Source organism: Moschus berezovskii, chromosome 9 (assembly GCF_049115385.1).
Source record: "Moschus berezovskii isolate FMDL1 chromosome 9, NW_MosBer_1.0, whole genome shotgun sequence".
Classification (NCBI taxonomy): domain Eukaryota; kingdom Metazoa; phylum Chordata; class Mammalia; order Artiodactyla; family Moschidae; genus Moschus; species Moschus berezovskii.
This window is the reverse complement of record NC_142468.1, coordinates 98,739,434-98,811,230: the sequence shown is the minus strand read 5'-3', so window position 1 is coordinate 98,811,230 and position 71,797 is coordinate 98,739,434. Positions and strand designations below refer to the sequence as shown.

The following is a 71,797-nucleotide window of genomic DNA, read 5'->3' as shown; positions in this document are numbered from 1 at the left end:
ACATTATGCTGAGGGAAATAGGCCAGATGGAAATAAGCCACTCAAATGGACACATACTGTATGGTTTCATTATGTGAGATCCCTAGAATTGGTAAATTCACAGAGATGGAAAGTCGGATGGTGATCTCCTGGGGCTGGTGGGGTTGGGTGAAGCAAATGGGGAGTTATTATTTAATGGGTATGCAGTTTCGGTTTTGCAAGATGAAAGAGCTCTGAGGTGGATGGTAGTGATGGTCGCACAGAATTGTGAATATACTTAATGCCACTGAATTGTATGCTTAAAAATGACAAATTTTATTTTGTATATTTCACCATAAATTAAAGTCATTTTAATGGAGGTAATAATAGCAGAGAAATAAAAAAAAGGAAATATATAAAGGGCATAGCATAGTACCTGACAAATAGTAAATGCTCTGCAAATATTAGCAATGAGTATTATTCTGTAAAGACTAAAAGCTGAAGCCCTGGGAGAAGGCTGGACTTGTCCAAGGTCACAAAACTTCCAAGTCCAAGCTGGACTGAAAACCAGGTTTTCTGCTTCCTTATGCAGTGCTCTATTGTACCCTGCCTGAGTACTTTCTATCTACTCAGAAATGTTTTCTTTTTGACCCAGGAGTGCCTAGGGTTTAAAGGCTCAGGGATCAATACTCCAAGAGAGGATGCTGTAAAGAGAACAGGGCCCTCACAACTCTATTTTTGCCTTCTTTCCCCTTTTGCTGCTCTCAATATCTGCCAACTGCCATTTCTCCCCCTAGATCTGTTTGGCTGTTGTCCTGGTTTCTCCTTCTCACTAAATATCTGGGTTTCTGATGGTTTCCTTTATTTCCCAGATGTACTAGTTTACATTTTCCCTATTCACATCCCTTATGTTCTCTATTCCAGACTTTTAGACTCTGTAGGGAAGAGAGGAATTTTTTCTCTCCAGAGTGTTTAAGTAAATAGACTATTTCCTTCTCATCACTTGACATGCAGTAACTATTCTGTTAGGTTTTTGGTGTTCTGGTCAGGGAAGCTGAACAAAAAGAGGAGTGGAAAACAGGTTTTTCAGACTGTGTCTTGGTGATGTCTTAGGTCACTGCAGAGATGAAGCTTTTAAAACGTGCAACAAAGGCACAGCATTTGCTTGTCACATATGGTAAACATTGCTTAAAGGAAGGTAAAGACTCCTGAAAGCCTTAGTGGCACCCTAGCCTACTAAATAAATGTCTGCTGATGGTCATGATGATGCCCAGAGCTCCACAGGTACACCTGTAAAAGGGCACATGTAAAAGCCCCCAAATAAGAGCCCTCCCTACCTAATTTGGGGGCGTGCAGAACAAAAAAAAATGTCCCTGGAGTAGAAGGAAAACTCAGGAGCCTGAAGATCACGTGAGTGAATAGAAACCCTATCTGTATATCTTATAAGAGCATGAAGGAATTTTAGATTTGATCAAATATTAGCCACCTCATCTTATATATGAGACCTCATTACATCGCAGGTCATGCTAGTAGCCCAAGGATCTTTCACTCTCAGGAGAATTCTGAACAGAAAACCCATTGGCTTTCTTAAGGTTAACTACTGCTTTCTTGCTCCTGACATTTATGGTTTTAACTTTTATGTCTCAAAGGCAAAATTTCAACTGAAATTCTTTGCTGCCGTTGAGTTCAAGCAGGTACTGTTTCTATGGGGATGGCTTTGCAGCAGCATTCCTGTGCCCCGAGGCGTTCACAGCCACCAGGGGGAGCTACAGCTCAAGGGGCTGGAGAATCCTCTCAGGGCAGTTGTGAAAGAATTTATAGCTCCCTCCCAGACTCTTCCTCAGCAGTGGTGTAGGGAATGGGTGAGCTGAGGAAGTGGGGAGAGAGTGGAGAGGGGAGGAGAGGAGGACGCCTCTTGGGGGGGGATTCAGTATTGTTCCGCAATCCAACCAGCAGGGGAGCAGGACTGTAAGGCAACTCCGAGGCTCTGGGGGAAGTCTCCTGTAGAGCAGCAGGAGGAAACATCCGGCCTGCAGCCGCATTAAGGGGGGGCTAATGTGTCCCAGGAGGGAAGGATGCCACCAGCATGAACCTCTTAATACTGGCACAGTGGGATCCCAGTAAAGTGCTGACTGGGAGGGGATGTGTTCTACACAAAAGCCAATATGTCCGCAGCATGTGGCGCACTGACTTGATCTCGTCGTTTTTGTTTTTTTTTTTACAGCAGGTGAGAAGGTAAATTTAATCCATGTTTTAGTTTTAGCCACTACAAATACATTATCCTAGAGGTTTCCATGACACATATCTCATAAAGAAATGCTGAAGTTCACCAAGAGTTCCTAGAGCTTTGGTCTTATTTCAGTATTTGCAGGAAGCGCCATTGTACTCACATATAATAACAATACTCACATATTAAGTATTTATTTATGCTAGGGGTTATACCACATGTATTAAGCACTTATTTATGGTAGTTCTTTTTCTAAGTGTACTAACATGTGTTAACTCAATAACCTAATGAGGTACTAGTGTATTCATCCCCATTTTACAGATGAGGAAACTGAGACATAGAAAAGCAAAGTAAATCAACAAAGGCTGCACAGCTAACCAAGAGGTAGAGCCAGGATTTGAATCCTGAAATTCTGCTTGCAGAATCCTTGTGTTTAATCATGTACCACCTTGTTGGGTGAATCAGCTGTTTGCTAAATAAATAGCTTATCCCTGAGCCAGAACTTTGAAATTTTCACAGTGTGAAGTACATAGCCATAGCAGATTATCCAGAACTTGCTCAGTCCTAAGAAGTACCTGGATATTTGCAAAGATACAGATCTCCAGACTCTAGCCCACATCTACCCACAACCAAGCAAGCTTGGAAAACGCTAATTTAGGTGGAGTGTGTACTACTAGCTCTGATTATCATGAAATCAAGGTTTCTTTCCTGATTGTGCCTGTATCTGAGACTTTGAGCAATGTCACTGCTCAGTACCTTAGTTGCTCTGTTGGCTGCCTCTGACTTACTGGAATGTTATAAGAATGCATGAAAATTTCTCCCCTCATAAAGAAAATCTGTTACATAAATGGTAATATCCTCATAAAATGATATGCATGTATCAACATGCATGTATGTTAACGCATACAGTTTTTTTTAGCTTGGCTTTCCTTGAAGTACCCACCTAAGCCCCTCATCCAGACCTTTCTTCCAGCCTCTATCCCAGGTGACACAGATACACACTCCAAACCAGGCTGTATCTGACCGACATTAGCTCTGTCCCTCTGGGAGCTCTGATCTGTTCTCTGCTCAGCCCAACAATAAGAAACTTTTTTCTCCTCTCCCTCGGGGGAACCTTCCGTTCATCCAATTCATTCTCTTGCAACCCAACTCTCCAGAAAGAAAAGAGGGGGGGGGTTGGTGGAATCCCACCCCTAAGAGACGGGTCTTCAGGTCTGAGAAGGTTACTTAGCAACGGGCACAAAGACCAGTGAGCAAAGGGGGACCTGGGGAGAAAACTCTTGGGTGGGGAGACAGAGCCAGTTTGAAAACTCCATTTCATCCAAAGAAAAGCAACACGGAAAACAAACAGAATCAACCCTGAGAAAAGCCAAGCGGGGCTTCTCTCCAGCGCAGGTCATCATCTCCTTACTCCCTGCAACTCAACTCTTTCAACCCCCTAGTGACCAAGTCCTCCCCCTGGTTTCGCCCATGGCCTGGGTGCCCTCCCCTTGCCCTGGCCTGACCCACACAGGCTTGGACTCGGCCCCCACCCCCACCCCTCCCCGGCACCCACCGTTCTCAGACGCGCTGGGACCTTCGCAGTCCGAGATTAACTGTTGGGGTTTCCGCTGCTTTCGCCGAGACATTCCCGGGTAGAGAGAGGTGGGACGGGGAGGGACAACGCTCACTTAGTCTGAATCGGGGTGACCTGGTCTGGTCTCCCCCCTGGGTCTGAAGCCAACTGATGCCTCTCCCCCAATGCCAATCACTGTGAAGCAGAGATGTTCTCGCTTCCCAGGGACAGACAGACAGACACGCGCGCTCTCTGATTCTCAGTCTCTGACTCTCTCTCAATCTCTGCAAGTCTTTAAAGGGGAGACGCCCCCTTTTTTTTCTTCAGCTTCTTCCCTACGCTTCTGCAGCTCCCATTGTAAAAGCAAAAATCCTAATCTTTCCGCACACTCTTTTCTTTTGTACTGCAGAGGAAAGGATTTAACCCTCTCCTCCCTGCCCGGGTTCCGGGCCTCTTGCTCTGCTGTCTGTTCAGAAAATGTCCCTCGGTTGTTTTTCTAACTCTTCCTCTGAGCTCTTCGCAGTGCTTTCTGGTTATTTCATGATTCTGTACCACCTTGTTGGAAGATATGACTGCTTTTGGCGTCTAAGCTGAAATGAGAACTTTCTGGTATATCCTGATTATAAGGCCAAGAACTCAGTTACTTGCCAGTCAAAAATGAGAAAGTCTAACAAAAAAATTAAGTAAAAATGATCACTGTATATATATGTAGATCTCTTTAAAATTTATAAGATATTTTCCTGTGTAGGGCATATTTCGAGAAATACATCTTTGAGGTTAGCACAGCCAGTTTTACTATTCCTATGTATAGATGATCCTCTTTATAGCTGAACCAAAAGGCTCAGGGAGGTTAAGTAACTTGTCCAAGATTGCACAGCTGTGATGTAACAGAAACAGCCCTGGCAGCCAGGTGGATCTGACAGTAATCTAGCATTTTTTAAAAAAATTTTCCTCTCTAGTGTTAAAAGGTACAATATACCACCAAAATCCTAGCATGTAAAATGAAAATGATTGATCTTAAGGAATCTCATTTAAAATAGTACAGGGTCAGGGGCTCTTCTGTGTCTCCTACTTCTTTCCAGCTCCCAGAGTTGAAGGGATGCCACCTTTGACAAAATCATACAGAAGAGTTCTGTGGTACTCCAGAGGAGACATGGCTTCCCTGGTGGCTCAAGTGGTAAAGAACCCGCCTGCCAATGTATGAGACACAGGTAGGATCCCCTGGAAGAGGAAATGGCAACCTGCTCCAATATTCTTACCAGGATAATTCTGTGGACAGAAGAGCCTGGTGGGCTACAGTCCATGGGGTCGCAAAGAGTCTGGCATGACCGAAATGACTGAGCATTCACTTTCTGTTCTGAGCAGAACAGAAGTTACAAGGAGGCACCTTCAGCTCAGTGTAAAGGAACTTTATAAAGTGTGATGGGTTCTCCTGTAAATTTGTGAGCTCTTTGTGACATGTTCTCACAGAGACTGAAAACAGTTGTCAAGGATTCTGTGGAAAGAATTTCTTTGTGGATATTAAATTTGATCTTTAAGAACATATCATTTGGTGTACTTGCCCAGTGGTCCAGTGGTTTAAGACTGCACTTTCAATGCAGGGGATGTGGGTTTGATCCTTGGTCAGGAAACTAAGATGTGGTATGGCCAAATAAGACAACAAAAAACTATCATTGGCCATGAGCCAACTGAGTCTCTCCTGTTCAGGTTGCAAAATTGACTGATTTATTGTTCTTTAACTTCTGACGTTGCTGCTCCTCCCTGAATTTGAGGTGCTAATGTTACTACTTTGCATAGACTATCCAGATATGCCCTATCTTCTAGCTATAATGCCTAGGTCCTCTCTTTTAAACTTATTTATCTTTTACTCTACTGGCTAAGATAAGAGAGCATCAGAAACACCATCTGTTAGGAAAGTGGGAATTATTTTGCCCTTTGGAGTTGAGTGATGTAAATCTGATGGCTGTGTCTTCAGAGGAAAACAAAACAAAGCTCACTAAGTGTTGGGTGCACACTTGGAAGTTTCCTTCATTTCTTCCCCTACACAAGTGCAACTTAGTTTGGCAATAAGAAAGGGAGAGAGAAAGACAGATGGTAAGAGGGTTGCTGGTGATAAAAGAGGCAGTTACCCCCATCTAAAGAGATTTGGGGAGTACTCTGATCTTTGCTTTGGAGTTCATGGAGTCTCTATTATTTTCCTGGTTTTTTGGGGTCAGGACCTTGAATGGCTCCCTCATGGGCAATCCTCAGAACTCTTGCTAACTTTGTCTTATTCATCCTGTTAACCTCCTTGTGGTAGACAGGTGCAGTCATCACTAGGCTATTGTGGAGAGGCCAGGAAAGTTCTAATTTCTCAATGGAATAGACTGGGTTTTGTCACTCTATAATTCCACTGTTTCCATCAGGTACTTCCTCTTTGGGGAAAAGAAATGAGAGAAGGAACATAGCATTCTGCTTTCCTTAGGAGTCTGGAGATCTCCGAGGGCACATCTGGGGGCCCAGTATTCATCTCCGTCCTGAGTCTCGTCTGTCCGGTCTTTTCCTACTTTGGTCCACCCTCTTTCTTGCTGTCCTTATTGTGAAAGGAAGGGCTCTTTCCCCTCCTCTCCTTTCTTCCGCCCTCCCCCATTGACCATTTTTTCCTTTTACCTCTCCACTGTGGCCTCTTGACCTCCCCACAGAGTTACAAAAGTAAAATCCTTGAAGAGATGCTGCTGTGGGAATGTTAATGAGCCTTCCCCACAAAGGGGCAAAGACTTTACTTCACTGAGTTGGAAAAAAGCCCCTTTGAAAAGGGGTTTCTGTGTGTGGTGAAGTGGAGAGGGGAGAGGGAGGAGAGAGAGGGAGGGAGAGTGAGAAAAGAAGGGAGAGAGAGAGCAAGAGAATGAAAGGAGAGAGAAAAGAGAAAGAGAAATTAGTAGAAGAAGGGAATATGAGAATAGCACGTTTGCTTCTTTAATTGGTGATTGAATTTTTGGAAAATGTTCCATAGTCATTTGACCTTGTAAACTAAGCATTTAAATTCCCAAAAAGCTCAAGAGGCACTCTCGGCATTGAAGATAATGAAGGATTGGAAAAAAAGACTTACCCTAGCACCCTACCCCCAGTTCCTTCCCCTGTGTGGAAGCCTGAGAGGCTTTGGGGGTGGAGGGGGTGGGAGGATATTTTGGGCAGGAAGTAGTTGGTGGTGAAGATGGACTCTTTATTCTGGCTTTGTGGTTCCTTTTTATGACATTTGCTAATTTTACCAATATTTTCTATTTTGGCTTCCCTACTGACTTAAAATTTTTCCTCTCTTAAGGGATAAAATACTGTTGGGTGTTTACATCACGGAGTCAAAGCAGAACTTTGCTCAGGATTCCTACTTTTCAAGCAGGACACTGTATCCTTCCTTTGTGAGCATAGGTTGCCTCTGAATTAGTTTAAATGGATGTTGCTGCTAAGCTGCTAAGTCGCTTCAGTCGTGTCCGACTCTGTGCGACCCCACAGACGGGTGCCCACCAGGCTCCTCTGTCCCTGGGATTCTCCAGGCAAGAACACTGGAGTGGGTTGCCATTTCCTTCTCCAAAATGGATGTTAGGGCACTCTTATTATCAAAAAATATGTCCTTAAAAAGCAAAGATAGTCGAATGTTATTGCTCTTTAAAAAAAAACAGTCATTATGTTTGACTCCCAGAGATTTTCCTGCACATTGTTTTGTGATATCAGCACAATAGTGCAGTCAAAGAAGCCCAGAACTATGAGAAACAAAGAGAAGGTGATTGGAATGAGATCCTCCAAGGAAGAGAAAGAAGAGGGCCCAGTCAGGGATGCTAATTCCCAGAGCTCTGTAACTCCTCTGGATTCACTGTAATCACAGGTAATCACATGGGAAATTTATGGTGAATTCACATTCCTAGCCTCGACCCCTGATCTTCTTAGTCAATCTCTGAGTCTGAAGCCTAAGATTTAAAAATAAATTCTTAAATGATTCTTTTGCAGTTTGAGACAGTTGAGCTTGACTGCTGCTTTTGAAACCATGGGTTGTAGATACCTAGGGGCCTGCAGTGTTGTTATAAGGCAACCCATGTACACACGAAGTGAGTCCAGTCTGTGATCCCAGTAAACAATATGCCCCCAAATGTGTGTACTGCTGTTGGCCAAATGTTTGTTGATGTGGTTGAGAGTAATACACTTTGAAGTCTCTGCAAAGTGTTTCTAAACTCAGAGTGGCTTTTGCTTTAAGAATACAACCTCAGTCGAATGGGAGTCCAGGAAATTCTTTGGCATTTCATTCAAGGCCTCTTCTCTCAGGACAATACTCTGCTGTTAGCGTTCCTCTTTTTCTAGTTTGTAGAAGAGGAGGCACTGTGGAAGCACTTCCTGTACCTTCCTAGGAGTTGGAATCCCATGAGGAATTTGATTTTAATTGCAAGAGAGCAAAACTAGGAATCTAGAAAACTTTCTATGGTATGACATGTAACCTTTCTATGATAGCCATAACCAAAGCTAATCATAGCTAAGGTGCACTCTGCAGCATCACACCCTTTGATTGTATCACACTCCTTTAATCCTTTAAATAGCTTTTCAAGGGAGCATTATATAATCCCCATTTTAGGCAAGCAGAACACCCTGTTTTGCAGTAAAGAAACTGAGGCACAACAGACAAAGTAGCGTTCTTGTTCAAGGTCTGATAGCTGATAAGTGGCAGAGTGAAGTTTGCCCAAGCAATGCCTGACTTGACAGCCCACAGTGTGACCATTTATCGCCATCCCCCTGATTTCTGTCTGTTACATGTCTCACTTTCTGGGTGCAGACCTGTAGTATGACTTGAACTTTCAACTTGCAAGGAAAATTTGAAGACCCACAAGTAAATATCTACAAATTATGATTCTTTTAATTACATGTATTACCACATGTTCCAAAGGTCTTGCATTAGGGAGTAAGGCAATGAAAAGTAAGGGAAGAGTGTCCTTTGCAGAAATTTATAAAATAAGAAAGTGATCTCTGGTCTTATCAGATGATTTCTGCATGGCCTCTTTCAGATGACAGTTGCCATGGTGTTTTAGGGGCAGAGGGAGGGAGTGAAGATCAAGGAGGTCATTCAGGTTGAGTCTTGTCTGGTGTTTCTTTTCGGAGTTCATTTGGCAAAAGATGGCAGGGATTTAAACATTCATAAGAGAAAGGAGAGAAGTTATTCTTTTTGCTTTCCTTGGTTTCTCAATGTTACTCTTGTTAAATAAAGGAGAAATGGGGTTTGTGAAGAGGTCAAGGTTGCGGAACAGGAGAGGGAGGTTGTGGGGGAAGGGCCATGAGCCTAGCAGGCAGCGGGAGAAAGCCTAGGGTCGGGGTTGGTGGGTAGTATATATGCCTGTGTTTTCAAGGAAAAAATTATAGGAACAATTTGCTAAAGTTCCGGAGAGCCTGAGGTTGGTTGTTTAAAAGAAAATCAGCAAATAAATGAGGTGCAGTGAGGGCAAAGGTGGGGTGGGGAGAATGAGGACAAAGGCAAACAAACCAAGCCCTGAGAAGGAGCAACGATGCAGAGTGCTGGGCAAGAAGGAGTCAGGCCACAGATGAAAATCTTTGGAGGGACAGGAACAAAGGGATTGCAATTATGTCAGAAAGTGCGACTAACTGACAGCTCTCATAGAAACATAGTCAGAGCCTTCAGAAGGCGACTGTCAGAATAAGGGGGTTCTCAAGGACTTTGGAGCTAGATGGGGCCCTAGATAGGGCCATAGGGATCCTTTCCAAATCTCCTGCTTTTCAGATAAAGAAACTAAGACCTAGAGAGGTTAAAAGACTTTACAAAAGGTTCTCCAAAACCAGATCTTATCTCAAGGAATTGCCCTTTGCTCTATGTAAAGAATAAATGGCTACAGGCAAGAATGGGAGAGAACCCAAGCAGAAGTAAAACTTTAAAAGATAGTTCTTAATTTCTCCATCTTCTCTAAAATTCATGAACTTTTTTTCTTGTGGGGACCAACATATTTTAGAAGCCAATTCCATTCTGATAACTTCATACCCTTAAGCTATTCAATTAAATAATAATCTATTTCCCACGTTGGAGATTATTCCCAGGAATGGGATCCCCCAGTGACTAATTCTGGCATTTAAATAAGTGTTGATTATGTCTAATTGATTCCTAATCATATTTTAATTGCAAATCCTTTATATCGTCCCTTATTCATTCACACTCATTCATTCAACAGATTTGTTTTTTTAAGTATCTGTTTGCATTAAGTACCTACTGCAAACAGAAAATAAAACAAATACTTTCCAGTTTATTATGATGCAGCTATTTTGTAATGGTTTGGACTTTAATCTTTTGGTGACAGGTCTTTATTTGTTTTGGACATATTTCCGTTCCAAACTATGCCACTGCTTTATCCCTCATCCATAATTCCATAAGTCCATAAGTCACCCAAGATTCATACGGACTTCTGATGTGGTTCCTCATTTATCCTGGAACTGCTTTTATGGCCTTGAAATGAGCCAGGACACATGGTTCTCATGGAGTTGATTAGAGCCAATTTATACAGAAGATAGTGCAAGGTGAGGAGAACTGATGGGGCAAATCAAAGCCAGAATACCTGAGAAGAACCAGGAAGAGCTGAAGATCCTGAAGGCAACCTGTTTAGTCCAAAGGGGCTGGAATAGGAAATGAGTTAACAGAGAGCAAAGTGAAGAACTGGAAGAGTTGCTGTAAATATTGACTTTACTAAACTCGTGGGTTTGAGGTGAATCAGTTCAGTTCAGTTCAGTCGCTCAGTCACGTCCGACTCTCCGCGACCCCATGAATCACAGCACGCCAGGCCTCCCTGTCCATCACGAACTCCCGGAGTTCACTCAAACTCATGTCCACAGAGTCGGTGATGCCATCCAGCCATCTCATTCTCTGTCGTCCCCTTCTCCTCCCACCCCCAACCTTTCCCAGCATCAGAGTCTTTTCCAGTGAGTCAACTCGTCGCATGAGGTGGCCAAAGTATTGCAGTTTCAGTTTTAGCATCAGTCCTTCCAATGAACACCCAGGATTGATCTCCTTTAGAATGGACTGGTTGGATCTCCTTGCAGTCCAAGGGACTCTCAAGAGTCTTCTCCAACACCACAGGTCAAAAGCATCCATTCTTCGGCGATCAGCTTTCTTCACAGTCCAACTCTCACATCCATACATGACCACGGGAAAAGCCATAGCCTTGACTAGATGGACCTTTGTTGGCAAAGTAATGTCTCTGCTTTTTGATATACTATCAAGGTTGGTCATAACTTTCCTTCCAAGGAGTAAGCGTCTTTTAATTTCATGGCTGCAATCAGCACCCGCAGTGATTTTGGAGCCCCCAAAAATAAAGTCTGACACTGTTTCCATTGTTTTTCCATCTATTTCCCATGAAATGATGGGACCAGATGCCATGATCTTTGTTTTCTGAATGTTGAGCTTCAAGCCAACCTTTTCACTCTCCTCTTTCACTTTCATCAAGAGGCTTTTGAGTTCTTCTTCACTTTCTGCCATAAGGATAGTGTCATCTGCATATCTGAGGTTATTGATATTTCTCCCAGCAATCTTGATTCCAGCTTGTGCTTCTTCCAGCCCAGCATTCCTCATGATGTACTCTGCATAGAAGTTAAATAAGCAAGGTGACAATATACAGCCTTGATATACTCCTTTTCCTATTTGGAACCAGTCTGTTGTTCCATGTACAGTTCTGACTGTTGCTTCCTGACCTGCATACAGGTTTCTCAAGAGGCAGGTCAGGTGGTCTGGTATTCCCATCTCTTTCAGAATTTTCCACAATTTATTGTGATCCACACAACTGGCTTAAACATGGAAGTTAAGGATACACAGTGTAACTAGAAGAGAACATAGGTGAAACATTCTGGTCTGTAAATCTTAGCAATGTGTTCTTAAGTCAGTCTTCCAAGGCAATAGAAATAAAAGCAAAAATAAACAAATGGAACCTATAAGCTATTGCACAGCAAAGGAAACCATAAGCAAAAATAGACAACCTATGGAATGGGAGAAAATATTTGCAAATGATAAGACTGACAAAGGCATAATTTCCAAAATATACAAACAGCTCATATAGTGAAGTGAAGTTGCTCAGTCATGTCTGGCTCTTTGCTACCCCATGGCGTATAGCCCACCAGGCTCCTCTGTCCATGGGATTTTCCAGGCAAGAATACTGGAGTGGGTTGCCATTTCCTTCTCCAGGGGATCTTCCCAACCCAGGGATCTAACCCAGCTCTCCTGCATTGCAGGCAGATGCTTTAACCTCTGAGCTATCAGGGAAGCCCACAGCTCATATAACTCAGTAATAAAAACCAAACAACCCAGCTGATAAATGGGATAAGACCTAGACATTTCTCCAAAGAAGTCATACAGATGGCCAGCAGGCACATCAACAGATACCCAACATTGCTAATTATTAGATAAATGCAAGTCAAAACTACAATGAGGAATCACCTCACTCTGGTCAAAATGGCCATCACTAAAAAGTTTACAAATAATAAATGCTGGAAAAGGTATGGAGAAAAGGAAACACTCCTATCCTGTTGGTGGTAATGTGAATTGGTACAGCTACTATGGAAAATGGGCTTCCCTTGTAGCTCAGTCAGTAAAGAATCCGCCTGCAGTGCAGGAGACCTGGGTTTGATCCCTGGGTCAGGAAGATCCTCTGGAGAAGGAAATGGCAACCCACTCTAGTATTCTTGCCTGGAAAATCCTTCGGGTAGAGGAGCCTGGTGGGCTACAGTCCATGGGGTCACAAGAGTCGGACACGACTTAGGAAGTAAACCACCACTCTGGAAAATAGTATGAAGTTTACTTTGAAAACTAAAAATAGAGTTACCATGTGGTCCAGCAATCCCACTCCCGGGTATATAACCAGAAAAGATGAAAACTCTAATTTGAAAAGACACATGAACCCCAATGTTTATAGAAACACTATTTACAATAGCCAAGACATGGAAGTAACCTAAGTTTCCATCAACAGATGAATGGATAAAGAAGATGTGGTATATATACACTATGGAATATTATTCAGCCAAAAAAATAATGAAATAATGCCATTTGTAGCAAAATTGATAGGCCTAGAGATTATCATAATAAGATTATCCTGTCAGAAAGAGAATGACAAATATATGATACTGTTTATATGTGGAATCCAAAATATGATGCAAATGAACTTACTTACAAAACTGCAGTAGATTCACAGACAAGGGAACAAATTTAAGATTACCAAAGGGGGAAGGGGGTGGAGGAGAGATAAATTAGGAGTCTAGGATTAGCAGATACAAGCTACTATATATAAAATAAACAAATATTTTGTACAGTACAGTACAGGGTACTGTATTTAATATCTTTTCATAAACCATAATAGAAAAGAATATGAAGACACATAGTATATATATATCTGTTGCTGTACAACAGAAACTAACACAACATTGTAAATCAACTAGACTTTAAAAAAATAAAAATATTCATGGTGTACATTTTGGAGAATTCTGTGCCTCCTTGCAGTCAAGCATTTTTATGAGACTGGATGACTTATCTAAGATAGTACTTACATTGTTTGATAATTTTATACTGTTTGATTCTCTGTTCTTTCTCCATCTTAAAGTGCATTGTACATTTCTTGACCATTGTACATTTCTTGTACAGCTGGACTTAGAAAAGGCAGAAGAACCAGAGATCAAATTGCCAACATCCATGAGATCACAAAAAAAGCAAGAGAACTCCATAAAAACATCTACTTCTGTTTCATTGACTACACTAAAGTCTTTGACTGTGTGGATCACAACAAACTGTGGAAAATTCTTAATGAGATGGGAATAACAAACTACCTTACCCGCCTCCTGAGAAATCTGTATGCAGGTCAAGAAGCAACAGTTAGAACCAGACATGGAACAATGGACTGGTTCAAAATTGTGAAAGGAGTACATCAAGGATATATATGGTCACCCTACTTATTTAACTTATATGCAGAGTACATCATGTAAAATGCCTGGCTGAATGAAGTACAAGCTGGAATCAAGATTGCCAGGAGAAATATCAATACCCTTAGATATGCAGATGACACCACACTTATGGCAGAAAGCAAAGAGGAACTGAAGAGCCTCTTGATGGATGAAAGTGAAAGAGGAGAGTGAAAAAGTTGACCTAAGACTCAACATTCAGAAAACGAAGATCATGGCATCCAGTCCCGTCACTTCGTGGCAAATAGATAGGGAAACAATGGAAACAGTGACAGACTTTATTTTTGGGGGCTCCAAAAATCACTGTAGATGGTGACTGCAGCCATGAATTTAAAAGACACTTGCTCCTTGGAAGAAAAGCCATGACCAACCTAGACAGCATGTTAAAAAGCAGTACGTACTCCTTTGCCAACAAAGGTCCATCTAGTCAAAGCTATGGTATTTCCAGTAGTCATATATGGGTGTGAGAGTTGGACTATAAAGAAAACTGAGCGTGGAAGAATTGATGCTTTTGAACTGTGGTGTTGAAGACTCTTGAGAGTCCCTTGGTCAGCAAGGAGATCCAACCAGTCCATCCTAAAGGAAATCAGCCCTGAATATTTATTGGAAGGACTGCTGCTAAAGCTGAAGCTCCAATACTTTGGCCACCTGATGTCAAGAACTAACCCTGATGGTGGGAAACATTAAAGGCAGGAGGAGAAGGGGACGACAGAGGATGAGATGGTTGGATGGCATCATCAGCTTGGTGGACATGAGTCTGAGTAAGCTCCAGGAGTTGGTGATGGCAGGGAAGCCTGGCATGCTGCAGTCCATGGGGTTGCAAAGAGTTGGTTGGACATGACTGAGCGACTGAACTGAACTGATACATACACAGAGAGAGGTATAAAGGCATATGTCTTTTAAAATGTATATACGAAGATGAGGAAAGGGGATCAGTGCATTTGGAGCAGGAATTGGAGATGAGGGAGGATAAACTTAATGACCGAATTCTACTCCATGAGGTTTAGATCTTTCCTTGCACCATCTGGTTCAGTGACCTCTGTTTCCATCTTTTGGTCAAAGGATAAATGTCACCAAGATATGTGTATGTTTCCAAAAAATGAAAGTCTGAGAGAAAAGAGAGTAGAAAGGGAGGATTGGGAGAAACAAGCTTGTCATTCAAGGGGAGTTATACTTCCCATCAGCTACTCCCATCCTTACACTACAAATGTCATCCTTCCATGTACACCATAAGCTGTCCATCTTTATTCACGCAGCTGGAAATCCAAGTATTAACTTTTTTCTTGAAATCGAAGAAGGAACACTCTCCTCCCCCTACAAGATACTTGAAAATAACCTTAGAAAATAAACTCAATAAAATCACATTACATATTTTAAAATCTTAGAAAACAAATAAAAAAGTATCATACCATTGGAGTAAGAGGAAATCTCTTCTAAACTTAATATCTGTTTAAAATAAGAGTATTAAAATATTTAACTTTCAAAATAAAAAGTACATTTAGGGAATCCCCTGGTGGTTCAGTGGTTAGGATTTTGCATTTTCATTGCTGGGGCCCTGACTTGATCCCTGGTCAGGGCACTAAGAACCTGCAAGGTGCGAAGCAATGGCAGGAAAAAAAGGCACCTTTATGTGAAATCATAATTTGGCCATTCTTTGATACCCATTCTATGCTAGCTGGGCATGATGTATGTGACTATAACCTCATGTCCTTTCTAACTCCCAGGAGCTTATACTGACACATGACATATCGAATTGAATGCTAGAGGCGAGTGGTCTGCGTTCAGACTATTATACATTCATTAAGTTGTTTCTCCCTTTCTTTCACAGAGCTTAAGGTAATTATAATTGAATTTGCATGTTGAAATTTAATTTTAAATTAAGTTAAAATATTAAAATGAGTCAATAATCTTTAGGCAGGCGTGCCTGTCTTTGTGACCTCCAGAAGTATGCCCAGTCAAAAACCAAAGTAGCTTATAGGTTCATGATTCTGTAGCTCCAGATGGCAGAGTCACCTCAGGATGTAAATCCCACCCAAGCCACAGAAATCCTTTCTTTCTTTTGGGACATAAGGACCAAGTGAGGCCTCCCAACTAGTTATACTCTCAGCAAACATTTATCAAGTTCATTTCATATTTCACTCACCAGAACTGCATTTAGGGAGCAAGTAGAGTTAAAAAAATATATATACTTCTCAACATAGAAGAGGGGAAATGTTAAACAAGAAAATTAAAAACAGAAGTCCCTGGTGGTCCGGTGGGTAGGACTTGGCACTTTCACTGCTGTGGCCTGGGTTCAATCCCTGATCAGGAAGCTATCATCCATAAGTGTGGTGTGTCCAAAAAAAAAAAAAAGAATATATATATATAAAATACAGTATACATATACATATATATAATACAATGTGAGGAAATTTCATAGAGGATGTGTAAAGTTCCAGGGGAAGAAGAAAGGAGATTTGACTTAGATTGTCACCAGCAATGAATCATCCATTAATTCATCCATCCATTCCTTCCTCTCTCCCTCACTCTCCCATCCCAATATTAAACAGATATTCAGGGTGTTTAGTTACTATATATAAAATACTGTGCTAGATGTCACAAAATGCAAAGAGAGTAAAAGCATCTTTCTGAAAGGATTGTTAACTTGGTATGGGAGACAAAACAGGTGAGCAGGTAATGCTCACTTTTTGAGCATTATGAGCAGCTACTCTTTATGGGCCACTTTTTCGTGACAAGGTCATGTGATGCTTTGTCCTGCAGTGATCTTGTGAGGTAGATATTATTATCCTCATTTTACCAACCAGGAAACTGAGGTTTAGAGAGGTTAGTAAATTGCTATGGTCATGCAGCTGTGAATTATGGAGCTGAAACTCTTAACACATTTACTTATAACACAGTCTGTATTCCAAAGACTATATGGATTCCAGAGTGATTTTTTTGGGTTTAAATTGCCTTTACCATTTATCAGCTGCATGATTGGGGATATTTTACTTAACTTCTCTGAGCCTCAGTTTCCTCACACAAAAATGAGGTTAAGGGAATTCCTTGGTAGTCTAGTGGTTAATCTGCCTGCAATGTACAGACCTGGGTTCGATTTCTGGGTTGCGAAGACCCCCCTGGAGGAGAGCATGGTAACACACTCCAGTATTCTTGCCTGGAGAATCCCCGTGGACAGAGGAGCCTGGCGGGCTGTAGTCCATGGGGTCAAAAAGAGTAGGACATGACTGAGGGACTAGGCGACTAATCACCAGTGATTAGGACCCGATGCTTTCACTTCCAAGAGACCAGGTTCAATCCCTGGTGGGGAAACTAAGATTCTGCAAGCCATACAACACCGCCAAAATAAAATAAAAATGAGGTTAATGATATCTATTTCAAAGGATTGTGGTGGAGATTTAACAAAACAAGGAATTTGGCCCAGTGCCTGGCCAATCTTTTAAGATCACTACATTTGATGACAATTATTATGCTGGCCTGCATAGGCAGCAAGTGGTGAGTGTGCTAGGAAATGCAGATCAAATGCGTGCTCAACCAGAGGAAGGAAAGGTCACTTCCAACTGAAGGGCAGGAGGGTGAATAGATTAAGGAATTGTGAAGAATTCACTTAAAATGGAATTTTCTTAAAAAAGGTATGACTTGAGCACTTAGACTCTAAAATTCAGACTCGAAGGCTCTGTGAGGAAAGCAGCAAGGAGCTTGTCACCTGTGGGAGGTGACAAGCAATAAAAATGCAAGTAAATAAATTAGATAATTATAGAGAGTGGTAATTAAACAGGATAGTGACAGAGAAAGCGAAATGCAAAGGTGGGGCTGGAAAGAAAACTTGATTAGCAGAGAAAACCAAGTAGAGAGCTGTTCATATGTAGATCAACTGCTCTCTGTGAATGGATACTGAATAATAGCCCAAACTGACGGAAATGCAAATACTGCTAGAAACAGGGGCTATTAGTAAGACACTTTGCTTTTTTCTGATTAAGCAGAAAGCAGCACCCCCCACCCCACAACTGATCTTTGAATGAAAGCATTCACATCCTCATGATCTTGACGAAAACACATTTTTTCTTTGTCTTTAGTTTGCCCTGAAGCTAGAGGTAAGTAAAATTAATTAAAACTAAAGCTATCACATTAAAAAAAAAATTTTTTTTTTTGGCTGTCCTGTGGCTTGGATTTTAGTTCCCTGACCAGAGATGGAACCCAGGCTTTTGGTAATGAGAGCATGGAGTCCTAACCACTGGGACCACCAGGGAATTCCCAAAGCTGCCCTGTTCTTATTGCTCACTTATTTATTCATCCATTCAGCAAATATTTTGCTGAGAGCTTTCCATGTGCCAGGCACTACACCGTACCTGGGGAATACAGTGGATGGTCTTTCCTTGGAGTGCTCTTCTCTTGCTCCAGAGTGGTTTTGGAATAAGACACATAAGCACCTCAGGCAGGTTCTGACACAGGTCTGCTGATATTTTTGGATAGGGATAGGAGAGGACTCGGTATTATAAGGGGCCCAGAGTGTGTCCTGAAATAGTCTAGGGTGAGGAGACAATTGAGTTTTGGAAAAGATTTTAATGTCCCCAAGTTTTATTTGAACTGAAATATCATTTGCTTTTTACATTGCTTTGTGCACCCCATCCCAAGGTTCACCCCATCGCCCCTCCCTCTATACTTGTCCTCATCTTTTGCTGTCCAAAGTGAGCAAAAATATCTCCTCCTTCCCACCCATTCCAGTGCCTGCTATTCTTCACAGCCAGTCTCTGGGCTCAGCCCCAAGCCTTGAGGGGCAGTAAATGGATTCAGAGTTGCTGCTTAAACACAGATCCCCATGGAAACCGAACGACTAAGAAAACAAAAAGAGAGGAAGAGGCAGCCACTGCCTGACCTTTTATGCTCACTCTCCAAATTCTTTTCTCTCCTGGGCGTGAAGGCAAGTGCTTATTTGTATAACTAATGGAACCAAAGAACCTGACCCCTGTCCCCACCCCCAAATGTCTTAAGGGCTTTGATAGTAAGTGAAGAGCAGTGGGACACCTCCACCTGGTGGTAGCAGTATGAAATTACCGCCAAGATGAGCGAGAAATGAGTGAGAGCCTGCAAAGCAGGCTTAGTTGCCAAAGAAAGAGGATGCAAAGATGTAACATGCAGAGGCCACTCCTAGGAAAGTGTTTAGCATTTCCTATTTGCTCCTTCTCACATATATTTAAAAAATATTGATGTCATCTTTATGTTGATGACTCAGTTTTGTTTTTTTTTTTTGCATCTGATCCAAATTTGGGTACACGAGGTCTAGTCTCACATCTCACAACTCCACAGTAGATATTTCCCACCTGAATGTTTTGTCACCACAAATTCAGCATCTTCGCAAAGCTGGATAGTGCTTTTCTCTTCCTTTCCTTTCCCTTCTAGGGGGCAGCCTTTGCTAGTTTACGAAAGGAAGCCAAAAGGTGCTTCTTCCATTGTCTTTTTGATATATCCTCTCTGGTTGCTCCTGGGGTGTGATTCTTTCTGCTGCCACTAGACATAGTCTGTGCCCCCGTCCCCTCCCACCCACCCAAGGTTGTCTCTCTCTCTCTCTTCAGGAGCTAGGAGGGAATAGGGATGGGCAGATCCATCTCCTTCTTGTTTCTTGATTCCCTAAGACTTCCCATGACAAATACAGCAGAGGACCTGTGATGTTCTTAACTGAAAGTTAGGGCAATTTCAGAAGGGCATTACAACGTAAAGATAAAAATTGAAGTTCCAGCTAGCCTCACTATGCAAGGGAAGGTATCTCAAGACTAGGATCCTTACAGGGGTGTCCCCATGGGTTCTCCCTTCACTCCTGACTTGCCAGTAGAGTCTTCAGTTTCTGGATTCTTCAAGTCCAATCCCGAGTTCTTTAAATCCAATCTTCCTACCAGTGAGAGCCTTAAGCTTGCTGATTCCTATACAGCTTGACTTGTGAAGTCAGCCCATCTCTCTGGGTCTTTCATTATTACCATTATTAATTAGTTAAGTCAACACACTCTGAATTGATACTAAAGATACCCTACTTTCTTTTTAGCAAAGCTCTGGTCCTTGCCTTGCATTGAGGATTATATGAGTCTTTCTTACTCTTTTGGAGGGCCTGGTGTTATTGTAGAAACACTTTGTTCTTTTTTTCCTGGCCCTTTTTTTTTGTTTGGCTTGCATTCCCTGATGCTGGGAAAGATTGAAGGCAAGAGGAGAAGGAGGAAACAGAGGATGAGATGGTTGGATGGCATCACCAACTCAATGGACATAAGTTTGAACAAACTCCAGGAGATGGTGAAGGACAGGGAAGCCTAGCTTGCTGCAGTCCATGGGGTTCCAAAGAGTCAGACATGACTTAGCAACTGAACAACAAACAACAAAACCAGGGATCAAACTTGGGCCCCCTGCAGCGGAAGTGAGGAGTTCTAACCACTGGACTACCAGGGAATTCCTGTGTTTCAGTTTTATTTAGGGACTTACTGAGGACTACAGCCTAGGAGACAGCCTCTCAGGCATCTCTGAGGAACTTCTTTAAAGAGGTAAGGAGGGTCAGTGTGTCTGTGATCTTGGAGAACGGGGTAGGTACGTGCAATCAGGCACACGTCTTGGTAGAAGGCACAGATATCTTAGTTAACGATTTCAGTGCTTTCCAAGTATGGAAAGATATAAGTACTTGGGTTCATAAAATTTTCTCTTGAAAACATCTAATAATCTGAAGGACATTCTGCCAGTTTTCCCAGAGGATAGAGTTCCTCCTTCCTGAGTTCCATCCTGGACTCCTTTTGGGCTGTGTTGAAGGTCAGCTACTGCAGTGGCTGACTCAGTCCTTGTAGAACTGTGGCAAGCAACCATTTTTATTTGGCACTTAAAAGTCTTTCTTGAGTGTGTTACAATATTGCTTCTTTTCTATGTTTTGGTGTTTTGGCTGTGAGCATGTGGGATCCCAGCTCCCTGACCAGGGATTGAACCTGCACACTCTGCACTGGAAGGCGAAATCTTAACCACTGGACTGCCAAGAAAGGTCCTTTTTGGTCCTTTTAGTATCTGATTTTCTGTCATAATAGGTGCTAGGCTTGACAAAAGTCTTTTGACAATGAGTCCCTAAGATTGGAAGGGGTGAGAGACGAGTGGGAGAGTGATCCGATATTCCCTCCCATTATAACAGCATATCTTTTTGTTTTTGTTTTGTTTAGTTGCTAAGTCATGTTGGACCTCTTTGAGACCCCATGGACTGTAGCCCACCAGGCTCCTCTGTCCATGGGATTCTCCACTGGAATGGGTTACCATTTCCTTCTCCAGGGGACTTTCCTGACCGAGGGATGAAACCAGGGTCTCCTTCATTGCAGGTGGATTATTTACCACTGAGTCACCTGGGAAGGCACATCAGCATATCTAAACCACAAGTAAACCATATCTAAACCACTGCTTCTCCCTTAAAGCAGTTTTGCCTCCCAACTTAACCTTTGTAGAAGGCACTTGTTTCAATTAATTAATCAGAATTTTCTTCCACTTTCCTTCTTCCTTAAAAATGCAAACAAAACCAGAAACCTGGAAAAAACCAGAACAACAACAGATCTATCCTTTTATTAATACTTCTCATAGTCGTGTCTCATAGAATACTGATGAAATAGTCTCTGTGTCCACAGGCGCTTCCTAGTCCAGATCATCAACACTTCCCTGTCAAGAATCACCTCTAATCTTCCCACCCCTATTTTCTCACTTCCCGGCTACCCCTTCACCACCACCTTCAGGTTTTACTCCATCCTACAAATGGTTTGTTAAATATCACACACAGCAGGTCCCTTGTCTGTCCCAAATCTTTCACTGTCTCTGAAATTTGCTACTATATGCAGTATAGTTTCCCTAGAGCCTGGGGACTCATCCTCACTCTCCTGCCTCTTCCTCCCACTTTTGTAGCTTGGTCAGGCCAACTTCTGGCCCCACAGTCACTTCCACCACTGTCCTCCCTCTTGTCCCAGAGCCCTCCTGCCCTCCCTGACTGCTCCAGCTCCTCTGGGTCTCCATCTCTTCTGGACGGCTGCATTACTTTCAGTATCCCACAGTCTAACATGGAACATTGTTTGCTGCTTTTTATAATGTATATTAGCTTTGTCACTCCAACTTAATAGTCAGTCGACATCAGAGAGGAAGTCGGGGCTTTTAGGCACCTTCTATAACGCCACAGCTCTGGGCATAGCCTGAGCACACTGCAGGTTCTCAAAGTTTCTGCTTGTATGAGTCACCTGTGACCTTTCCTTTCTCCGTAATAGCACAGCACATTGTTTATACCTTTATACCACTTACCAGAGTTTACCTTTTATCAAAGGTGGAGCCCATACTTGTTTCTTTGGCTGCTCTGGGAGTTCCTCAGGCATAGAGACTATATTGTATTCATTCTCCCTGGTTCACAACATTTCGTAGAGTGCTAGAGTAAGAAGCTCAACAATGTTTTTTCCAGCATAAATACCTTTATATAACTGAGGGAAAAGGAGTCACATATTTGGAAGACAGATCCATTGAGAGGATAATAGTAAATTAAAAAAAATTAGATTTCTATAACCAATTAAGTATTCCATTTATATTAAAACACTTATAATTGTAGTTTAAAATTTTATTTTTAAATTTTATGTACAAGGAACTAATGTTTCTTCCAGCAGGTTGATGTTTTAGATAATCTATTTAAGGAAAATCATTTAGTCTAACTTGATGAATCCTCTTTCCTTCCTCTATTGTTATAAACACTGACTGCATATATTGAGGCCATATTTTTGGATCAGGTTATCCCAGTCTGAGCACACTTGGCAAAAGTGAGAACCGTGGGTGAATTTCTAAAGGTGGTTTCCATAGAGTTGCTGGTGATCCATCGCACTTTCAGGGGTACAGTGAGGAAAAAGGTCAATTGCTTTTCTTGAAATTTTTATTTTATACTGAACTTTAGTTGATTCATTTATATGGTTGTGTTAATTTCAGGTATGAAGCAAAATGATTCAGTTATACATAGTGGTGGTTTAGTTACTTAGTTGTGTCTGACTCTCTCCAACCCTATGGACTGTAGCCCGCCAGGCTCCTCTGTCCATGGGATTTCCCAGGCAAGAGTGTGGAGTAGTCATTGTTGAAAGTAATTGTACTCTTTAGGGTATAGATATTAGTGTTTCAATAAGCATGCGATTATATTAAGGTGGTGGTAGCAGGGAGATCGGAGAAGGCAATGGCAAGCCACTCCAGTACTCTTGCCTAGAAAATCCCATGGATGGTGGAGCCTGGTAGCCTGCAGTCCGTGGGATCGCTAAGGGTCGGACACGACTGAGCGACTTCACTTTCACTTTTCACTTTCCACTTTCACACATTGGAGAAGGAAATGGCAACTCACTCCAGTGTTCTTGCCTGGAGAATCCCAGGGACAGGGGAGCCTGGTGGGCTTCCGTCTATGGGGTCACACAGAGTCGGACACGACTGAAGTGATTTAGCAGCAGCAGCAGCAGCAGCAGGGAGATAATCTTGATTCCACTGGGAATCTTAGGTTTTTGTAAATTTATTGGGAAAATAGTTTTCGTGTACTGCTGACATTTCTTTTTGGTAAACAGTATCCTTCTAAAAGAAAATCATGAAGGAGAAACTGAGATGTGTACATTTCCTCAAATGGCCAGCATTGTATTCGTGAATACTATGTGTCTTGCAGTGAACAATGTGGAAGCTGTTCATTTTCAACCTGAAGTAAAATACTTTCAAGAATTAAAAAAAAATACTGGAGTAGGCTGCCATTTCCTTCTTCAGGGGAATCTTCCTTACGAGAGGGAAATAAGATGCATTAAATCAAAATGAATTAAATATGAATGTCCTTCCTGGTAGAGATCGTTTGTGAGCTAACTGATTACAAAGAACTTGCATGGACTTCCCTGGAGGTACAGTGGATAAAGAATCTGCCTGCCAATGCAGGGGACATGGGTTCAGTCCCTGGTCCAGGAAGATTCAACATGCTGTGGAGCAACTAAGTCCCTGAGCCACAACTACTGAAGCCCATGCACCTAAAGCCTATGCTCTGCAACAAAAGAGGCCACGCATTGAGAAACCTGTGCCCTGCAACTAGAGAGTAGCCCCCACTTGCCATGAGTAGAGAAAAACCAGGCATAGCTATGAAGACCCAGTGCAGCTAAAACTAAATAAGTAAAATAAAATCTCTCCTCCACTAAAAAAAAAAAGAACTTGTATGAAAGTTTAACTGTATTCCAAATTTATGAATAGGTAAGAAGATGGCAGTTCTACAAAACTGCAGGTTGTAAGCACAACTTTAACGCTGAAAATGCTGGAAAAAAGCATTGTTTAGTGAAACTCATCCCAAAGTTGTTCAAGTCAATCAGGTTATTAAATTCATTTTTGTTTGTTTTTCTTTAAAACTTAAACCTAGTTAAGGAGACAAATACATCTTCAAAATTCACTGCTATGGACTTAATTCAGGTTACTATCATCCCTTATGCAGGTCAAGAAGCAACAGTTAGAACTGGACGTGGAACAACAGACTGGTTCCAAATTGGGAAGGAAGTATGTCAAGGCTGTATATTGTTACCCTGCTTATTTAACTTATATGCAGAGTACATCATAAGAAATGCCAGCCTGGATGAAGCACAAGCTAGAATCAAGATTGCCGGGAGAAATATCAATACCTCAGATATGCAGATGACACCACACTTATGGCCGAAAGCAAAGAACTAAGGAGCCTCGTGATGAAAGTGAAAAAGAGTGAAAAAAGTTGGCTTAAAACTCAACATTCAGAAAACTAAGATCATGGCATTTGGTCCCATCACTTCATGGCAAGTAGATGGGGAAACAATGGAAACAGTAACAGACTATTTTTGGGGGCTCCAGAATCACTGCAGATGGTGACTGCAGCCATGAAATTAAAAGATGCTTGCTCCTTGGAAGAAAAACTGTGACCAACCTAGACAGCATATTCAAAAGCAGAAACATATCTTTGCCAACAAAGGTCTGTCTAGTCAAAGCTATGGTCTTTCCAGTAATCATGTATGGATGTGAGAGTTGGACTATAAAGAAAGCTGATCGCTGAAGAATTGATGCTTTTGAACAGTGGTGTTGGAGAAGACTCTTGAGAGTCCCTTGGACTGCAAGGAGATCCAACCAGTCCATCCTAAAGGAAATCAGTCCTGAAGTACTGATGTTGAAGCTGAAACTCCAATACTTTGGCCACCTGATGCCAAGAGCTGACTAACTGGAAAAGACCCTGATGCTGGGAAAGATTGAAGGCAGGAGGAGAAGGGGACAACAGAGGATGAGATGGTTAGATGACATCACTGACTCAATGGACATGAATTTGGGTAAGCTCTGGGGGTTGGTGATGGACAGGGAAGCCTGGCGTGCTGCAGTCCATGGGGCTGCAAAGAGTTGGACGTGACTTTGCGACTGAACTGACTGATCACCCCTTAACTGGTCACTGTGTTTTGCCCTCTACAATCCATTCACTATGTAGCAGCAACAGCAACAGTATTAAAACACAAGTTGGGTCATGTTGGTGTAAAGCTCTGATTCAGGCCTTGGCATTATGATTAGAATGAAATCCATAGTCCTTCAGTTCAGTTCAGTTCAATTCAGTTCAGTTCAGTTGCTCAGTCGTGTCCGACTCTCCGCGACCCCATGAATCACAGCACGCCAGGCCTCCCTGTCCATCACCAACTCCCGGAGTTCACTCAAACTCATGTCCACAGAGTCGGTGATGCCATCCAACCATCTCATTCTCCGTCGTCCCCTTCTCCTCCCGCCCCCAACCTTTCCCAGCATCAGAGTCTTTTCCAGTGAGTCAACTCGTCGCATGAGGTGGCCAAAGTATTGCAGTTTCAGCTTTAGCATCAGTCCCTCCAATGAACACCCAGGATTGATCTCCCTTAGAATGGACTGGTTGGATCTCCTTGCAGTATAAGGGACTCTCAAGAGTCTTCTCCAACACCACAGTTACAAAGATCTAAATGATCTGGCCTCATGCTATTTGTCCTATCTTTTCTTATATTCCTGACCATCACTCTCATTAACTGTGCTCTTCTTGCCTAATTCTTTCACTTTCTTCAAGTCTCAGATTAAAAGTTATGTTTTCACAAAAACTTGTACATGAGTGTTCATAGCTGCATTATTCATGATAGCCAAAATTTACAAACAACCCAAATAATCATCAAATGATGAATGGATAAAAAAAATGTGGTATAGCCACACAATGGAATATTATTCAGTCTTAAAAAGGCATGATATTCTGATATATGCTAGAATACAGATGGACCTAAAGACATTCTTTAAAATGAAAAGCACTTGGAACAAATGTTGTAGGATTCCACTTATATGACATACCTAGAATAGGCATACTAATTATATGATACAATTCGACATATTTCAAATCTTCATTCTCCTCTACTACCCACATACTTTTTCATTGCTAGGTAAATATCTCTTTACTTCAGTGTTCTATGTCCTGTGGACTGGGAATAATGGTTCCTGTACGTTAGCACGTGGAAGGTCAGGTGAGGCCTGAGTCGCACGAAAAGTTCTGGAGCACAGAGGGAGGCCTAGAAGGACTGAGTGGTCAGGCTGAAAGAATCAACAGGCAGAGAAACAAATACAGTGACCTACCCAGGAGGGTGACAAAGGCTGCAGAGGTTAGGCAAGGATCAGGCTGCCAAGGCATTGGAGAGCTGTTTTAGTGTGGTTCCAGGGCAAACGTTTGGAGAACAAAGCCCTAGCTGTGGGTGGAGAGAAGAGAGGTCTTTGGATGTCTGGATCTTAAGTCATAGTTGCTAAGAGGGTGTTAAAGAGAGTAGTTGTCAACGTCACCAGCTTCCCGTTTCTTCTGTCAGACGTTAGGCCCTGCCCATTCTCTTCAACAGTTTGTCAACTCCTCCTTACTTGTTTTCTTACTGCCTTTTCCTCTCTGGAAAACTGTAAATATTTTCATCCCTAGAACCTTTGATTGCTAGATTCTCTAGTCTGAGAGCCTCAAGGTTACTTAGGGGTTTTAGGGTTTGAGGGAGAGAAAGGTGATAGAGGCTGGCTTGTTGCTTGTGCTGGGTGCAAATTGGCTGGGGAGCTTCTGCTGCTGTAGTTTCTTGCCTTTAAGAGCTGCCTATCTCCTCCACAGAGGGAACAGGGACCCATTCGCTATATAACTTGTGGCAAAGATAGGACCAGAGAGTGGAGACGAAGGCCAAGAGGCCAGGCTCCTTGCCTTTGCTTCTCTTCACACTTCAGGCTGTGTGAGGTCATCTAATCCCAGAGAAACCCTGCTCCCAATGTTTGGACTCATTAAATGGAGCGTAGAATGAGGTATGATTTTGGTATCAGGCCAGAAAGTTTCAGCATCTTGCAGCGTCAGAAGGTGATGGGTCAGTACCCAAGTTACTCAACCTCTCCCCTTGCAGCCTCCAGCCCCTACAGGTGTGTGCTCTAATAACAGAAGCCAAGAGGAGAGAGGCTCAGAAACCTTTCCAGCCAAGGAATCTCCAGTACCTAACTCTCTAGGAGCGTCAACCCGGGACCAGGTAAAGGAGCACACACAGGATTGAGACCGGCTATGTAAGGCATCTCACTGAAGAGGTTGAGGTAGTTGTGGTGATCTTTCTTTTGTCCTAGAGAGAGGAGTGGGAAAATAGGAATGTGTCAGGGGCCAAGTGAGGTTCTTATAAGTAGACAGAATGAGCATGAGAGCAAGGGGTGGTTGTTGAAGTTTTTCTCTTATGCAGATATGAAGTAGGTTTTCAATGGAAGTGCTTTGTATTTGTAGGTAATGCAGTGGTCTACTGGGTTAATCTAAATTAGAACAGAACAGAGAATTTTCCTTGGCCCTAGAGGTTCATTATATTCAATCTCAGGCCCATCCCAAATCTACTGAGTCAGAACCTATATTTTAACAAGATCCCCAGATAAATGCACATACAAAATTTACACTTGATCTTAGCCAAAAGGCTGAGAATCGATGCACATAAAAAGTTGAAGAGCATCATTGTAAAGAACTTTGTAAGTCAGTGTTATGCTTGTGTCAAGATCAAGGATCACCTGAGCTTCAGTTTTGCTCTCTTATGTAAGACCATTAAGGGGTGTAAGGGGGCCACCTCTCTGAGTGATGGATCCCTGTAGCCCAATTTCTTTGATGAGTATAGTCTTACAGAAGATGATTGAGACTATACTGGGCTGTGGCCATGGGATGAGAGGAGATGAAGGAAGGAGGACTTGGGAAGAAGAAAGGAAAGATGGATGTTGGAAGGAAGAATGACTACAGAGGTTTTCTGGAATGAGTGCAAGAAAGCAGTGTTATGGGAGACAGGTGGAGAGCACTTGTAGTCCTGGGATGTGGGGGGTGGACGTGAAGCACATAAAGATCTGGTGTTCTGAGCTAAGAGAAAGATTTCTCCTTTTTGCTTCCTTTCTCCATTTTCCTAACAGAAAATATGCTTCTGACATGGACTCTCCTCTTGTTCCTCCTAATGGACCAGCCTGCCTTCTCTGAGGCCGAAGACCTCCTCCATCACCAAACTGACAGGCCCAGAACAAAGATCTCTCCCAAGCACAAATATTACTGTGACGTGATGATGAAGGTTCGAGGGCTGGCCACTGATAAGAGCTGTAAGGAGAACAAGACCTTTGTCCACAGCGTGTCACCCACCACTCGTGGCCTCTGCGAGGGTCCGGCTGTGACGTGTATGAAGGTGTCTGAGTTTTACAACTGCCACCTCATCATCTTCAAAGTCACTCAGTGTAATCTCTACCCAGATGCTGTGCCCCCACACTGTTACTATAAAGGTGTCACCTTCCGGAGGAAGGTGAGAATAGTCTGTGCAGGCAAACGTCCCATTCGTTTGGATGAATAGCCTCTGTAGTCTCTCATCAAGGCTGTCTGCTGCTCTGCTTCACCCCATCTCATTCCCTATGTGATGTCCTGCTCAATCCCAGCTGGTGTGGATTCCTGCAGAGTCTGGGCCCCCACTGTTCCCTGAGTCCTAGCCCCAACGCCTGCTCTCTCACGGTCAGTCCTGTGGATTTGTGTTAGAGTGATGGTGGAGGCAGAGGACAGGTGGACTTGTCATCAGCACCCTTTGGGACTTTCGGTTCTTGTTCTATTTAATGGCTTTTTCCTGGCTGCAGAGGGAGAGAAAGCTGATGCTAAATTCTTTCCTGAGGCTTGGTCCCTCAATCACTAGGGTGAAAGAGAAAGTCAGAGAGAGTTGTGGGCAGTTACACCCCAGGGATCTGCTGGGTGATCTGCTGAGCCCATTTGCCCCTAAACCTGCTGCTTTAATAAAACTCTCAAGGGCACTGAATATGAATGGTTCTGTGTGTTTGAGTTTCCAGTCCCCTCTCATCCAAGGGGGTGGCTGATAGAGAAGGGTTTGGGGGGAAACCCTCCTGTGCAGAAACAAATCCCAGAAGTGTTAAACACCAGTAGTGGGTAGGTGAAAGTGTGAAAATGGGCATGCATTTACACATATACACAATATATTGTGCATAACTGGCTTATATATTATAATATAGGATTATATTCAACACAATGAATTAGGAACACGACTTGGTACAAACTTTTGGGGAAGTAACATAGTAGTATCTATCAGTGTTAAAACTATGTAACAATATTTTATAATCATCAAACTTGCTAAGAGACTATATCTTAATTATTTCAGCCACTAAAAAGAAAGGATAATTATGTGACACGAAAGAGGTGCAGATTATCAATACAATGACAATCATAATATATACATGTATCAAATCAACATATTGTATACCTTAAATTACAAATGTTATATGTCAAATAACACTTTTTAACAAAAAACTCACAAAACCTCATATGTATCAAGGATGCTTATGTGAGTGTTCTGTGCACTTACTTTAGTAAGAATGTCCCTTCAGGGACTGGACATATTAATAATAGCTCTTCTCTAATGGATTTAAAAACCATTTAATAAATATATTTATAAATAAATAAAAATTATATATCCCCTTTGATATAAAAAAAAAACTTTAAAATCTATCCTTGAATTTCCCTGGTGGCACAGCGGCTAATAATCCACCTGCCAATGCAGGAGACATGGGTTGGATCCCTGGTATGGGAAGATCCCACATACCACAGAGCAACTAAGCCTGTGTACCCCAAATTATTGAGCCCTCACTCTAGAGCCTGGGAACTGCAACTACTGCGCATCCTAGAACCCGTGCTCTGTATCAAGAGAAGCCCCTGCAATGAGAACCCATGCACTACAACTAGAGAGTCAGTTCAGTTCAGTTCAGTCACTCAGTCATGTCCAACTCCCTGCAACCCCATGGACTGCAGCACGCCAGGCTTCCCTGTCCATCACCAACTCCCGGAGTTCACTCAAACTCATGTCCACCGAGTCGGTGATGCCATCCAACCATCTCATCCTCTGTCGTCCCCTTCTCCACCTGCCTTCAATCTTTCCCAGCATCAATGTCTTTTCCAATGAGTTGGTTCTTCGCATCAGGTGGTCAAAGTATTGGAGTTTCAGCTTCAGAAGCAGTCCTTCCAGTGATTATTCAGGACTGATCTTCTTTAGGATGGACTGGTCGGATCTCCTTGCAGTCCAAGGGACTCTCAAGAGTCTTCTCCAACACCACTGTTCAAAAGCATCAATTCTTCAGTGCTCAGCTTTCTTTATTGTCCAACTCTCACATCCATACATGACTATTGGAAAAACCATAGCTTTGACTAGATGGACCTTTGTTGGCAAAGTAATGTCTCTTCTTTTTAATATGCTGTCTAGGTTGGTCATAACTTTTCATCCAAGGAGCAAGTGTCTGTTAATTTCATGGCTGCAGTCACCATCTGCAGTGATTTTGGAGCCCCCCCAAAAATAGTCTGTCACTGTTTCCATTGTTTCCCCATCCATTTGCCATGCAGTGATGGGATTGGATGCCATGATCTTAGTTTTCTGAATGTTGAGTTTTAAGTCAACTTTTTCGCTCTCCTCTTTCACTTTCATCAAGGGACTCTTTAGTTCTTCTTCGCTTTCTGCCATAAGTGTGTGTCATCCGCCTATCTGAGGTTATTGATATTTCTCCCGGAAATCTTGACTTCAGCTTGTGCTTCATCCAGCTCAGCATTTTGCATGATGTACTCTGTATATAAGTTAAAAAAGCAGGGTGACTATATATACCCTTGATGGACTCCTTTCCCAATTTGGAACCAGTCTGTTGTTCCATGTCTGGTTCTAACTGTTGCTTCTTGACCTGCATACAGATTTCTCAGGAGGCAGGTAAGGTGGTCTGGTATTCCCACCTGCTTAAGAATTTTCCACAGTTTGTTGTGATCCACACAGTCAAAGACTTTGGCGTAGTCAATAAAACAAAAGTAGATGTTTTTCTGGAACTCTCTTGCTTTTTCAATGATCCAGCAGATGTTGGTAATTTGCTCTCTGGTTCCTCTGTCTTCTAAATCCAACTTGAACATCTGGAAGTTCATGGTTCATGTATTGTTGAAGGCTGGCTTGGGGAATTTTGAGCATTACTTTGCTAACATGAATTTAACTCAGATGACCATTATATCTACTACTGTGGGCAAGAATCCCTTAGAAGAAATGGAGTAGACATCAGAGTCAACAAAAGAGTCCAAAATGCAGTACTTGGATGCAATGCAATCTCAAAAATGACAGAATGATCTATGGTTGTTTCCAAGGCAAACCATTCAATATCACAGTAATCCAAGTCTATGTCCTGACCAGTAATCTGAAGAAGCTGAACATAAACAGTCCTATGAAGACCTACAAGACCTTCTAGAACTAACACCCAAAAAAGATGTACTCTTCATTATAGGGGACTGGAATGCAAAAGTAGGAAGTCAAGAGCTACCTGGAGTAATAGGCAAATTTGGCCTTGCAGTACAAAACGAAGCTGGTCAAAGGCTAACAGTTTTGCCAAGAGAACACACCAGTCATAGCAAACACCCTCTTCCAACCACACAAGAGAAGACTACACATGGACATCACTAGTTGGTCAATATCAAAATCAGATTGATTATATTCTTTGCAGCCAAAGATATAGAAATTGTATACAGTCAGCAAAAACAAGACTGAGAGCTGACTGTGTCTCAGATCTGCTGCTGCTAAGTCACTTCAGTCGTGTCCGACTCTGTGTGACCCCATAGACAGAAGCCCACCAGGCTCCCCCTTCCCTGGGATTCTCCAGGCAAGAACACTGGAGTGGGTTGCCATTTCCTTCTCCAATGTGTGAAAGTGGAAAGTGAAAAGTGAAAGTGAAGTCGCTCAGTCGTGTCCGACCCTTAGCGACCCCACGGACTGCAGCCTACCAGGCTCCTCCATCCATGGGATTTTCTAGGCAAGAGTACTGGAGTGGCTTGCCATTGCCTTCTCCGGTGTCTCAGATCATGAACTCCTATTGCCAAATTCAAACTTAAATTGAAGAAAGTAGGAAAAACCACTAGACCATTCAGGTATGACCTAAATCAAATCCCTAACAATTATATAGTGGAAGTGACAAATAGATTGAAGGAATTAGATCTGATAGACAGAGTGCCTGAAGAACTATGGATGGAGGTTTGTGACATTGTACAGGAGGCAGGGATCAAGACCATCCCTAAGGAAAAGAAATGCCAAAAGGCAAAATAGTTGTATGTTGAGGACTTACAAATAGCTGAGAAAAGAAGAGAAGCAAAAGGCAAAGGAGAAAAGGAAAGATATACCCATTTGAATGCAGAGTTCCAAAGAATAGCAAGGAGAGATAAGAAAGCCTTCCTCAGTGATCAGTGCAAAGAAATAGAGGAAAACAATAGAATGGGAAAGACTAGAGATCTCTTCAAGAAAATTAGAGATACTAAGGGAACATTTCATGCAAAGATGGGCTCAATAAAGGACAGAAATGGTACGGACTTAACAGAAGCAGAAGATATTAAGAAGAGGTGACAAGAATACACAGAAGAACTATAGAAAAAAGATCTTCATGACCCAGATAACCACGATGGTGTGATCACTCACCTAGAGCCAGACATCTGGAATGCAAAGTCAAGTGGGCCTTAAGAAGCATCACTATGAACAAAGCTAGTGGAGGTGATGGAATTCCATTTGAGCTATTTCAAATCCTAAAAGATGATGCTGTGAAAGTGCTGCACTTAATATGCCAGCAAACCTGGAAAACTAGGCAGTGGCCACAGGACTGGAAAAGATCAGTTTTCATTCCAATCCCAAAGAAAGGCAATGCCAAAGAATGTTCAAACTACCGCACAATTGCACTCATCTCACAACTAGAGCGGAGAAGGCAATAGCAAGCCACTCCAGTACTCTTGCCTAGAAAATCCCATGGATGGAGGAGCCTGGTAGGCTGCAGTCCGTGGGGTCACTAGGGGTCGGACATGACTGAGCGACTTCACTTTCCCTTTTAACTTTCACATGTTGGAGAAGGAAATGGCAACCCACTCCAGTGTTCTTGCCTGGAGAATCCCAGGGAAGGGGGAGCCTGGTGGGCTTCCGTCTATGGTGTCACACAGAGTCGGACACGACTGAAGTGACTTAGCAGCAGCAGCACAACCAGAGAGTAACCCCTGCTATTAAAGGAAAGCCTGTGCAGTGAGGAAGACCCAATCTAGCCAAAAATAAATAAAACCTGTCCTTACTGAAAGTAATAATATTTAAGGGTATTTTTAGATGCATTTAGATATTTATTTCAGCTTTGTTCATAGTGACAAAAACTCAAAATACTGTATAATATTCACAAAGATGAACGATTAAATAAGTTACAAAAATCATCCTGAGTAATATTGTACAGCTATTCAGAAAGAATGAGTTAGAACCATATGTACTGACCTGAAGGAATGAACTTTATATTTTATAATGTGGAGGAAAGGAAAGAGAGCTGTCATTCAACAGTTGTTGCTCAAAGAAGTGAAGTGCTCCATTCAGTCATGTCTGACTCTACAAGACCCCATGGACTGTAGCCCGCCAGGCTCCTCTGTCCTGGAATTCTCTGGCAAGAATACTGGGATGGGTTGCCATTTTCTTTTCCAGGAGACTTCCCAACCCAGAGTTTGAACTTGGATGTCCTGTGTTACAGACAGATTTTTTTACTGTGTGAGCCACCAGGGAAGTCTGTAATGTGGAGGGGAGATAGCAAATTGTAAAAAAATGTATATAATAGTGTATGTCACTAGAGGGAATTGCCTAGTTGCCCAGTGGTTAGAACTCTCCATTTTAGGGGGCATGGGTTCAATTCCTGGTTGGGGTCAGTTCAGTTCAGTCACTCAGTCGCGTCTGACTCTTTGTGACCCCATGAACTGCAGCATGCCAGGCCTCCCTGTCCATCACCAACTCCCGGAGTCTACCCAAACCCATGTCCATTGAGTCGGTGATGCCATCCAACCATCTCATCCTCTGTCGTCCCCTTCTCCTCCTGCCCTCAATCTTTCCCAGCATCAGAGTCTTTTCCAAATGAGTCAGCTCTTCGCATCAAGTGGCCAAAGTATTTGAGTTTCAGCTTCAACATCAGTCCTTCCAAAGAACACCCAGGACTGATCTCCTTTAGGATGGACTGGTTGGATCTCCTTGCAGTCCAAGGGACTCTCAAGAGTTTTCCCCAACACCACAGTTCAAAAGCATCAATTCTTCAGTGCTCAGCTTTCTTTATAGTCCAACTCTCACATCCATACATGACTACTGGAAAAACCATAGTTTTGACTAGATGGACCTTTGTTGACAAAGTAATGTCTCTGCTTTTCAATATGCTGTCTAGGTTGGTCATAACTTTCCTTCCAAGGAGTAAGTGTCTTTTAATTTCATGGCTGCAATCACCATCTGCAGTGATTTTGGAGCCCAGAAAAATAAAGTCTGTCACTGTTTCCATTGTTTCCCCATCTATTTGCCATGAAGTGATGGGACCAGATACCATGATCTTAGGTTTCTGAATGTTGAGCTTTAAGCCAACTTTTTCACTTTCCTGTTTCATTCATCAAGAGGCTCTTTAGTTCTTCACTTTCTGCCATAAGGGTGGTATCATCTGCATATCTGAGGTTATTGATATTTCTCCCAGCAATCTTGATTCTAGCTTGTGCTTCCTCCAGCCCAGGTACTAAGATCCTTTTAACTGTGAAGCCAAAATGGAGGGCAGAGGTCCCCTGGGGACAAAAAGTGAATCCTTTAGAAGATATAATGACTGAAAATTTGTAAAAACTCAAGGAGAGAGGCATGAGCAAGAGAACTAGAAAGGTAACCAATTACAATGTGTAGTCACAGCATCTTAACTGGCTATATGAACAATATTTACAGAGTCATAATATAATACCTTTTCATATTGTTCATGGAGTCCTCAAGGCAAGAATACTGAAGTGGTTTGCCATTCCCTTCTCCAGTGGACCTCATTTTGTCAGAATTCTCCACCATGACCTGTCCATCTTTGATGGCCCTACACAGCATGGCTTATAGTTGCACTGAGTTAGACAAGGCTGTGGTCCATGTGATCAGATTGTTTAGTTTTGTGGGATTGTGGTTTTCAGTCTGTCTGCCCTCTGATGGAGAAGGATAAGAGGCTTATGGAAGCTTCCTGATGGGAGAGACTGACTGAGAGGGAAACTGGGTCTTGTTCTGATGGGTGGGGCCACGCTCAGTAAATCTTCAATCCAATTTTCTGTCGATGAGAAGGGCTGTGTTCCTTCCCTGTTATTAACCTGGGGCCAAACTATGGTGGAGGTAATGAAGATAATGGTGACCTCCTTCAAAAGGTCCCAGCACACACTGCTACCACTCAGTGCTCCCAACCCTGCAGCAGGCCATCTGGTCCCATCACTTCATGGCAAATAGATGGGGAAACAATGGAAACAGTGACAGACTTTATTTTTTTGGGCTCCAGAATCACTGCAGATGGTGACTTCAGTCATGAAATTAAAAGACTCTTGCTCCTTGGAAGAAAATTTATGACCAACCTAGACAGCATATTGAAAAGCAGAGACATTACTTTGTCAACAAAGGTCCATCTAGTCAAAACTATGGTTTTTCCAGTAGTCATGTATGGATGTGAGAGTTGGACTATAAAGAAAGCTGAGCACTGAAGAATTGATGCTTTTGAACTGTGGTGTTCGGGAAAACTCTTGAGAGTCCCTTGAACTGCAAGGAGATCCAACCAGTCCATCCTAAAGGAGATCAGTCCTGGGTGTTCTTTGGAAGGACTGATATTGAAGCTGAAACTCCAATACTTTGGCCACCTGATGGGAAGAACTGACTCATTTGAAAAGACCATGGTGCTGGGAAAGATTGAAGGCAGGAGGAGAAGGGGACAACAGAGGATGGTTGGATGGCATCACCAACTCTACGGACGTGAGTTCGAGTAAACTCTGGGAATTGGTGAGGGACAGGGAAGCCTGGCATGCTGCGGTCCATGGGGTCGCAAAGAGTCGGACATGACTGAGTTACTGAACTGAACTGAACGTACTACTCTTTAGGAAAATTGTTCATAGAGGTTTTATATATTTGGAATTATCATAAACAGAGTAATGAAGGTCTACTGGTGGTTATGGAATGGAATAAAAATATTAGCAACTTTGACAGTTTAAAAGCACAGATGCCAGATGTCTGGATGTGAAGATAGAGAGATGGAGGGAAGGATGGGAGATGTAATAAGTATTCTTCTATAAAGTGAAGGGGAAAGAGATTTAATTATATTTATTCACTAATTAGACAAACTTCTTGAGCATCTCGGAGAAGGCAATGGCACCCCACTCCGGTACTCTTGCCTGGAAAATCCCATGGACGGAGGAGCCTGGTAGGCTGCAGTCCATGGGGTCGCGAAGAGTCGGACACGACTGAGTGACTTCACTTTCACTTTTCACTTTCACGCATTGGAGAAGGAAATGGCAACCCACTCCAGTGTTCTTGCCTGGAGAATCCCAGGGACGGGGGAGCCTGGTGGGCTGCCGTCTATGGGGTTGCACAGAGTTGGACACGACAGAAGCGACTTGGCAGCAGCAGTAGCATTGAGCATCTGCTTTGTTCTAGGCATTCTTCTTCCCATTAAAAATTCAGTGGTGAACAAGACAGATACAGATCTCTGCTTACTTACCAAGTTGGATGATAGAAGAGTTAGGGTTTGCAGACATAGTTTATGTCAATAATGGATGGTAAATTGGTCCACAACACATTCCAAAATTGAAGAATTCGGCACATCCTGAGTGTGGCAGTCATGGAGGTGTCACTGGTATCTCCTTTCAAGAAAGAAATAAGCTGGTATATACGTCCCAGTGAGAAAATACACCTTTACCCTTCAAGAGAGGGAAGATGACATTGAGGTTTCCACTTGGTATTATTTATTTCCATCTTTCAAAATTGTCAGGTATTTTAATTCAGGTTCTCTAGGAAGCTGACTCTTAACAGTCAGAATAGCAGACCTAGAGGGATAAGGAAGCAAGGTTGGGTAGGAAGAGCCTCAGACTGCCATGCAGTTCTGAGGAAGTCTCAGGCAGCCCAATGAGAGCTGTGGGGCAGAGGCTGCTTAAAGCAGAGCTGGGCAGAAACAGCTTGACCCTAGGTGGCCTCACTGCACTTTCACTGGCTGGAGACAGTGCCCTTCCAATGATGCAGTATCCCCAAAGATGCCACAGCTGGAGGCAGGTAACTATGCCTCTTGCAGCTGATTTCTAGCAAATCACCCATTTTATCCAGTATGAAAATTGAGAAATTTGAGAAGCTTTTAAGTACCTGGCTAAGATAACCTCCAAGATTTTTGCCCTCTGGTATGTATACTCTCTCCCAGTTATTCAATCAAACACAATCAAAATTTTTTCTAGGTGTTGATGTGAAGGGAGTTTGCAGATGTAATTAAGGCTCCAAATGAGTTGATCTTAAAATAGAAGATTATCCTCTTCCGGCCTGACTTAATCAGGTAAGCCCCCAGGCAATCAGGACTGCATTCTTCATGGAGAGAGAGACTCAAAGCATGAGAGGAATTCCAAGTGAGGGTGAGTCTCCATTGCTGGCCTTGAAGATGGAGAGGGCCATGTGGAAAGGAATTTGGGAAGGGTCTGAGAATTCCCTAGAGGCTGAGAATGTCCTTAGCTGACAGCCAACAAGGAGACAGGAACCCAAGACTTGTAATTGCCAGGAACCGAGTTCTGCTCTAACCATGTGAGCTAGGATGACAAGCAGGAACTCCACTCGGGAACTCCTTGATTTTAGTCCTGTGACATCCTAAGTAGAGAACCAAGTCCTTCTATGCTTGGATTTGTGACCTATAAAACCATGAGCTAATAAATGAGCTTTGTTTTAAGCTGCTAAAATTGAATTAAATCCAGACTTCCTACATAATTTCCAAGGCTTTATATAAGCTGAGCCTTGTGTAATCATGTACTCTGTCCCCGCAGGAACTACAGTTCAACATTTGCTTTCCTTTCAAACATGCCAAACTTTTCTATCCTGGAGGCTTGTACTAGCTTTCCCCTCAGTTTGGAAACCTTCTTTCTGAGATTTTAAGGGCTATGGCTTAAAAAACTTTTATTATGAGAATTTCCAAACATACATGACCAACCTAGATGGCATATTAAAAAGCAGAGACATTACTTTGCCAACAAAGGTCTGTCTAGTCAAAGCTATGATTTTTTCAGTAGTCATGTATGGATGTGAGAGTTGGGCTGTAAATAAAGCTGAGAGCCAAAGAACTGATGCTTTTGAACAGTGGTGTTGGAGAAGACTCTTGAGAGTCCCTTGGACTGCAAGGAGATCCAACCAGTCCATCCTAAAGGAGATCAGTCCTGAATATTCATTGGAAGGACTGATGTTGAAGCTGAAACTTCAATCCTTTGGCCACCTGATGCGAAGAGCTGACTCATTTGAAAAGACCCTGATGCTGGGAAAGATTGAGGGCAGGAGAAGGGGATGACAGAGGAAGAGATTGTTTGATGGCATCACCGACTTGATGGACATGAGTTTGGGCAGGCTCTGGGAGTTGGTGATGGACAGGGAAGCCTGGTGTGCTGCAGTTCGTGGGGTCGCAGAGTCAGACATGACTGAGTAACTGAACTGAAACACACATGAGTAAATAGAATGAATTCCTACCTTCAGCTAGCTTCAGTGGACATACGGCCTTCTCATCTATATTCCTCCTTCCCTCTCCTCCTGCCCTTTCCTTAAAAGATTTTACATTTTATTTTTAATTGTAAAATACATATAAAATTTACCAGCTTTCATTTTAAGTGTTTAGTTCAGTACTGTTAAGTATATTTACCTTGTACAACCAGTCTCTAGAATTCCTTGCATCTTGCAAAACTGAAATTCTGTTAGCTCTCCATTCTCTCTACCTTCAGGCCCTGGCAACCACCATTTTACTTCTGTCTACATGAATTTGACTACTTTAGGGATCTCATATAAGAGGAATTTGTATAGACTCATATAAGAGTCTTTTTGTCATAGGGTTATTTTACTTAGCATAATGCCTTAAAGATTCATCTATGTTGTAACAGGTTTCACAATTTCCTTTTTTTTTAAAGGCTGAATAACATTCCACTGTGTGTATATATCACATTTTGCTTATCCAACAAAATCTGTTCAGGGACACGAGGGTTGTTTTCACATTTTGGTGATTGTGAATAATATTGTTATGAACATGGTTGTACAAATATCTTTGAGGTCCTACTTTCAACTTGTTTAGGTATATACCCAGAAATGGGATCACTGGATCATATGGTAATTCCAGTTTTAATGTTTTTAGTAACTGCCAAACTCTTTTACAAAGTGACTGCCTCATTGTACAGTCCAATGTACAGTGGCCAGTAGCCTTCAGTAACCTTAAACTGACTCTTGGCCCCTCATGTGACTACATACTCTGGATAGGAGCCCTCAGCTGCTGCTACTGCTGCTGCTGCTAAATTGCTTCAATAGTGTCCAACTCTGTGCGACCCCATAGACGGCAGCCCACCAGACTCTGCCATCCCTGGGATTCTCCAGGCAAGAACAGTGGAGTGGGTTGCCATTTCCTTCTCCAATGCATGAAAGTGAAAAGTGAAAGTGAAGTCACTGAGTCGTGTCCGACTCTTCGAGACCCCACGGACTGCAGCCTACCACGCTCCTCTGTCCATGGGATTTTCCAGACAAGAGTACTGGAGTGGGGTGCCATTGCCTTCTCCAGGAGCCCTCAGAGTCACAAGCAAATTGAAGTTCCTTGTATGACTTCCCCAACAGCCTAATGATCAACCAGCTGTCTTGCCTCTAGCACTTTCCCCTCAAGTGCCCTTTAAATGAGAACCACATGTGGCTTCCCAAAAATCTGCCCTGTTGGTTTGAATTTGTTAACCTGGCCTTAGCCTGGAACCTCAAACACTCTATACACCAACCTGAATAAAGGCATATGCCCTAGGTCGTGTCATTCTCTATCTGCATTCTGCCTTGCCCTCCCCATATGGCCCCTTGAGTCTTGCTGGGTACTGTCTCCAGGACCTATGAGTAATAATAAACTTCTCTTCTGTGTGTTCTGTTGTTGAACCATGGTTTTTTTATCTGGCACCTTGTGGTCCACTTAATAAGCGTTAATTTAACAAATTCATAACAGTGTCCAGTGTACTTTTTAAACAAATGTTTGCTTCAGTGTTAGTTTGTGTTGATCAGTATTTTTGTTATACATTTACAGATCACTTTAATGTTATTTGGTTAATTGTTAAGACAATAGCTATGATAGCAATTGTGGTAAGCACCTGGGAAAACAGGAACAAGGGGTATAATAGCCTTGGGACATTTTTTTGGTTCCTCAGCTATAGATTTAAGCTGATTTTTGTGATGCATAATTCAACCACTTTATTTGTTAATTATTTTGAAAGATTAAGATATTTCACAAATAATATTCTAATTTGAGGGAATTGACCTCAAAGGTATTTGTTTTCTGAACAGAATATTAGGAAATTGTTTGGATCAGCTTCATCCAACGGATAACTGTTAGTGTTCTGTCTCTTTATGAAGTAGATGAATTCGTGAGTCCTTTGGAGATAAACATTAATATGACCAAACTGTTGACTCTGTGCTATGACCAAGAGAGTTTGCTTCATATTGATAGATAGCATGATTTCATCACATGGATAAAGAAATCATTCAATACAAAAAGCTGCACAATAAGGCGGAAGCATAATAAGTTCCGTTCCGTTCCGTCGCTCAGCCGTGTCCGACTCTTCGTGACCCCGTGAACTGTAGCCTACCAGGCTTCTCCGTCCACGGCATTCTCCAGGCAAGAATACTTGAGTGGGTTACCATTTCCTTCTCCAGGGAATCTTCCCGACCCAGGGATCGAACCCGGGTCTCCCGCATAGGAGGCAGACGCTTTAACCTCTAAGGAGATGCTAAATGATTGAAACCAGAGATACTGCACACAGTTTGCCCACATTGCTTAGGCTCCAGCCAACTCCATGAAAGCTTGTCAACCTCATGTATCTAATTTTGATATGGAATACTGATTTGGATAAATTATCTGCTGCCCTAATTAATTGTCCTGTTTTCTTTTAAAAGGAAATTTCATATTGAGCTTTATTTTTTGGTGTGGGGTAATTATTGAGTCATTTAGAGAGACTTTATTGTATTTTCTTTTTTGGATTTTTAATTTGATTTGGATTGAGAAAGTACCAGTTTAAGAGAAAGTTTATTTCTTCAGCAGGCAAGGCGGGCTCAATACTTTAGTTCCTCTTCACATCCTATAGGGGTGTCAGTAATGCACACAGCAGGGAAGCTACAGCTTCTTTTTATTTTTTGGTGGCCATATGTGGGATCTTAGTTCCCTGACCAGGGATCGAACCCACACCCCCTGTTTAACCACCGGACCACCAAGAAATCCCTATAGTTTTTTCCCTACCGCTAGCTCCTAAGATCGGAGAAGGCAATGGCACCCCACTCCAGTACTCTTGCCTGGAAACTCTCATGGACAGAGGAGCCTGGTAGGCTGCAGTCCATGGGGTTGCTAAGAGTCAGACACGACTGAGCGACTTCACTTTCACTTTTCACTTTCATGCATTGGAGAAGGAAATGGCAACCCACTCCAGTGTTCTTGCCTGGAGAATTCCAGGGATGGGGGATCCTGGTGGGCTGCCATCTATGGGGTTGCACAGAGTCGGACATGACTGAAGCGACTTAGCAGGAGCTCCTAAGATATATATACAGGTAGAACAGAACTGAAGAACATTCTCCTATCAAAAGAACTATGATTCATCTTATGAGGGGGTAAGCAATGTGCTTATGGGTCAAAAGGCCCATTGGATGTTTTCTGTATGGCAATCCTCTGGATGTCTGAATGTGCCAGACTACCTTCTAATGGCCTTAGACTCACTCTCCACTCTTGGAGCAGCTGAAGGTTGTTATCTGAAAGAAAGACACTAAGGAACTGCTACAAAGTATTTTACTTTTAACTATATTTAATCCTGTTGTACTGGTGTTCAGTTCAGTCGCTCAACTCGTGTCCGATTCTTTGTGACCCCATGAATTGCAGCACACCAGGCCTCCCTGTCCATCACCAACTCCCAGAGTTCACTCAAACTCATGTCCACAGAGTCGGTGATGCCATCCAGCCATCTCATTCTCTGTTGTCCCCTTCTCCTCCTGCCCCCAATCCTTCCCAGCATCAGAGTCTTTTCCAGTGAGTCAACTCGTCGCATGAGGTGGCCAAAATATTGGAGTTTCAGCTTTAGCATCAGTCCTTCCAATGAACACCCAGGACTGATCTCCTTTAGAATGGACTGGTTGGATCTCCTTGCAGTCCAAGGGACTCTCAAGAGTCTTCTCCAACACCACAGTTCAAAAGCATCAATTCTTCGGCGCTCAGCTTTCTTCAAAGTCCAACTTTCACATCCATACATGACCACTGGAAACACCATAGCCTTGGCTAGATGGACCTTTGTTGGCAAAGTAATGTCTCTGCTTTTTAATATGCTGTCTAGGTTGGTCATAACTTTCCTTCCAAGGAGTAAGCGTCTTTTAATTTCATGGCTGCAGTCACCATCTGCAGTGATTTTGGAGCCCAAAAAAATAAAGTCTGACACTGTTTCCACTGTTTTCCCATCTATTTCCCATGAGGTGATGGGACCAGATGCCATGATCTTTGTTTTCTGAATGTTGAGCTTTAAGCCAACTTTTTCACTCTCCTCTTTCACTTTCATCAAGAGGCTTATGTGGCTATATACAAGAGAAAAAGGAAAAAAACTCACTGAAATCTAAACATTAGAATAAATTGTAACTGTGAAGGGTCCTCCAGTGGGGGACCGACCCTTTCAAACCTCACTCTTAGTCCCTGGGCTGCCTATCATTCTCTTCAGGGCCCGCTTCACCTCTTGGTTCCGCAGAGTGTAGATGAGGGGGTTGAGGAAAGGAGTGATGGCTGTGGGGAAGAGGGCAGCTGCCCCATCCAGGGGGCTGTTGGTTTCAGGCCTCAGGTAGATGAAGGCACAGGGCACATAGTACACAGTTACCATGGTTACATGGGCTCCACAGGTTGAAAAGGCGCGGCGTCGCCCATCAGCTGTACGGATTCTCAGGATGGCCTGAATGATCTGTATGTAGGAGAGGAGGATCAGCGAGAAGCAACTGGCAACTACCACCCCAATGTCCACAAAGGTCACAAGCTCATTGACTGTTGTATCAGCACAGGCCAGTCTCAGAACTGCAGGGATGTCACAGAAGAAGTAATCTACCTGGTTGGGCCCACAGTAGGGCAGACGGAAGGTTAGAATGGCCTGGAGAGCCCCATGCATGGATCCTGCCACCCAAGCTCCAGCCACAAGCAAGGTACTCAGCTTAGCATTCATGAGAACAGGGTAGCGCAGGGGCCGGCATATTGCCAGATACCGATCGTAGGCCATCAAGGTGTAGAGGAAGCACTGGGTGGAGCCCAGAAAGTGATAGAAATAGAGTTGGGCGACACAGCCACCAAATGGGATAGGTTTGAGGCCTAAAGTGAAGTTCATCATGAGGCGAGGCACAATGATAGAGGAGATGCCCATGTCAATGATGGAGAGGACACCAAGAAAGATGTACATGGGACGGGCAGGCAGCTGTGGGTCCACACAGACAGTGATCAGAATGAGCAGGTTTCCCAGCTGAGTCAGGATGTAGATCAGCAGGAAGAACCCAAAGAGAAACGTCCTTAGCTGAGGTGGGTAGGGAATTCCTGCCAGAATGAACTCAGTCAACAATGTGCTATTGATTCTTTCCATCCTCTGCAGAGATCTTACCTAGACGATGGACAAAACAGGAGTTAGGACGGACAAAACAGGAGTTATCATGGAGGTAAGACGGAAGTGAGGAGGAATAAGAGAAAGAAATGATAAAAATGCAGCACAGTGGCAGAGAAGTTTCTCTTGTGCAGAGAGATGACAAATAGGGAGAAGTTCTATGGCACTGGTTGGCCTGTTTTGTAAATAAAGTTTCTTTGGAACACAGCCATGCTCATTTACTTACGTATTGTCTGTAGCTGCTTTGGTGTTATGAGGACAGAGTTGAGTAGATGTGTTTGGACTGCAAGGCCTAAAGTATTTACTCTCTGGATCTTTACAGAAAGAGTTTGCTTGTAGGTGCTTGCATCTGGAACACTTTGGTCAAAGATTAAGGGTTAACTGGAAACAACACATATGGGAAAGGATATTTGTTTTGTTAGATGGTCTGCCAGTTCAGAAACTTCCAGAAGCCATGGGTTCATTCTTATCTCTTCCAGGACATAAACTTACATAGACTGGGGAGTATGCAAAACAGGAAATGAGAAGATTCCTTTTCCCCTTTGTAGTAGAGACAATAGAATAGAATTTGGATTAAATGGCTAGTTGAGTGTGACAGTGCTGGATATTACACAAGTCTTCTCTCTAAGTTGTTTACGTTTAAAGGAAGAGAATGCTTATGAGGCTGTAAGCATATGAGAAAAGGTGTGGTTGGTTCTTGGTCCTGTGTATTTCAATTTCCTTGTAGATTATAATTCTGCTTTGGCATGTGGTAAAGGAAGAGAAGAGAGCAGGAAACAAAGAGGCATGACTGTAGTGAGACATCAGATTCAAGAAAAAAGTGAGGATGACAAGCAAGAATGAGAAGAGCAGGATGAGAGCACAACAGCTAGAAAGGAGAAAATGATCCTCATTGTGGAAGAATTATTTCAAGTTTTCAGTCCAACCCCTTGATTGACATTTCCCCACCTGAAGAAAACGGTTGGATTGGTAAGTTTTAGTTTGCAGGGCAGGAATAGAGACACAGAATTTGAGGACAGACTTGTGGACACAGCAGGGGAAGGAAAGGGTGGGACGAATTGAGAGAGGAGCATTGAAACTTATACATTACCATATGGGAAATAGATAGCCAGTGGGAAGTTGCTGTGTAACAGGGAGCTCAACTGAGAGGGCTGGGATGGGGTAGGGGTGGGAGGGAGTTTCAAGAGGGAGGGGACATATGTATATTTAAGACTGATTCCTGCTGTTGTATGGCAGAAACCAGCACAACTTTGTAAAGCAGTTATCCTCTCAGTTCAGTTCAGTTCAGTCGCTCAGTCGTGTCCGACTCTTTGCAACCCCATGAACCGCAGCACGCCAGGGCTCCCTGTCCATCATCAACTCCCGGAGTCCACCCAAACCCATGTCCTTTGAGTCGGTGATGCCCTCTAATTAAAAGTTTTAAAAAATTAAAAGAAAACCTCTCCATAGTTGTATGATCCTCTTGTAATCTAAACACATGGGTTGAAGTTAGGTGTCAAAGAAATTGAAGTGAGGGACTTTTCTGGCAGTCTAGTGAAGATTGCACTCCCAATGCAGGGGGCACAGGTTCAATCCCTGGTCGAGGAATTAGAATCCTGCATGCCTCATGGGGTAACCAAAAAAAAAAAAAAAGAAAGAAAGAAATGGAATTGAGTTGGTTGATTTTGATCTGGAACAATAGATAGGGAGTTTGATTAACAGGGAATGTCAGGAGCTCTCTGATTAACAGTCCCCTGACCTTCACACCTGTGCTCCAGTTCATGTGAATACAAAGAGCTGAGAAGTGGCAACCCTTGAATAAGACATCATGGACAGATAGTCCTGCTGCTGAAAGAAAACCCTAAAAGTGAATACAGTATTATAATGCATCTGGGTCATCAGTTTGCCTCTTGGTTTTGAGCATGTTTCATTGCTCCTCTGTGTTTTCATTTCCCTATTGAAGCTACTAAGGTGGGGAGTGAAACTCAAGATCCAGTTCTGACAATGAAAAATAATGGATAGTTATACTCCAAAATCTTTACTATGAATGTTTGACCTTAAACCTGTTGTATTTATGCTCTATCAAAGGTTAACCCTCATTATTTAACCTTCCTTTATAGAACTTAAGAAAAGAATCAGGAAATCCTTCTACCCCATATTTTCCAAGTGATTGGAATAGCAGTTGTGACTTTTAATATATTTTAGTTGCAGGAAAGCAGTGATAGTTGAACTTCAAAAAGTCAACCACAGAACTCTTCTAGATGCCAAGGTTACAGGTATGCCTCCTCTTTCCAATTCCCAACTTCAGAAACTGCAGAAAGTTTACATTACTAGTGACATCCTTGAGAAATTCCCGACTGTGCCCAACAGTAGTCTTGGTTTGAATAAGCTCGGGCAGCTGTTTTGGTCTGGTTGTCATGGAATATTATAGTTTCCTGGCATATAACATCAACATTTTGATGTTAAACTCTCCAAATTTAGAAACCTGATTTGGTCAGGTCTTCTGAGAGGAATCAGGCATTGGGAAATCAGTTGATGCTATTCAAATGCTTGAGAGAATGACTTGTAAATCAAAGAATCAGTTTGTTAGTTTATAACAGGAGATCTCACTCCCATGACTGAAATGGGTTGCTTACCAATCAGAGTAACTACTTACTAATACCAAGTCCTCTGGAAACCAAGTTAGGAATCAACTGTACAGTGTATTTCTAAGTTTTGAATCAGAGCAAGAAGAATTTGATGGAGCACACTTATCCTGCAATAGGTGTCACTGAATTGCACCTAGTAAATTACATAGTCCCTTTACCTAAGGGAATACTTTAATCTTTTCTTCAGACACAATAGATTTTTCTTCTGGGCAGTAGTGAGGATACATCAAGAAAGTGTTACTCTAATTATTCTCTTCCTGAGTCTACATCTCTTTTAGATTGCCTTTATTTTTTCCAATGGCTCCCTTCTTTTCAACATGTTTTCCTAACTTAGAGTTCTCTAGTCATTTTTTCCTCATTTGTTTTCTATATCATTTTCCTGTTTGCATTAGGGAACATTATCTGTTCTCTGAATTATTCTCTAGGAACTATTATTTCTTTGGGGATTTCCTGTAGATAGGGAATTCCTCTCCACACACACTGTGATGATTCTTGTTTTACTAAACTAGAAAGAATCATATTTCCTAATCTTACCCTTAGATTTTAGGGCCATTTTAGGGCCATTTTCAGAGAAGGCAATGGCACTCCACTCCAGTACTCTTTTGCCTGGAGAATCCCGTGGATGGGGGAGCCTGGTAGGCTGCAGTCCATGGGGTCGCTAAGAGTCAGACACGACTGAGCGACTTCACTTTCACTTTTCACTTTCATGCATTGGAGAAGGAAATGGAAACCCACTCCAGTGTTCTTGCCTGGAGAATCCCAGGGACGGGGGAGCCTGGTGGGCTGCCGTCTATGGGGTCACACAGAGTTGGACACGACTGAAGTGACTTAGCAGCAGCAGCAGCAGGGTCATTTTAGGGCCATTTTAATGGGAGGGATGAGGGGAAGGGATGTAGCCCTGTTTGTAATAAATGTGATTTCATTCCAGTTGCAACTAAGCTTTGCTCTTTGATTCTTTAACAATTTTTCTTTTGCATTTAGTCACAGAGATTAATAGGAAAGCTTCCTTTTGCTTCTGGTATGTCATGACCTTCTTCCCTGTGCCATTGCCAGTTATCACTGGTCTCCAAGCATGAACTTGGTGTCCATTGTGTGAACACCCCTCTACTTATTCTGATTCATTAATATCCCAGATGGGGGTCCAAGATGCCTTAAAGTCTTTCAGTAATAGAATTGGAGAGAAAGAGAGAGATGAAGGATGGGAGAGAGAAAGGGGTGGGGAGGGGTAGGAGAAAGAGAGAGATTGAGAAAGAGGGGGAAAGTGGAGAGAGAGAGAGAATGGGGAGAGAGCCAGAGATAGAGAAAGAGACACAGAGATGAACACAGCGCAGACAGAAAAAACATGGCCCTGATGAAACCTCAGAGGACTAGGGTGATATGAACTCAGAATAGTGGCGTTATTTTATATCTGCGTGGTGTCCTCATGATCCTTTGAGGAGTTAAATGACAAAGGATCCCCATAGTTGAATAGTGCTAAGTACTCCAAGCAAATTTTATACTTTTCAGTCTAATACTCATTCTACATGTTATTTACATTCCTTCCCACAAATAAGCCAAAATATTTTAGTAAATCATGTTATTTAAGATTGCTAAATCATTAAGAGTTTAAAAGATTCATTTGTAGCATTAATCCTCAGTGTCCTGAAGCCAGAGAAACTGTGATCTAAATAACAGTTTTAAGAGTTTGATGGTTCATTCTGTCAAAGATTCTAACCTGGTGCTGCTTTGTTTCTAAAACTAGGTGTAGTAGAATTAAGTGCAAGTTCTAAAATTAAACAAGTCAAATTTTGTTAACCTGAATTTGTGAATCCATCTTCTTGTCCATCTTCTTTCATTGTCTAGCATTTTATTACACTGAGCAGTTCTTTAAAAAGTAGACCATTCCCTCTGTGGGTTGGCAATATTTTCACTTAATATCTTCACTAGACTGTGAAGATATTGATGCAATGTATTTTTGAATTGTGGCCTGGTTAAAATACAGAGGGTCATCTAGTACAAACATGTTTGAAAAAATTATAATAATCATTAGGGACCACAAATTGACTATAAATCTCTAATATTGATCATTTAAAAGATAGTGGTTGATTTGCCCAGAGGGTAGACTTCTTTTTAAATTAGACAAAGGCACAAGCTTGACCCTATTTCAATAAATGAATTTTGCTTAATTCTGGTCCCAAATTACTTAACTCTAGTCACCATGTCTCAAATGGCCACAAAGAAATGACCATTTAAAAATCCATCATTTTTTGAAAATCAACTCAAGGCAATTTTTTAGTCTAGGAAAAGCATTCCCAGATACTTTGAAAACATATACTCTATTGTAATTTTCTGAATTTTACAATAAGACATATAAAACTGAAAATAATATAAAGAGGAATAACATTGGAATGAATGTATGTATACATATATAGAATGAGATGAGAAAATTTGAGTTACTGTCTGAGAAATGAAACTAAAATATAACACCTGTATGAGCAATGAATTTAAAATGTCTGTTTAAAATAGTCACTATAACAGAAATCAGATTATAGTTTTATTCAACATCCATCTTTCAATCTTCAAATTATAGGTAAAGTATCTATCTTATGGGTGGGAGAAGGGACTTGACAAGGATGAAACAGCAAGGAGCAAAGATGGAACCACCAGAGAACTCCAAGATGCTCTTACCTTCTCTGGTTGGCATTGAGTGGAGGCAGTGAATGAGCTTCTGAAGAAGGGTAGCTTTGGAGAAAGACATAGCTAATAGAAGGCTTGGGGAGACTTTTCCTGATATAAAAAGGCTTATATGGTAATTCATAGTTAGACTTGTGTGTGTGTGTGTGTGTGTGCATGTTTAGTCACTAAGTCATGTTTGACTCTTTGGACACCATGGGTTGTAGCCTGCCAGGTTCCTCTGTCCATGGGATTTTCCAGGCAAGAATACTGGAATAGGTTGCCATTCCCTTCTCCAGGGGATCTTCCTGACCCAGGGATCAAATTTGTGTCTTCTGCATTGGCAGGCGGATTCTTTACCACTGAGCCACGTGGGAAGCCCACAGTTAGACTTAACAGGCAGTAAAGAAAATTTCTAAAAGAGAAAAGAGAGATGAAAGAGAAAAATACTGACTAATGAAGCAAGGAAAAACAGTAAGTAAAGTGACATAGATGGAGAAACCCCTTACACAGTGTTTGGACCAAGCATTTATCTATATCTGAAACTTACTTTGCAATCATTTATATTTGGAAATAGCTTTCTCTTTATTTTAGCACTTCAGTGATCAAGGCTTGTAGGTGACATTTAACTCTGGAAAATTGGATAGGACTAGGGCAGGTGCTATTTGGAGGAGAGAGACTCACCTTTACCTGGAGGTGTCAGCATCTACAGAAAATCCCTTTTCAACCCAGAAGAAGAGATATAAATCTGTTCCGAAAGAGATTTCAATGGCTTTGGATCCAAGGTTCAGCAGGAGTTATTGTGAAGAGCTTATGGTGGAAGACCCAATTAGTTAGTTCTGGCTGGATCAAAATGAAGGACTATTGAACTTGACTTATTATTTGCCTGATAATATGTAGACATCCTCTTCCAGTCTCCATATAAACTTGGGCAAGAGTTGTTGCTCCCGCTGAAGGTAATTGCTGAAGTTGGTCTCTTGTGTTCTGTTACTTCTTCTATTTTCCCCAGGGTTAATCACTGTGTGTGAGACCTTTGGCTTAGGGAATATTGTAATAGCACCCCTGTGATAAGACAAAACCAGTATCTATGGTTTGCTTCCTGGGAAACTCCCTTAGTTTCTAGCTGATTTCTGTTTTTGTCTTTGAAAGCTTTTTCCAGCTTTGTAACATCAGGTGGAACAAAGGCAATGGGGCTTAACAGGGCTTGTTGATAACTTCACATCTGTGATTTCTTTTCTCTTCCAAAAGCAAATTTGAAAAAAAGGAAGGAAAAACTAATGTAGTTGTTACAGGTGGAAAATGTTTTCATAGTGTAACATTCACATTTTATGAACTCGTACTTCATAAATACAAAGGTGCTCAGATAGAACCACATACAAGAAGCATGGAATCTCAGGGTTAGAGGAACATGAGAAGTCATCCAATCCAACTATTATATCTAATACCTTGTCATACTCTCTGGGCAGTGATTTATTTTAGAAAATTTATATATAATTGACATATAATGTTGCATTAGTTTCAAAGTTATTCAGTGTTAACATAAATTAGGAGGCAATCACCATGTTAAGTCTATTTTCTATCTGTCATCTTTTAAAGTTATTACAATATTTATTGGTTATATTCCCTATTCTGTGCTTTGCATCCCCATGACTTATTCATTTTATTAACTGGCTGTTCTATCCATTATTGTGAGTGAGGTCTTGGAGACCCCACCTATCATTGTAAAAAAGTGTATCTCTCCCTTCAGCTGTGTTAGGTTTGCTTCATGTATTTTGATGATCTGTCATCAGGCATGTAAATGTTTATAATTGTTATATGTTCTTGCTGTACTGAAGCTTTTATTACTATATGATGTCTTCCTTGTCTCTGGCATCTTTTGTCATCCTTTCACCTTTAGCTTGTTTGTGTCTTTTTCTCTCAAGCGAGTCTCTTGCCCATAGCATATAGTTTGATAATGTGTTTAGTTTATTCTGTCAATTTCTGACTTGACAGTTTAATCCATTTACACAGAACAGCCAGAGAGAAGATAAGGAAATGGAGGACTCAGCACACTAAACCAACTAAATCTAACAGAGATACATAGACTATTCTCTAAAGAGGATATATAAATGGCCAAAAAGCACATGAAAATATGCTGCTGCTGCTGCTTCTAAGTCACTTCAGTCGTGTCCGACTCTGTGTGACCCCATAGACGGAAGCCCACCAGGCTCTCCCATCCCTGGGATTCTCCAGGCAAGAACACTGGAGTGGGTTGCCATGTTCTTCTCCAGAAAATATGCTAAGCATCATTAATAATTAGAGAAATGCAAACCCAAACTACAATGAGATACCACTTCACATTCATGAGGATGGCTACTGTCAGAAAAACAGAAAACAACAGGTGCTGGTATGACTGGAGAAAAAGGAACTCCGAGTACTGTTCGGTGGAAATGAAAAATAGTACAACCCTTGTGGAAAAAAGCATGGTGGTTCCTCAAGAAATTAAAAATACAATAGCCATATGATCCATCAATTTCGTTCCTGGCATATACCCCAAAGAACTGAAAGCAGAGTCTCAAAGAGATATTTGAGGACCCATATTCAGAGTAGCATTATACACAGTAGCTAAAGTATAGAAACAATTTCAGAGTCCATCAATGGAAATACAAATATGGCCTATACATACAACAGAATATTATTTTGCCTGAAAAATGAAGAAAATTCCACAATATGCCACAGCATGGGTGAACCTGGAAGACATTATACTAAATGAAATAAGCCAATCACAAAAAGACAAAGACTGTATGAGGCATTTAGGAAAGTCAAACTCATAGAGACAGAACGCGTGAAGTGACTGCCAGGGCTTGTGGAAGGGGAAGACAGGAGTTATTGTTTGGCGGGTGTTGAGTTTCAGTTTTACAGAGTGAAAGGGGTTATGGACATGGGTGGTCGTGATGGCTGCACAATGATGTGAATGTATTTCATACCACTGAACCGTGCACTTAAAAATTATTAAGATGGTCATGTTTATACAATATGTACTTCGCTGAAGTAAAACAAAAAATCTCCCCTCAAACTGGCTTAGCATGACCTCACACGTCTAAATGGGTGAAAAAACTGTCAGCAAATGAAAGAACATATTTACCTGGTCCTTCATTTTCTGGAAGGAGTTATTGACACCTGCTCATATACTGCTCTGTATTTCTTGTTCCTCCAGATAAGAGCAGGACAGGCCATAAAGGGTAAATCAAGGTCATTTATATCACCCTGACCTGGTCAGAAGGACATTGCCCGATTAACTGACTTGCCCACTGAATGATGAAACAGGAGAACTCCAGATCTATGGCTATTGGGCATTATAGTAATTGGCCAAAAAGTCTTCTGGGTGCTTAGGATAATTTAAATGAAGTTCAAAAGACTTGCCTGGTGCTGTTTTACTTTTCAATTAAAAATTATTGATTGAATAAAATATTAATTAAGATGAGATGAAACTGCTAACAAAGTAACTCAGTAAGAAATCAGTGGATTAAAGAAGTTAGAGGTCTATTTTCCTTTCACTTAAAATTCTCAAGTGAACGCTCCAAGTTGGCAGGCGATTCATTTCCATTTCGTTACAAGGTACTGCTGATGAAGCTGGGTTCCTGTTGTATGCCAGTTGCAGCTCAGAGTAGGAAAAATCATGGAAAAGTTCCTGTGCCAGGTTTGAGGGCCAGACCTGGAAGGATTACACATACACATAAACTCTTCTTTTACTCAGTTTGGGAGAACTCTGAAATATGACCATACCTGGAAGCCTTGTTCCATCTACAGTTATCTGTCTAGGGAAGAAGGAGAGACTGGATCCTAGTGGGCGGGTAGTTACTCTACCACAGTGCCAATTAGTAGATATTAGGGAAAAGGGGTCTGTGGCACAAACACCAGTGAAATACCTTTTCTCTTCTCCAAAGACTCCAATTTGAATATAACACACGTCAGCCTGTGATTATTGTTTCAGGCTTCCCTGCTGGCTCAAAGAATCTGCCTGCAGTGCAGGAGACCCAGGTTCGATGCCTGGGTTGGGAAGATTTCCTAGAGAAGGGAATGGCTACCCACTCCAGTATTCTTGCCTGGAAAATGCCCTGGACAGAGGAGCCTGATAAGTGCTATTATAAAATACGAAGGACTATGGGAATACAAGTCCTTGTACACAAGGAGGATATAAGTTTTCACTGGGAAAATCAGAGAAATCTTCCTGTAGAAATAAAGGTCCTCCCCATCCTCCTGTGCCTTGTAGGAAACATAAGACATCAGTTTATCAATGTGGCGAGGGAAGAAGGGTATTTCTCACACAGGAATAAGTAAAAACTCAGAAACAGGAAAGTACAGTCATCCCCAGTACCCACAGGGGTTGGTTCCAGGAGTCCCGCTATATCAAACCCACCTGATGCTCAAGTCCCTACATAAGATGGTGTAGTACTCTGCATATGATGGCATCTATAGCCACAGGTTTCACATTTTCAGGTTGAATCAACTTTGGTTGTGGAAGGCTAACTGTATAGGGAATGTTTAAGGAATAGCAGGGAAATTAATGGGACTAGCAGAGAAAGGGGAGGTAGACAGATCTTGGGAGATGAGATATATTGGGATCAGATTGCAGCGGACTTTAATTCCAAGCTGAGGTCTGGCTTTATCTATATATATTAGAGAGCCAATGAATATTTACAAGGGAAGAAATGATATATTTAGTTCTACGTTTCAGAAAGTAGAACTTCTAGTAGTATGGATGAAGATAAGGATGACAAGGAGAGAGATCACTTAGGAAGCCGGAGAGATATTCCTGAAGCAGAGCAAACAGAATTAGGTGAATTACCATATGGTGAAGAGGGGCTGGAAGGAAACAGTCTGTACAGAGATTGCACCAAGTGCTTGGATGGATGGATTTGCCTTGAGATGAGCAGAACAATCCTCAGTGCCTAGAGGCTCGGGAAACTAGGAGTGAAGAAAGGGATGAGGAGTGGATGGGCAGCATTATACTGGGTTTTCTCAAATTTGGCTTGTGTAATCCCCCTTCCTACATAGAGCATTTATTCCTCATATTCAGCCTTTGTTTGTAGACTGTGCTTTTCCCCAGAAAAGTGCAAAAAAGTGATGGATAATTTAGTGAGATTAAATACAGCACAGAAGGGCTTCCCAGGTGCCTCAGTGGTAAAGAATCCACCTGCCAATGCAGGAGATGTGGGTTCCATACCTGGGCTGAGAAGATCCCTTAAAGGAGGAAATGGTAACTCACTCCAGCATTCTTGCCTGGAGAATCCCATGGACAGAGGACTTGATAGGCTACGGTACATTGAGTCACAAAGAGTTGGACACAACTGAGCATGGACGCACCATAGCACTAGAAGCTTCTTCCAAACACAATTACACTCAATTCAGCGTAAACCAAAACTACTTTCGAACATCTGCCACATGCAGCAGTTGCGGAAAAGAGCTGTAGCAATGATGATGTAGGTAGTCCCTGAACCTCGAGTTACTTGTTTTCACTCCCAGCCCCTCTACCTGCCGCTATTCTCTTCAGAGCAGACTTCACTTCCTGGTTCCTCAGTGTGTAAATGAGGGGGTTCAGTAATGGAGTGACAACAGTGTAAAACACAGCCACTGCCCCGTCCAGGGGACTCTTGGAGCCAGCCCGAAGGTAGATGAAAATACAGGGGACATAATAGACTGTGACCACGGTTAGGTGGGAGCCACAGGTGGAGAAGGCTCGGCGCCGCCCATCAGCAGTGTGTATCTGCAGGATGGCGTGGACTATGTTGGCATAGGAGAGCAGAATTAACACGAAGCAACTGGCGGCCACCACCCCAATGTCCACAAAAGTCACAAGCTCGTTGACAGCTGTGTCTGCACAGGCCAGTCTCAATACTGCTGGGATGTCACAGAAAAAATAATCCACCTGATTGGGCCCACAGTAGGGCAGGCGGAACGTCAGGGTGGCCTGGATGGACCCATGAATGGAGCCAGCCACCCAAGCTCCAGCCACAAGGGTGGTGCATAACCTCCCATTCATGAGCAGGGGGTAGCGCAGGGGCTGGCATATTGCCAGGTACCTGTCATAGGCCATCAGGGTGTAGAGGAAGCACTGAGTGCTGCCCAGGAAATGAAAGAAATACAGTTGAGCCACACAGCCACCAAACGGGATTCTCTTGCTGGAGGGAGTAAAATCCAATAGTAGCCGAGGAACGATGACGGAGGAGAGCCACATGTCCAGGAATGAGAGCACGCCCAGGAGAATGTACATGGGGCGAGTGTGGAGCTTTGGGTCAGCCCACACAGTGAGCAAAATGAGGAGGTTGCCCAGCTGAGTCAGGATGTAAATGATGAAAAAGACCAAGAAGAGGAGAATCCTCAGCCTCGGGGGGTGAGATAAGCCCAGGAGAATGAAATCTGTCACGACAGCGTCCAGAGATGTGTTTCTGGTCTTTCCCATGTTCTTCTGTAGTCTGCTGAGATGAATGATGAGGTCAGGCAAGGGAAATACAACACATAAATGTGATGGGAGAATGCTTTTGTCTGATGACCAGAGTCTAGGAGGTAAACAGAGCACGTCTGCATTTTATATAAAAAGTATTTTTGGCTTGGCATTCAAGGGAGATGTTGCTGGGAATGAAATGTGAGAGGGTGGCAATGAGAAAGCAAAGTCAGGGACAAATGAGACCTTCTTACTAGGTCAGGTAGGAAGTCATAGGATAAACTGTTGTCTTGGATCCCCTTTGCCCAGAGGCTCACTCACTCTGAGCCCTTTGCTAGCAATGTCTCTTTCACTTTGAAAGAAATCAGATTATCTCAAAGGGTCGGCCTCTTTCTGGCAAGTCTACAGCAAACTGGGGTTTTGTATGGGACATTTTGGGTTGGGACTCTTCCTGTCAAGAGATGATATAAATCACTAGGACTGAAGGATGTGGGTCTTTTAACCTTGCTAATCTTTTGGACAAGACTCAGACCATAGCCCTTTCAGGCTGTGAGGTAGCATGAGCAGAGAGGTAGAGCCAGGACAGTGAACAGCGTTTGAATTCAGTGGGGAGGCAGAATCCATATTTTATCGCTCTGATTATCCTGTCAGTGTCTTTGTTCCGCGTGTTAAAAAAATCTTGCTTAAGAAATGGTGCTTTAAGGAGAAATATCGTATGACATCTCTTATATGTGGAATCTAAAAAGAAATGATAGAAATGAACTTACAAAACAGAAAGAGACAGACTTAGAGAATGAACTTACTGTTGCTGGTGGGAATGATGGAGGAAGGGATAGTTAGGGAGTTTGGGATGGACATGTACACACACTCCTATATTTAAAATGGATAACCAACATAGACCTACTGTATAGTATCTGGAACTCTGCTCGATATTGTATAGCAGTCTAAATGGGAGGGGAGTTTGGGGAAGAATGGATACAGGTACATGTATGGCTGAATCCCTTCACTGTTCACCTGAAACTATCACGACATTGTTAATCAGCTGTACCACAATACAAAAGAAAAAGTTTTTCTTTTTTTTTTAAGGAAAGGTACTTGAAATGGAAAGCGGAAAGGTATTTGAAATGGAAGGCCTTCCAAACTTCATTTAAGTTCACCCAGTGTACTCATCCCTGGGAGAAGAAGGGTTAGGGAACTCATTCTGTGTTTGCTCTGTAATACTGAGTTTGTTGCATCATTTATGCTGCTTTCCTTTCTCCCCTAAATAGAGAAAATAAAAGATAAGTGCTAAAAAAAATTTTTTTTTCAGTTCAAAGAAGAAAGTTCCCAAATCTGGAGAGAGGCTCATTTAGTTCAGACTTGATACACTTATCATATGAACTCTGTGAGCAGAGAAGTAAGGGGAAAAAATAAGGAAAAGAGACAACCTAAGTATGATTTTCGACAAAGTTCCTGAAACTTTTGTGATTTGTAAACTATGTCTTTGCTCCTATTGTGAACTGACCTGACTTTAGAAATGCTTTCCAGTTTGAACTCACCTGAACACAGCAGCAAAATCTCGGTGGAGGCTGGCCTTTCTTGGGTAGAACGGCCCTGCAGGTGAGGAGAGCATCCTCCAGAGCACCCTCTGGGCTTGTGGTGATAGCTCACTGGACCTCTGCTTTGGAATGGGATTGACACACTGACTCTTTCAATGATCTGTGAGACCTCCTGCCCTTGGAGGCTCTTTATAGGTTGTGATTTCTCTACTAAAATGTCTTGGATTTTATGTTGGTTAAATTATTAGCTGGATCTCCTTTGACTGAGGTATTTATTTTTTTTTAACAAAACACTGTCAAGAGATTTGTAGAAAATTATTTACCTCTTGGGAATTCTACCCAAAATATTTCCCTCAAGAGAACTGTAGTCCCCTGATGCTCATTATTTATTTTTTGCTGTGACACAAGCAGAAATCATTTCTACATTATCTAGAAAGTGAACTATGGAGAACAACACTATCTGTTGGATGAAAGACATAATCTCTAATTTCTGTGATCTTTTTTTTTGAAGTGTTGTTGGACCACACATGTACCTACTTTCTACTCAAAAAATGCATTGAAAATGCACTTAATTTTCAATGGTTGAACTAATCTTTGTTACATGGCTTCCAACACATTTGTTATCCACTGACTGTCGGACAAGTCTGCTGGTATACAAGAGGGTGGATTCAGCTGTAAGTGAGGAATTAATACATACTCATGAAAGCCAAGAAAATCCTGACTTTCCCATGGACCCAGAGTAGCTTCAACATTTTTGATTCCACAGGCCTTCCATGAGGGGAGATGATGCTGACTTTGCATGACAAAAATAAGCAATAAAGATTCAAAATCCCAGTCAGACAACAGGTTCCAGAACAGGACTGTGTTCACAGCAATGTTCAATAAACTTTTTTTCAAAATGTATATATTTCAACTATAGTGAATTCTCCAATATGTATCAACATTGATTTAAACAAGTTAAAAAATAATAGCTCTATTGAAGTTAATACAAATGTTGTAGAGTTCACCCTTTCAATCTGTACAATTCAGTTGTTCTTGGTATATTTACAAAGTTGTGGATTGATCACTCCTGTCTAACTCTTGAATAACTTCATTTGTCCCCAAACCCTCCTCCACCCCACTCCTGGAGAAGACTAATCTGCTTTCTGTTTCTATGGATTTGCCTATTCTGAACACGTCGTATAAATGAAATCATGTAATATGTGGCCTTTTGTGTCTGGTCACTTTGACTTAGCATAGCATTTTCAAGTTTCATCAGTGTAATTGCATGTATCACTCCATTCCTTTTTGTGGCTGATTGCTATTCCATTTTATAGCTATACCATATTTTGTTTATCTTTTTATTAGTTGATGGACATTTTATTTGGTTACATATTTAGGCTGCTGTGAGCACTCATGTACAAGTTTTTCTTTGTATTTGTAAGCATATGGTTTCATTTCTTTTGGAATATACCTAGGAGTAGAATACGGAAATACTATGTTTAACATTTTGAACAATTGCCAAATTGTTTTTTAAATGGCTGTACCATTTTATATTGCCAAATTTCTCCACATCTAGACAACACTTGTCATTGTCTGTCTTTTTTATTGTAGCTGCCTTTGATAGTAAGTTGTATTAATCAGAGACTGGTGGGTATAAAACATATATATCAGAGATCATAGGAAATTCCTTTCTGGAATGTCTTAATATATAGTTTAAGATATGTTTGAGGCTTTCCTTTTTTACTCTTTTTTCTTCTTTTCTTCCTTCCTCTTTTTTCCATCTCTTTCTTCTTCTTGTGTTTCTCTTCTTTCAAGTCTCATCTGCTTTTAGTTTCTTTTAAATTTAATAACAAAACTTGCTCATATTAATGTTGAGTAGCACAGAGATGTACAAGAAATAAAATCCCCTTACTCCACTTTCCCATTGCAATCCCTAATGTAAACAATGGTGAAGTTCATCCTATATATGCCTACACTTTAAAGAAGTTATACATATATACATGTGACTGCTGCTGCTGCTGCTAAGTCACTTCAGTCGTGTCCGACTCTGTGCGACCCCATAGATGGCAGCCCACGAGGCTCCACCATCCCTGGGATTCTGCAGGCAAGAACACTGGAGTGGGTGACTAGTTAGGTATTAAAAGAGACTTCCTAAAGGTGGACAGAATTTAATGTCTTAACACGTGGGGAGAGTAAGGGACAGGAAAGAAATACAGATGACCCAGTATTTCTGGGTTGAAGTGCTTGGGGAATGTTAATGCCATGAATAAGCAAAGAAATACAGAATTTATAGCAGTCTAGGTTTAGGGGCAAAGAGGATGAACAAGGGGCTATGGTAGTATTATGTCTTATTTTTTCCTTTTCACATTTTCTGACATAATTTACCTCAAAGAAGTTGACAATCTATTTAACCTTTGAAAGACATTTTCTTATCTCACAAGGTAATCAAAAGGTGGTAGAAGAAGTGTATCCATTTATTTCCAAATAATGTAAAACCAATTTGACCAAGTTTAATGAAATAAAAAGATTATGAATTCAAAGAATTCCGAAGTTTCTTCTAAAGATAATTAAATTCAGTACAGTTTAGATCATGAACAGCTTTTGAACATCTGCCATATGCAGCAACTTCTGAAAAGAAAGATGTAGGTAGTCCCTGAGCCTCGAGTTACTTGTTTTCACTCCCAGCCCCTCTACCTGCCACTATTCTCTTCAGAGCAGACTTCACTTCCTGGTTCCTCAGTGTGTAAATGAGGGGGTTCAGTAATGGAGTGACAACAGTGTAAAATACAGCCACTGCCCCGTCCAGGGGACTCTTGGAGCCAGCCCGAAGGTAGATGAAAATACAGGGGACATAATAGACTGTGACCACGGTTAGGTGGGAGCCACAGGTGGAGAAGGCTCGGCGCCGCCCATCAGCAGTGTGTATCTGCAGGATGGCGTGGACTATGTTGGCATAGGAGAGCAGAATTAACACGAAGCAACTGGCGGCCACCACCCCAATGTCCACAAAAGTCACAAGCTCGTTGACAGCTATGTCTGCACAGGCCAGTCTCAATACTGCCGGGATGTCACAGATAAAGTAATCCACCTGATTGGGCCCACAGTAGGGCAGGCGGAACGTCAGGGTGGCCTGGATGGACCCGTGAATGGAGCCAGCCACCCAAGCTCCAGCCACAAGGGTGGTGCATAACCTCCCATTCATGAGCAGGGGGTAGCGCAGGGGCTGGCATATTGCCAGGTACCTGTCATAGGCCATCAGGGTGTAGAGGAAGCACTGAGTGCTGCCCAGGAAATGAAAGAAATACAGTTGAGCCACACAGCCACCAAACGGGATTCTCTTGCTGGAGGGAGTAAAATCCAATAGTAGCCGAGGAACGATGACGGAGGAGAGCCACATGTCCAGGAATGAGAGCACGCCCAGGAGAATGTACATGGGGCGAGTGTGGAGCTTTGGGTCAGCCCACACAGTGAGCAAAATGAGGAGGTTGCCCAGCTGAGTCAGGATGTAAATGATGAAAAAGACCAAGAAGAGGAGAATCCTCAGCCTCGGGGGGTGAGATAAGCCCAGGAGAATGAAATCTGTCACGACAGCGTCCAGGGATGTGTTTCTGGTCTCTCCCATGTTCTTCTGTAGTCTGCTGAGATGAATGATGAAGTCAAGCAAGGGAACTGTGACACAGAAATGTGATGGGAGAATGCTTTTTCCTGATGATTAATGACAGAGAGTTATGAGATAAACTGAATACTATTAGTTTTTTTTTCTAAAAGGACAGGTGGCATTGTCATTAGTCATTTTGGTTTACTTGATAAGATAAATCACCCACAGGCTGGTTAGTATTCTAGATGAATGCAAACTCTTATCTACTGAGTAGCATAATTTGGCAGATCAAGGAACGGGGGAACGTGTGAATGATAGGCAGTATCATTAACTCCAAGCAAAAGGCATGTTCACCAAAGAGGAGCTAAGGCTGAGACAGAGGAGTGTGGAATGCATACCCCAGAATTACCGCATCTACTTGTTCCTCCACTTACCATCATTGCCATGCCCCCTCTGTGTCCTCAGCTGAAATCGCATCTCTTCACTATAGTGTGCAAAAGCATTCGTTTTCTGGTGCTTGTTTGCCACTCCATCATACCCACTGTAATTCCTTCTTGATGTTCAGATGCACAGAATTCCTCAGTGCTGTCACAGTTCAATGCTCCAGCATGGGACATGTGCACCCACTGCCTCTCTGCCCCCTTCACCTACATAACGCCCACTTTTGTTTCAGGACTGTGTTTGGAGGGCCTCGTCTTCAAAAGGACTTTGCTGTTTCCCAAGGACCATGCTTACACTTTCAGAACACGAATCACATCATACTGCTGTTGTCTAAGTTGTCGAATGTCTCATCCATTAGTCACCCTCTCTAGTACAGTAAAAGTGATAATTATTTTCTGAATAGCTGATTGAATGAAAGTGAAAGAAAGTCACTCAGTCGTGTCTGACTCTTTGCGACCCTGTGGACTGTAGCCCACCAGGCTCCTCTATCCATGGAATTCTCCAGGCAAGAATGCTGGAGTGGGTTGCCATGCTCTTCTCCAGGATATCTTACCAACCCAGGGACCGAACTCAGGTCTCCTGCATTGCGGACAAATTCTTTACCATTTAAGCTACACAGGAAACTGATTGAATAAATGTTGCCAATTCCTACTGATATGACACAGTGTTTCTTTCTCTGACTCATGGGCCCACCCCCTGGCTGGCAAGGGACCATCTCATTCTGATGTATTCAGTTCAGTTCAGTCACTCAGTCGTGTCCGACTCTCCGCGACCCCATGAATCACAGCACGCCAGGCCTCCCTGTCCATCACCAACTCCCGGAGTACACCCAAACTCATGTCCACAGAGTCGGTGATGCCATCCAGCCATCTCATTCTCCGTCGTCCCCTTCTCCTCCCGCCCCCAACCTTTCCCAGCATCACAGTCTTTTCCAGTGAGTCAACTCGTCGCATGAGATGGCCAAAGTATTGCAGTTTCAGCTTTAGCATCAGTCCCTCCAATGAACATCCAGGAATGATCTCCTTTAGAATGGACTGGTTGGATCTCCTTGCAGTATAAGGGACTCTCAAGAGTCTTCTCCAACACCACAGTTCAAAAGCATTGATTCTTTGACGATCAGCTTTCTTCACAGTCCAACTCTCACATCCATACATGACCACGGGAAAAACCATTGCCTTGACTAGACGGACCTTGGTTGGCAAAGTAATGTCTCTGCTTTTTAGATGTATTATGGGTCTAGTTTTGTTATAAAAAACTCCAAAGACGTTTCACATTTTTTATTGCTTCAGGATATCATTTAGATTTATTGGTTGATTTATGTGGTTCATTGGTTTGGGAATGGATTTTTTTGGTAAAGTGTTTCAGAGGAATTCTTACTGTTTATTGTACAAGCTTTGATTAATGCAGGACTTAATCTTCAACTTGTACATATATATAGACTTACAGCTAGATCTTGGCCTAGATATATAGTTGACTTTTGAACAACATAAGGGTTAGGGGCACTGACCCCTGTGCAATTAAAAACTGAGTATTGAAAAGAGATGCAGATGTATAGAACAGTCTTTTGGACTCTGTGGGAAAGGGCGAGTGGGGGATGATTTGGGAGAATGGCATTGAAACATGTATATTACCATATGTGAAACGAATCACCAGTCCAGTTTCGATGCATGATACAGGATCCTCGGGGCTGGTGTCCTGGGATGAACCAGAGGGATGGGATGGGGAGGGAGGTGGGAAGGGGGTTCAGGATGGGGAACACATGTACACCCGGGGCAGATTCATGTCAATGTATGGCAAAACCAATACAATACTGTAAAGTAATTAGCCTCCAATTAAAATAAATAAATTTGTATTAAAAAAAATTGAGTACTGCTATCTCTGCCTCACAAACAAACTGATAGCCTGTGATAAATAATAATGGAAAAAGATATAAAAAAAGAATGTATATATATGTATGTATAACTGAATCATTTTGCTGTACAGAAAAATTTAACACAACATTGTAAATCAACCGTACTTCAATTAAAAAAACAACCCCCAAAACCCCACAAAGAAATTGGTAAGTGTGTTACCAAGAGGTGGGAAGCCTAAACACTTTGGATAGAGTCAGGACTGGACCTTTTGATTCCACATGTTGTGATCTCTAATGGAACAAACTTTTCATGACTTCCCTCTAACTTAATTCATTTAAATCTCTGTAAATTGAAAATACAGGTACTATATTGGAAAAAAATCCAGTTATAAGTGAATCTGCATAGCTCAAACCTGTGTAGTTCATGGGTCTATTATATGTTGCAGTTTACCATACAATAACTCTCTAGAGCCCTGAAAAGAATTTGAAGTACCTAATCCACAGGATAAGAAAAAACAGAGCGATGACATGTGTTTGTTTCATTCATTTTGTCAAATATTCTATTTGAAAGAGATTTTTTTTTCCCCCTACTAGGGTTTGAGTGCTATCATCTGTCATTTTGCAACAAAGTAAATTTATTATTTAAATGTCTATTTTCAAGAAACATTTTCAAGAAATTATATATCTCTAATATAATAGAGATTAATTATAAATTATGTGGGAGTATTAGTAGATTTAACCATTTATTCTCCGTCAGAAAAGTCATCAAAATATTTTATCCTGGTTATTTTCTAAAACAACATAATTCATATATTAACATTTAAGAGCTATTAATAGTAATAATGATACATAATAAACCTGGTTCTTCAGAAGCCATAGAAAATAGTAAGCATATCCTCTGCTTGCAAAAAAAGAAGAAACACTAGGTTTTTACTGCCTAAGTTTCAGGAAGACACTTTGAATTATTTGACAACTAAACGGAAGACTGTTTGGCTAGACTACAGTGAAGGGATAGAAAGAGCTGGATTAAGATTATGCTTAAAATGCAAATAATGAACCGAGGTAATTTTTTTTTGTCAATATATATGTGTAATACCAGTGTGCTTCCATTTAGACAAGCAATACATTCCTAAAATGTTTTATGAAAATCGATTGTATACCAAATCAGACAGAACTGTAGCACTGGGAGAATTGTTTGGAGGATTTCCATAACGCGCATTTATGTATAGTGAAAAAATTCTCCCTAATTTATGTGCTTTTCCAGTCTAATTTTTCCCATTTGTTGTGCATAAATCTGGTTCCACCTCTCCCAGATGCCCTGTTGGATGAAAGCTTTCTTTACCTCTATGTTCTGGGAGAGGATGGTGGCTTTGACTGGGGGTATGGTGTTCAGGGACTGCATAGGAGTACAATCTGTGATTCAGAGAGATGGGCAGAATAGATTTCCAGAAGGTGGATTTGGAAGAAACAGGTAATGTGTTTGATGAAGGATTAAATCTCTTGATGAGAGAAACAGTCTGCCCCCACCACTCCACCCTTCCCTGGTCCCTCTTTTGCAGTTTCATGTATCTTTTTGTTTTAGGTCCGCTCCTGTTCTTTAGCTATGGAAACTTAGTATATTTAAAGTAAAGGAATAGACAGACTTAAAGAATTTCAAAAAATTAAAAACAATTTTAGTTTAGCCAGTCAGGTAACAAACTAAAAATTTCCCAACTTTTAGACTTTTTGATGTTGTTAAAATCATGTGGTAAAATGGTCAGAAATGAAATATAAAGCACATAAAAATAGCAAAGTGTTAAAATTCGGTACAAAAAAACAGCTGAAAATAAGGGCCCAGTGATAGCAGAGAATAAACAATACATGCTTGAAAATCAATTATCCTGGAAACTCTAGGGAAAGGCTGTTGGGGGGTGGTAGTGAAAAAGCGGCACCGAGAAGGTAAGGACCAGGTTGGGGGAGAACAAGGGCACCTTCTAGAGAGCACTATGGACCCACAGGATCATGGGCTGGGCTGCTGTCTGAGCCTCCCATCCCTGCACTACCCAGCCCCAGATCAGGCCATTTTGTTGTGAGCATATCTCTTGCAGTAACCTTCCCGTTTAGAAAGACTTAGAGGAGAGCAGCCTTCCATCAAACTGTTTGAAACTTTGAATTTCTACAGCTAAATGTTGGGAGCTGGGCTATTGGGAGCAGTTATAAAGTCCTGAAGAGGGGGGATGAAGACTGGTCTAGTGTTGTGTTAGACACACCGGGATCAGAGGACTTCTGTATTTACCCACACCAAAACTGTTTCTGGAGAGTATATTCCCTTTCCTTCATTATCCATTCAGTAACTAAACATCTTGGTAGAGCAAGGGCAGAGTAGGGAAAATGGATTGGAGAAGGAAGTGGCAACCCACTCCAGTATTCCTGCAGGGAGAATCCCATGGACAGAGGAGCCTGGCGGGCTACAGTCCATGGGGTCCCAAAGAGTTGGATAAGACTTAGTGACCAAGCACACGAGGGGAAATGGATAGTTTGGGGTGGCCTAGACATATTTTATCTCTTTTCAGAAGAAGACGTTCTTGTCCTTCTGTTTGTGCTTGCGTGCTAAGTCGCTTCAATCACGTCCTATTCTTTTTGACTCTGTGGACTATAGCCCATCAGGCTCCTGTGTCCATGGGATTCTCCAGGCAAGAATACTGGAGTGGGTTGCCCTGCCCCCGTCTCTGGGATCTTCCACGCCCAGGGATCAAACCCACGTCTCCTGAATTGGAAGGGGGTTCTTTACCATTAGTGCCACCTGGGAAGCTTAAAAAGAATGAGCTTGCTTATAGAATGCTACTTTGTCATTGGAGAAAGGAAAGACTAAGAATCTGGCCTGTTTATGTTTGCATAATTATCAAAGAATTTTCTTCACAAAATCTATTACTTTATCACTGCCCAGCTGTTCTTTGTGACTGCCAGAGAGAGAGATAGAAAGATGCAGATGAGAGATGAGAGAAAGAGAAATGAAAATAAAATAGCGTTTTCTTTTGAACGACTTCTCAACCCAAAAAAGAAATTCCCTAAGTTTGGAAAGAAAGAACTTAATGCTAGTAGTCTGAAAAAAAGTTGAGGAAGAAGATGGGGAAAAGACACTGATTAACATTTTGGGAAAAATGACGAACTGTCTGAAGTTTCCATAGTTTGTGGCCTTATTCTGAAGGGAGCTGGTTTCAGGATTGCTTTCCCATCCTTGTAGACTCACATGTACAGAGCTGCAAAATCGCGGAGGAGGCTGGCTGTCCTTGAGTTGAATGGTCCAGCACATGGAGAGATGTCCTTCAGAGAATCAGTCTAGCCTATTGTAAAGGGCTCTCATATATGTGTTGGGAACCTTTAGGATTCTTTCAGGAGTTTTGCTAGGCAAATAAATATTTAGAATCTTTGAGAGCATTTGCCTTTCAGGGCTTGTTGATGAGTATGACTTCTATATCTCTTGAGTCATATTTTACATGGCTTTTCATCAGCTGTTGCCTCTTTCACTCTGAATAAAAGGAAAAAAAAAAACACAACACTATCAAGAGATTTGAAGAAATAGTCTAACCTCAGAGGAATTTACTACTCTAATGTGTTTCTGTAATGAGATTGTCCCTCCCCAAATCCTCATTATTTCGCTTTGAGGGAAGAGAGCAGGAAATGTTTCATGTAGACCTCCAGAAATGGGACTGTAGGGGATTACCTTGCCAGTATAGTTTTGGATGATTTCCAGTTTCTTAAGGGTGTTATGATCTCTGAGTTGATCACTTTCTCTCACCATATACCCATCAGGGAGCCTCCATCATTTCTTCTGGTTTCTCTTCACATGTGTCCTGATCATTGAAGGTCTCTTGACTCTCACTCTCCCCCTCCACTTAGCATCATATGACAGATTATATTTTACTCTTTTATTTGTCTATTGTTTGTCTCCACTCACTGGAACGTAGGCTCCATGAGAGGAGGGAGTTTTGCCCACCAAGGAGTCCCCAACACACACACATTGCCTGACACATAGTAAGTTCTCTATAAATACTTTTGAATGAATGAATGAGTAGGAGAAACTGTTACACATATTAAATGCTGTGGGCAGAAAAAAGCATTGCTTTCAAATGTGAACCCCAAATTTAAAGTTACCAGGGTTGATTTGGCCTCAAATTGATTCTCACATGCATGTGCAAGTCTAGGCAGCATATGCCAGTGTAAGCGGCTTTGGATGTTCATTTATTTATTTCACAAAAGAGTCCCTTGGGCTGCAAGGAGATCAAACCAGTCCATCTTAAAGGAAATCAACCCTGAATATTCATTGGAAGGACTGATGCTGAAGTTGAAGCTCCAATACTTTGGCCACCTGATGCCAAGAACTGACCCATTGGAAAAGACCCTGATGCTGGGAAAGACTGAAGGCAGGAGAAGGGGACAACAGAGGATGAGATGGTTGGATGGCATCACTGACTCGATGGACATGAGTTTGAGAAGTGTTGGTGATGGACAGGGAAGCCTGGTGTGCTGCAGTCCATGGGGTCGCAAAGAGTCAGACACGACTGAGCAACTGAACTGAATTGAACTGAATTTTAATCTGAGTAACGTTAGGAAGCTGGCTAAAAATGAAGAAATGAAGCTTGGAGTGTGATATAAGCTTCAGGAGCCTCCATTGTGAAACAACAAAGCTGGACAAAGACAGGATGATTTCTAAGATTCATTTAAATTGTTAAGTCATGGATGGAGGAGCCTGGTAGGCTGCAGTCCGTGGGGTCGCTAAGGGTCGGACACGACTGAGCGACTTCACTTTCACTTTTCACTTTCACACATTGGAGAAGGAAATGGCAACCCACTCCAGTGTTCTTGCCTGGAGAATCCCAGGGACGGGGGAGCCTGGTGGGCTTCCGTCTAGGGGGTCACACAGAGTCGGACACGACTGAAGCGACTTAGCAGTAGCAACCAAAGCTGCAGTGCTACCTCTGGCCACAAGATGACAGTGATGTCTTCTTTATTAAAACCAAGTGCCGTGTCTGCTACATGGAGTAAATGGAAATAAATCCAGAGGGCTCATGAGAGGTATACATTTCTTTAGCAAAGATACTGTATTATCTTTATATTAACTTGGGGTGCGTTCGCTTGGTAAAACTGTTCATTGAAGAGATAATTTCCTTTTGTGACAATTGGGAAGCAGTCTGAAATATGACTTTCCCTCTCCTTGTCTCCCTCCTCCCTCCCTCTTTTCTTCCTTCCTTCCGTCCATCCCTTCCTCCCTTTCCCTTCTAGCCTTCGTCTCTTTCTCCTTTTCTCTCGATTTATTTCAAGTTCTCACTTTATTGCTTAAAAATTACAGTCAAAACAGAAGCGTATAAGAACAGGTTAATATTCTCACCATTTCCTTTTAATCCCAACTTTCTGATGTAACTAAAGTGAAGAGTTTCCTTTGTTTTTCCATCTCTTCTTCTATGTTTATACATAGGTATAGATATCTTATATTTCTTTAGATCTTTAAAAAATATCTCACTGCCTGTATGTTGGGAGATAAATTTAGATGATAGAAAAACATGTCCATCTCTTCTGTGTTTTCACAAATACCACCACCATCAGCGCCACCACCACCACACACACACACTGTGTGTATAACCTGTCTCTAATCTCACTCCTATTTTTATTTTCTCTTGCTTTCAGAAAGACAAATTCTCAGTATTGTCAAATTGACCACTTCTGCCTTTACCTTTCTTCCTATTTGCCATCTCTGTTCTTTATACACAATTTTATTGTTTAATATTCACAAAATCACATGGATTAATACCTGTGGATTCATCAGTAGAAATGTTCATGTGAAGACACTCCTGAAAGGAAACCCACAGCTGCTCCCACGGAAGCTCAGTCCTTCAAGAAAGGAGCTCCGCCCACTGCGTTTTCTTCTGGGTTTTGCATCCAGATTGAGATTTCCTCCTTTAACCACAGGGAGGGAAGCTGCCTTCTTTTGGCTCCAGTGGCACAGGTGCGGTGGATGCAGTGACTGGTTTGTGGTGTCCTGCAACAGATGTGGAATTTTTTCCTTCTTTGTGTTTCCCTGACAGTAAGAGGTGAGTCTCAGATTATTAGCAAACATTGCCAGGAGCTTTCAGAATAATATTCCTCCAGATAAATGATGGCAACTCCTAACTTTTGTAATGAAAGTCTTTCCCCATGCTTATTAGTGGCGCTAACTGTCCCCATCCCCATCCGCACCCTTGTCCCATGTCTTTCTGCCAGCATTTGTTTCTACATAAGGAACTCCTCCGTCAAAGGCAGTGCTTTTTTGTGACCATGTGAGAACTATCCTCCTTAATAATGATGTGGTTTCCTGGAGTGCTACCCTGATAATGGTCATGGATCTTCTCATAGGCTCTTCAGGAAAAGGCGTTGAGCAGCCCACTGAGCTGATGGCTATGGAAGGAGCCTCTGCCCAGATCAACTGCACCTACCAGACATCTGGGTTCAATGGACTGTTCTGGTACCAGCAACATGATGGTGGAGCACCCGTGTTTCTCTCTTACAATGTTCTGGATGGTTTGGAGACGAGAGGTCGTTTTTCTTCATTCCTTAGACACTCTGATGCACACAGTTACCTCCTCCTGAAGGAACTCCACATGAAAGACTTTGCCTCTTACCTCTGTGCTGTGATAGACACGGTGACTGTGAGGTCTTTTCAGCTGCTCCAAAACTCAGAGGCAACCACACCAGTGAGAAATTATATTTCCTGAGTGTACGCTTGCTATAAGTTGAGAGCAGGGGACTTTGCAACCAGACTACCTGGGTTTGAATTTGCTGCATTCCATCTGGGTAGTCTTCAGCAAGTCAATTTATCTTTCTTTAATTCAGTTTATCCGATTTTATCCATAAAGAAAGCTGAGTGCAAAGAATTGATGCTTTTGAACTGTAGTGTTGGAGAAGACTCTTGACAGTCTCTTGGACTGCAATCAAAACAATCAATCCTAAAGGAAAGTGAAAGTGAAATTGAAGTCGCTTAGTCATGTCCGACTCTTTGCGACCCCGTGGACTGTAGCCCACCAGGCTCCTCCGTCCATGGGATTCTCCAGGCAAGAATACTGGAGTGGCAAAATGGATTAAAGATCTAAACGTAAGACCAGAAACTATAAACCTCCTAGAGGAGAACATAGGCAAAACACTCTCTGACATAAATCACAGCAGGATCCTCCATGACCCACCTCCCAGAATATTGGAAATAAAAGCAAAAATAAACAAATGGGACCTAATTAAAATTAAAAGCTCTGCACAACATAAGAAACAATAAGCAAGGTGAAAAGACAGCCTTCAGAATAGGAGAAAGTAATAGCAAATGAAGCAACTGACAAAGAATTAATCTCAAAAATATACAAGCAACTCCTGCAGCTCAATTCCAGAAAAATAAATGACCCAATCAAAAAATGGGCCAAAGAATTAAACAGACATTTCTCCAAAGAAGATATGAAGATGGCTAACAAACACATGAAAAGATGCTCAACATCACTCATAATCAGAGAAATGCAAATCAAAACCACAATGAGGTACCATCTCACACTGGTCAGAATAGCTGCTATCCAAAAGTCTACAAGCAATAAGTGCTGGAGAGGGTGTGGAGGAAAGGGAACCCTCTTACACTGTTGGTGGGAATACAAACTAGTACAGCCACTATGGAGAACAGTGTGGAGATTCCTTAAAAAACTGGAAATAGAACTGCCATATGACCCAGCAATCGCACTCCTGGGCATACACACCGAGGAAACCAGAATTGAAAGAGACACATGTACTCCAATGTTCATCACAGTACTTTTTATAATAGTCAGGACATGGACACAACCTAGATGTCCATCTGCAGACGAATGGATAAGAAAGCTGTGACATATACACAATGGAATATTACTCTGCCATTAAAAAGAATACATTTGAATCAGTTCTAATGAGGTGGATGAAACTGGAGCCAAATATACAGAGTGAAGTAAGCCAGAAAGAAAAACATCAATACAGTATCAGTACGCATATATATGGGATTTAGAAAGATGGTAATGATAACCCTGTATGTAAGACAGCAAAAGAGACACAGATGTATAGAACAGTCTTTTAGACTCTGTGGGAGAGGGTGAGGGTGGGATGATTTGGGAGAATGGCATTGAAACATGTATATTATCATATGTGAAACGAATCACCAGTCCAGGTTCGATGCATGAGACAGGATGCTCGGGGCTGGTGCACTGGGATGACCCAGAGGGATGATATGGGGAGGGAGGTGGGAGGGGGGTTCAAGATGGGGAACACATGTACACCTGGGGCAGATTCATGTCAATATATGGCAAAACCAATACAATATTGTAAAGTAATTAGCCTCCAATTAAAATAAAAAAAATACTTGAATGGGTTGCCATTTCCTTCTCCAGGGGATCTTCCTAACCCAGGGATCGAACCCAGGTCTCCCTCATTGCAGGCAGATGCCTTAACCTCTGAGCCACCAGAAAATCAGTCCTGAGTATTCATTGGAAGGACTGGTGCTGAAGCTGAAGCACAAATATTTGGCCACCTGGTGTGAAGAACTGACTCATTGAAAAAGACCCTGGTGCTGGGAAAGGTTGAAGGCAGGAGGAGAAGGGGACGACAGAGGATGAGATGGTTGAACAGCATCACCGACTCGATGGACATGAGTTTGAGTAAGCTCCAGGAGTTGGTGATGTTCAGGGAAGCCTGGCGTGCTGCAGTCCCTGGGGTCTCAAAGTGTTGGACATGACTGAGTGACTGAACTAAACTGACTGATCCATTTATAAAATAAAAATAATAGTATCTGCCAAATGGGTGGGTGTGAGTTATACA

General features: G+C 42.1%; 5 protein-coding genes and 1 pseudogene across 5 annotated transcripts in view; 1 reads left to right on the top strand and 5 right to left on the bottom strand.

Annotated features, from left to right (window-relative positions):
* SALL2 (spalt like transcription factor 2) overlaps positions 1-3,957 on the bottom strand; it is a 13,903-nt gene extending 9,946 nt beyond the window's left edge. Inside the window, exon 1 of the mRNA XM_055436983.2 lies at positions 3,741-3,957. Coding sequence (XP_055292958.2) covers positions 3,741-3,813 — 73 coding nt within the window. The 5' untranslated portion in view covers positions 3,814-3,957. The remainder of the gene's footprint in view (positions 1-3,740) is intronic.
* Positions 3,958-22,369: 18,412 nt separating this feature from the next.
* LOC148776638 (small ribosomal subunit protein uS14 pseudogene) lies at positions 22,370-22,540 on the bottom strand (annotated as a pseudogene).
* Positions 22,541-28,150: 5,610 nt separating this feature from the next.
* LOC129563489 (ribonuclease homolog) lies at positions 28,151-28,534 on the top strand. Its single transcript, XM_055437251.1, has one exon. The coding sequence runs from the start codon at positions 28,151-28,153 to the stop codon at positions 28,532-28,534; it is 384 nt and encodes a 127-aa protein (XP_055293226.1).
* Positions 28,535-42,897: 14,363 nt separating this feature from the next.
* On the bottom strand, positions 42,898-43,839 carry OR10G3 (olfactory receptor family 10 subfamily G member 3). The gene has a single exon (XM_055436686.2). It carries the CDS (start codon positions 43,837-43,839, stop codon positions 42,898-42,900), a length of 942 nt encoding a protein of 313 aa, XP_055292661.1.
* Positions 43,840-54,621: 10,782 nt separating this feature from the next.
* Positions 54,622-55,578, bottom strand: LOC129562945 (olfactory receptor 10G2). Its single transcript, XM_055436453.2, has one exon. It carries the CDS (start codon positions 55,576-55,578, stop codon positions 54,622-54,624), a length of 957 nt encoding a protein of 318 aa, XP_055292428.2.
* Positions 55,579-59,745: 4,167 nt separating this feature from the next.
* On the bottom strand, positions 59,746-60,702 carry LOC129562934 (olfactory receptor 10G2). The gene has a single exon (XM_055436441.2). The coding sequence runs from the start codon at positions 60,700-60,702 to the stop codon at positions 59,746-59,748; it is 957 nt and encodes a 318-aa protein (XP_055292416.2).
* Between the last annotated feature and the right edge of the window lie 11,095 nt (positions 60,703-71,797).

Excerpts from the sequence above, each read along its gene's own strand:
- OR10G3 (XM_055436686.2), bottom strand. The coding sequence starts at position 43,839 with ATGGAAAGAATCAATAGCACATTGTTGACTGAGTTCATTCTGGCAGGA.
- LOC129562945 (XM_055436453.2), bottom strand. The coding sequence starts at position 55,578 with ATGGGAAAGACCAGAAACACATCTCTGGACGCTGTCGTGACAGATTTC.
- LOC129563489 (XM_055437251.1), top strand. The coding sequence starts at position 28,151 with ATGGACCAGCCTGCCTTCTCTGAGGCCGAAGACCTCCTCCATCACCAA.
- LOC129562934 (XM_055436441.2), bottom strand. The coding sequence starts at position 60,702 with ATGGGAGAGACCAGAAACACATCCCTGGACGCTGTCGTGACAGATTTC.